This window comes from Zalophus californianus, chromosome 2 (genome assembly GCF_009762305.2).
Source record: "Zalophus californianus isolate mZalCal1 chromosome 2, mZalCal1.pri.v2, whole genome shotgun sequence".
NCBI lineage: Eukaryota > Metazoa > Chordata > Mammalia > Carnivora > Otariidae > Zalophus > Zalophus californianus.
This window is the reverse complement of record NC_045596.1, coordinates 114,944,115-115,016,203: the sequence shown is the minus strand read 5'-3', so window position 1 is coordinate 115,016,203 and position 72,089 is coordinate 114,944,115. Positions and strand designations below refer to the sequence as shown.

The 72,089-nt window shown below is 35.4% G+C and overlaps 1 pseudogene; it reads left to right on the top strand.

Annotated features, from left to right (window-relative positions):
* Positions 1-34,114: 34,114 nt before the first annotated feature.
* Positions 34,115-34,477, top strand: LOC113925487 (annotated as a pseudogene).
* The last annotated feature ends 37,612 nt before the right edge of the window (positions 34,478-72,089 follow it).

Below are 72,089 nucleotides of genomic sequence, written 5' to 3'. Positions count from 1 at the left end.
AAAGGGTAAAGGAGACTCTTTGAATGGAAAGGAAAGACCAAAAATAAGAGTATGAAAAATAAGTATAACTGTAAAAAAAATCAGTCAAGGGGTTCACAAAATAAAAGGTTGCAAAATATGACACCATATGCCTAAAACGTGGTGGGAAAAGGAGTAAAGAATGGGTTCAAACTTAAGTGACCATCAACTTAATATGCATCTTATATGCATAGGATGTTATATGCAAACCTATTGGTAACCACAAATAAAAAACCAATAGAAATACAAAGAATAAAGAGAAAGGAATCCAAGTATATCACTAAAGAAAACCAGCAAATTATGAAAGAGAGTGAGAAGGATCAGAGAAAAAGTACAAAAACAACTATAAAACAAGTAACAAAATGGTAATAAATACATATCTATTGATAATTACTTTGAATAGAAATGAACTATATACTACAATAAAAAGATATAGTCTGACTAAATGGATAACAAACAAACATACAAACAAAAAACAAGACCCATCTATGTGCTGCCTACAAAAGATTCATTTCAGACTCAGTCACCTGCAGATTGAAAGGGAGAAGATGGATAAAACACTTATTGTGCAAACAGATGTCAAAAGAAAGCTAGGAAAGCAATACTTAAATCAGACAAAATAAACATTAAAACAAAGACTGTAACAAGACACAAAGAAGGTATTATGCAATAACACAGGGGACAATCTAACAAGAAGTTATAACAATTGTAAGTATTTATGTACCCAACACAGGAGCACCCAAATACATAAAACAGTTAACAACAAACATAAAGGAACTAATCTATAGTAATGCAATAATAGTAGGGGACTTTAACACCCTACTTATATCAAATGGACAGATCATACAAACAGAAAATAAAAAAGGAAACAGTGGTTTTGAATTACACGTTGCACCAGATTGACTTAACAGATATATTGAGAACATTCCACCCTAAAACAGCAGAATACATATTCTTTTCAAGTGCACATGGAAGACTCTCTGAAATAGATTACATATTAGGTGACAAAACAAGTCTCAACAAATTCAAGAAGGTCAAAGTCATACCATGCATCTTTTCTGACCACTATCAAACTAGGAATAAATCAGAATGAATAAATCAGAAGAAAAAGTCTGGAAAGAGCACAAATACCTGGATGTTAAATAACATGCTACTAACAATGAATGGGTGAACCAAGAAATCAAAGAAGAAATAAAAAATTACATGGAGACAAATGAAAATAAAAATACAATGGTCCAAAATCTTTGGGATGCAGCAAAGTAGTTTTAAGAAGGAAGTTTACAGCAATTTAGGCCTACCACAAAAAGCAAGAAAAATCTCAAATAAACAATCTAAACTTACACCTGAAGGATCTAGAAAAACAAACAACCCCAGAACCAGCAGAAAGAAAGATATCATAAAGATTAGAGCAGAAATAAATGATATAGAAACTTAAAAAAATAATAAATAAATAAAAAAGAACAGATTAATGAAACCAGGAGCCGATTCTTTGAAAAGATCAACAAAATTGACAAATTTTTAGACAGATTCATTCAAAAAAAAAGAGGACTCAAACAAACAAAATCACAAATAAGAGAGGCGAAATCTCCAACACTACAGAAATACAAATGTAAGAGAATATTATGAAAAACTATTTGCCAACAAATTGGATAACCTAGAAAAAAATGGATAAATTCCTAGAAACATATAACCTACTAAAACTAAAGCAGGAATAAATAGAAATTTGAACAGACCAATTACCAGCAATGAAATTGAATCAGTAATTTAAAAAATTCCCAACAAACAAAAGACCAGGGCCAGATGGATTCCCAGGCAAATTCTACCAAACAGTTAAAGAAGAGTTAATACCTATTCCTCTCAAACTATTCCAAAAAATAGAAAGAGAAGGAAAACTTCCAAAATCATTCTATGAGGCCAGCATTACTCTGATACCAAAACCAGACAAAGACACCACAAAAAAAAAAAAAAAAAAGATGCCAATATCTCTGATGAATCCTCATCAGAAGGATTTTGAGAAAATCCTCAACAAAATACTAAAAAAACAAATCTAATAATTCCTTAGAAAAATCATTCACAGTCAAATGGGATTTATTCCTGGGATGCAAGGGTTGTTCAATATTCACAAATCATTCAATGTGGTATGTCACATCAATAAGAGAAAGGATAAAAACCATATGATTATTTCAGTAGATTCAGAAAGAAAAATGGAAAACATTTGACAAAGTACAACATCCATTCATGATAAAAACCCTCAACCAATGGGAACATATCTTAATAATAAAGGCCTAATATGTAAAACCCACAGCTACCATCATTTTATGTCAAGTAAATATGTTCCATTTAAAAAAAATGATGTGCGTAGCTTGTTTGGTCAAAACTTAGAATGTTTCATTTACTTTTCCAGAAGTCTTTCACTAAGAGAGAAGATTAACTGTCATCATACTAAGTCTTTTACTTCCTACTCTATGTGTATTAAAAAAGAAATCTATCCATGTCAAAATCCATTCCTTCCATTTTAGTTTCTTTGAAGCATTTCATAGTATCTCAGAAATTGATATGCCACCTCTTCAATTTGTATTATAATTCAGTGAGAACTCCATCACTTGACTTTGAAGTAGACTCTATTATATTTCCCAAACACCGATTCTCAAGCTAACTGGAAAGTCTACAGTGCAATACTGTTACCTTGATTCTCCTCTGTATCATCTTTGGCCCCCTTATTCTAGGTCTCTCTCTACACATGTGTGCATACACACACTTTCCTAAGTGATAGAATCCTTAGCTCAAGAATTCTTTCAATCCTCTATAATTTCTTTAAAGCATTCCTTGAAAATGAAGTGAATCTCTGACACTCGCTGGTAGTACTCTGTGTCTGCATGTAGCACAACACAGGCATCTTAGGATATCCTCACCAGAGGGTCACAGCTGTCTCCTGGTTTCATCAGGTCAGAATATTTTTAAAGAACCATCTTCATGAAACAAGACATCTAGTAGTACTTTCAGTATGGTCAATGGGTAGCAAGGACTGACTCCTGGGAACCAAGAGGATTTGTGTGCCTCAGTTCTAAAGTGAGCTTCAAAAATTGGGACTAGATAATACCTAAAGTCTTTATGAAGGGGCAGAACTGGTCCAACCACAGTCCAGCACTACCATTGTTTCCTTAGAAGTACAACTCTATGTCTAGCAACTGCCTTAGGGTCTTTCCAAAGAGGCACAGGAACTCTTCAAGATAGAGCCAGTATTTTATACTTGCCACACAGAGGTCATCAAAGGCCAGACAGTATTGGCTAAAGATAGTGACAATCAATAGAAACGTCAGGGTGTCAGACTCCTCTGCTCTAAGGTGGAAAAGTGGGTAAAAGAGTAAAGAGCAGAACTAGCTAGCCTGCACAAGCCTGAATGTTGCTTGCCAGAAGTAGGTGAGTAGGTATGGGGAAGATGATCAGACTCTTATTCACAACATTATGAAACACTTTATAAACTATGGGTTAGACTCCAAATGTTAGCGTTTAATTGTGTTAATTAAGCTATTATTTAGCTTTAACATTTAGCATTCCTCTAGACACTTTAGCATTCCTCTAGGCACGTTGATATAGATAAATTAAATGGTTCAAATGGCTTCCTGGAATTGAAATTTCAAAACAAAACACTGTCTTTTGAGCTTTCTTTATCAAGAACTGGGCATATTCCTAGAATATAGTCCTATAGTCACAGCCAATACAGTTCCTATAAACCCTTAGGCATTTACAGAAGGATTCTTTTTGTGAAAACACACATAAACACAACCCAGCCCTAGGTTAGTGTACTTTAGGAAGGAAGGAATAGAGGAAAAGACAAAAATGAAGGGAGGGAGAGAGGGAAAAAAGAAAGGATAAATAAAACATAGGTGATGGATATATGGATTGTAAGATAAGGAATTTGAGCTTCCTATGTCTGCATTTATTTGTTTAGTTTGCCAAGATAAAAATCCCAATTAAGAAAAATGACAGGGTTGGTATATATAGTAGTGACTGTCTCTAGAACTACAAAAAGTTTCTTTAGGCCATTAACTTCTGTTGTGAATAGGAGAAGTCTTTAACTTCTTGTTAAAGTTAGATTAAGCTTCATTTCCCACCCCCTAAATGCAGAACAACTGCTTCTGTTCCCAGACCATTATGGGCCAAATCACATAAGCACAAATCATATACAATACTTATGATTTAGTAATTGTAGTATAAGATTCCATCTGCTCAGATGTCAGAAGTAATGTTAAAATATAAAGCCCAGATATAAATATGGTAAAAATCAAAGGACGCTAAAACTTTTCTTTTTTGCTGAAAAAACATTTGAAAAAGAATACAGTAACCCATTTTTGGTTAGACATATGCGTTAGACAAAGCAGCTGTTTTTTTACAGAACATTTCATTTCTACTAACACTACCTTCCTAACTCAGCTCCTCTGTAGATTTTAAGTGCCTGAAAACTTGCTTTATTTCCTCAGTATTTCAGTCTTCATTTAATTTAGCAATATCTATGGTGTGTTTGTGAAAATATAACTTTATAAGATTCAAATTTTATGATAGCTTTTTTTCATTGGGATAACTAATCAATTGTTTAACTTTTAACAGAAGCTGTATTGGCAAAGTTGTTATGTTCCACCATTAAAATTGTCAAAAAAGAAGAAAAATTAACAGCTCAAAGTTCAACTAAGCTTTGGTGAATTTCCCTTTAAAGCAGTATTTATTACTTTTATTGATAAATAATGTGCTCTACATGTAAATGCTACATAATCCATTTCCATGCCTCACTTGATTCAAATGCTCAACTCCCTAATTAGGCATCTGTTAGACAATGAAACTTTGTTTTCCTGCACATAATATTGGTCTCTTTACTAATGTAGCTTGAATAATAACAACTTCTTTCTCAAGAGATTAATTTGATGCCTAAAGTGTCAGGAACAAAGATTCAACATTTACATTATATTAATTGATAGGGTGTGCATATTGTTATTATTCAAAGCCATGTATTTTTAAATAATATAAACTAAAACTCAACAATTTTGAACACAGGAAAACACTGCATTAGCAACATCAATGAGTTAGGAATAGGGTTTCCGTGACTATTTGTTTTATATGCTATTATTTTCAAATAGACCAATGACATATCACCCTCTGTGCTTTGTCTATAAGTAGGGGTATACATAGCCAGTATTTTCGTCTGTATTCTTAGAAGAGGGCATCTTCTCCATTAGAAAATCCACAATGTACAAAAATGTCTGTTGATACTTGGTCATTAGTTTCATAAACAAAAGTTGTTCAATGAAATATACCAAATGAAAAGTGCAGAGTTCTAAATCATGTGGAGCTCTCCAATGTCAAGGTGGTCAGGTAGGACAAGGAGCTGAATTGCAAGTTAACAATCAGGCCTATTCACTAACTGTAATAGTGTAACAAGAGGCAAAAGTAGATGCCAGCTCCCCGATGTTCTGTTTCTCCACATGGAACAACAAGGCAATGGTTAGGTGACAGGAGAGCAGACAGGGCATTGTCTAACAGCTAGGGAGCCCCAAACAGAAGGCCCTGACTTTCTGGGGGCCTGAGGGGCTTACGGAAAAGAGAGGGTGACAGTCAAGAATGGAGAAGTGCTGAGCCAGACTGGAGAAAAGTGTCTTCGTCAAGGTCCCCCATACAGAAGGTCTTGGCTGAGGCACCTGAAAAGTGCTTCAGCCAGTTCCCCTGATAAAGAGGCTTCTGGATGGAGCTACCTAGGATTGGAATACAGATATATGTATGAGCAGGGCTAGCCTGAGGGAGTAGTCCTTACCTGCAGCTCTTTCCAGGAAACTGTAATGCTCAGGCTGTGCACCAAGTCTAGTCTGAGAGGACACCTTTCCCCATGAGGCCCGCAAGGCAAAGCCGGTGTGTAATTGCCGACAGTCAGGCCTGAAAGGTCATTTAGGGAATTTTGGTCTGGAGCCAAGCTGGGCTTCTCAAATCAATAGTGTCAGATTCAACAAATATATTCCATACTTCTCAGGACCTGTAGCCTTCACAAATAGCATAGCAGAAATTATTTGTGCTATTTTTCATCATTGAGATTAAAGTTCAATTCTCCATTCAAATATTCTACTCTATAAGAATGTCTTTTTCTTTATATATTGTTGAATTTGGTATAAGCATGGTAAAGTGTTCCATAACTATAATTTCAGTGTTCATAGAATACCTGACCTCTGATGCTATGGTATGTGACATTTATCATGTGGATGGAATACTCTCTCAGCCTGCGAATGACTGCTTTCTGAAGTTGGAATTTATTGCAACAATGGGTACAGCTTCTCTGAAAGAAAAATAGTACTTTTTAAAGATGCAGTATTGTGAAGCAAAAAATATTGGCTACCACTATGCAGTTATACAAAATAATGAGGAAATAATGAGGAAAGAAGAATTACTGTTGAGCTGGAAAACTTTGATATTAATAGTTAAGTAGTAATTCATGAAAGTGAACTGTACATGAAATGTAATAAAGATGAAAATTTCACTGAAGTAATTTTTTCTTCATTATGAAAACATTTCTGATATTGAAAAGCAATGTGAAGAAAAAAAACAATCCTGTTTAGCTTTAAAGAACTGAAAAAGTAATGGCTAAATAGAGAAGTTATACTAGCTGCAAATCCAAAGAATTATTGCCTTACCAAGAAATTACAGCATTTAATCAAATATAACTTCCATCTCATTTTTAAATTAGTTTTTTTAAGGCAAAAAGAAAAATGTGAGTTATATAGAATAGTGAGGACAAGAAATAAACAGGGAAATTAACTTAGTTATATTATAAATATATATATTATGTTTTTAATATATATTACATATTTATATTATAGAAATATATGTATTATAAATATGTCTTATATATTATAAATTATATCATTATATATCCCACACATTTACACAAGCCCTAATCCTTGAAAAAGTATTATTTATCAATTTTTAATTGAACAATGATTTAACTTCACAGGTTTTATTAGTTTTAAGTCTGTTTCCTCTGATTTATCAAAAGACACAAATATAATCTGAGCAAAGCACTGAAAGTAATAACCACAAAAATATACACATGCAAAACATATCACATGGGAGGATCTGATATACGTTATCGTATAGTTCCCTTTACAAAATCATGTGACTTACTGAGATGATCTAGAGCCTAGAAGCTTGGTATGTCTAATTGCGTTTTCCCAGCTGTCACTGGTTTACCACCTGGCTTGTGAGGTAACAGAAAACATTCTGAACTAATGAATCTACTGTGAGTAGCTCAAGAATAAAAAATATGAATGACTTGGGAATTATGTAGGAATATTTAGACTAATCTTTAAAGTAATGACATACTTTGCAGAAAACTCAGCCATGAAACCAATATATGTTTCCTAATTAGAGCTGAAAAATCATAAAATCATACACAAAACAATATAAACAGAATTCAAGTGTCCTTGTGCTGTCACAGGTTATATTTCTTTATATTTCTCCTCTCAAAGTAATGTGGTGGTGCTATGTAAGATTTTCAGCTTTCATATCCTTAAATATGTTCCTTCACACTTTATTTATCAAGTAGTTTTATTACTTATGGTCCTGTGATTTCAACATATGTAAATATTGCCAACAGTTGTAACAATAATGTAGTCTCATACAGAATCAAATGTTTTTCTTTCAAATATATGTTCCTACATGATAATTTAAGTTACAGTGAATACATTTATAAAATTGGAATTGTAGTTATTCAAAAAACTAAACAAATATTGTTTTATTAAATGCAACATGGATGCTCAAAGACTCCACATATAACATACCAAATCATAGTTTGTCCTGATTCCTGTACCTATTGCACTTAAACATGCACCATGTTCAAATGAAACTGATAGTGCTGCAAAAATTTTTGTTGTTTTACTGTTAGCACATTTTTGGTTTCCTAAACAGGCAAATAGAATAGTGAATTGCATGGATCTTCTTAATACTAAATCAAAGATAACTTCTTTTCAGTATCAAATTATTTTTGATATTTGAATTGGAAACTCAATATAAGCAAGCATAGAGTTCCAAAAATAATTGATAAAGAAAAATTCAATTAGTCAGATTTATCTCAGCTTTTTCTTCCTGGTAGCTTAACCAAATTTGTGAAAGTTTATAATTTTGGGGGAGTTAGAATGTTACAAAATACTTTTAAAGAAGACAAAGACAGAAACAGGGTTATGCGATGGAAACTGAAACTACTTTTAGTAGTTTTACTTTACAAACAGCATGACTATTTTAGCTACTTTGCTAAGAATATACCCTGTTTCTGCTTCATCTATCCTGTGTCCTATAAACATAATGACAAGCCCTATGCTAGAGTAAAGAAGTGCTTGCTTGCAAGCATAGAAAAAAAAAAAAAGGATTCAATAGTCAAATGATAATATCATCATGTCTTTATATTTTTGGCTTTTCTGGAGATTTTCACTTTGACCTAAAAGTACATACAAAAGTATAAGTTGATCCCTAATTACATGGATTTGAGGAACATATATTTGTATATGCCTTCAGTATAGCTATGAGCAATCTTCTTACAAAATCTTAACATAGAATCCCAGGCTTGAAAATTTATGCAGAGTAATTCTGGCTTTGGATGTATGGAGAAATAGATAATGTATCTTCAATCCCTGACCCCGACCTTTAAAAACTAACCCTGCTAGAAATACGGGATTAGGTTTAAGTGCTCTCACAGGGAGAAAGGGAAATCCCCAAACAAAATAAGCAAAATAGAACTTCAACGTAGAATATAAGAAAATGAGCAGGAATTGGGCTTGTGGGGAGGTCTTAGTTATTGTTCTTTAGCACCTAAGTGAGGATTTAGTACAGAGATCCCATGTAGAGCTGATACCCTCAGAGACTCCATTCACGTGAAGAGGGTGTACAGAGAAAATCTGCTTAATTGCACTTGGAGATGATGAGGAAGATAGTGTGTCTATCTGGATCCCAAGTGGGGAAACATATCTTGAAATTCAAAGCAATGGATCCTCATCCACTGAGTTTTTGGTTCAGTTTATATTAACCAAATGATTATGGAAACCATACACTAAGAAACCTATACTATGAAATATGCATTTACCCAAAAGACAGAGGTAGGTATGGGGCACTAGGAAGAAGCAAATGCAGAATCTCTCTGACCATACAGGATCCCTATAAATAAAGCCCTGGGAAGGCAAGCTCACAGTCCAAAGTTACAAAATATTAAAAAAAAATATATATGTATGTATATATATATGTATATGTATATATATATACATATATATATATATATATACCCCCATAAGAGTCACAGCCATGACAAACTGGATGAATAGTTCCTCAGAACATTAGGTAATTATGCCAATTTGTGGACATTATGAAAATGGGTGTTTAAAATGATTAAAAACACTATATAAAATTGAAACCATAAGAAATAAAAAGCAAAAATAAATAAGAATAGGACTATTTAAAAAAGAATTAAATATAAATTTTAGAAATGAAAAATTGCCATTGGAATTAAAATTTTACCAAATCAGTTGATTAGAGCTAGGTGAATGGAAGATTAGTGACCTGGAAGCTAGATAATAACAATGCGTATTGAGCACTTACCAAGCCCACAAGTGCTAAAAAAGTAATTGCTACCAAAAACCATAGGATACCTCGGAATAAATCTAACCAAAGAGGTAAAGGATCTCTACTCTAGGAACTACAGAACACTCATGAAAGAAACTGAAGAAGACACAAAAAGTTGGAAAAACATTCCATGCTCATGGATTGGAAGAATAAACATTGTTAAAATGCCTATGATACCCAGAGCAATCTATACCTTCAATGCCATCCCGATCAAAATTCCATTGACATTTTTCAAAGTGCTGGAACAAACAATCCTAAAATTTGTATTGAATCAGAAAAGACCCCAAATCACCAAGGAAATGTTGAAAAAGAAAAACAAACCTGGGAGAATCACATTGCCTGATTTCAAGCTATATTACAAAACAGTGATCACGAAGACAACATGGTACTGGCACAAAAACAGACACATAGACCAGTGGAACAGAATAGAGAGCCCAGATATGGACACTCAACTCTATGGTCAAATAATCTTTGACAAAACAGGAAAAAATATGCAATGGAAAAAAGACAGTCTCTTCAATAAATGGTGCTGGGAAAATTGGACAGCTATATGCAGAAGAATGAAACTCGACCATTCTCTGACACCATACACAAGGATAAACTCAAAATGGATGAAACGCCTCAATGTGAGACAGGAATCCATCAAAATCCTAGAGGAGAACATAGGCAGTAACTTCTTTGACATTGGCCACAGCAACTTCTTTCAAGATACATCTCCAAAGGCTAGTGAAACAAAAGTAAAAATGAACTTTTGGGACTTCATCAAGTTAAAAACCTTCTGCACTGCAAAGGAAACAGTCAACAAAACAAAGAGGCAACCCACAGAATGAGAGAAGATATTTGCAATTGACACTACAGATAAAGGGCTGGTATCCAAGATCTATAAAGAACTTCTCAAACTCAACACCTGAAAACCAAATAATCAAGTCAAAAAATGGGCAGAAGACATGAACAGACACTTCTCCAAAGAAGACATACAAATGGTTAACGGACACATGAAAAATGTTCATCATCATTAGCCATCATGGAAATCCAAATCAAAACCATATTGAGATATCACCTTGTACCAGTTAGAATGGCAAAAATTGACAAGGCAAGGAACAACAAATATTGGAGAAGTTGTGGAGGAAGAGGAACCCTCTTACACTGTTGGTGGGAATGCAAGTTGGTACATCCACTTTGGAAAACAGTGTGGAGGTACCTCAAAAAATTAAAATTAGAGCTACCCTATGACCCAGCAATTGCACTCCTGGGTATTTACCCCAAAGACACAGATGTAGTGAAAAGAAGGGCCATATGCACCCCAATGTTCATAGCAGCAATGTCTGCAATAGCCAAACTGTGGAAAGAGCGGAGATGCCCTTCAGCAGATGAATGGATAAAGAAGATGTGCTCCATATATCCAATGGAATATTACGCAGCCATCAGAAAGGATGAATACCCAACTTTTACATCAACATGGATGAGATTGGAGATTATGCTAAGTGAAATAAGTCAAGCAAAGAAAGTCAATTATCATATGGTTTCACTTATTTGTGGAACATAAGGAATAGCGTGGAGGACGTTAGGAGAAGGAAGGGAAAAATGAAGGGGGGGAAATCGGAGGGAGAGATGAACCATGAGAGACTATGGACTCTGAGAAACAAACTGAGGGTTCTAGAGGGGAGGGGGGTGGGGGGATGGGTTAGCCTGGTGATGGGTATTAAGGAGGGCACGTACTGCATGGAGCACTGGGTGTTATACGCAAACAATGAATCATGGAACACTACATCAAAAACTAATGATATATTGTATGGTAACTAACATAACAAAATAAAATAAAATTTTAAAAAAAGTAATTGCTATCCTATTATTTTTTATTGTTTTTTTTTTGTTATTTTTATTACTGCAAGAATATTCATTAGTATATCCCAGATGGCCGGAATTTGTTGGTGACAAGCAGACTGGCTCTGTCATCTGTGCTATCCAAACTACTCTCCTGTATTGCCTCTGAGGAAATTATTCAGAATTTAGAAGAGTAATAACTAGATGATCAATATGGAGATTACAAAATGTGGAGGATGAAATGTAAAGGTCTAATATGTATCTCCAATCACTCTTCCTTAACACTCTTTTGAGATGCACACACTCCTGGATTTCTCTAGCTTCTTCACTGGTACTGTGTCTCATGCTCTTAGGCTTGTTCTTCCTCCTGTCTCTGACTTCTTAACACTGGACCACCCATGGCTCAGACTGCAAACTACTACTCCTCTGTAGATTACTCCCTCACTTGATATCATACAGTCCCATACTTTTCAATCTTTATATAGCTCCATGCTGAAAGTTCCCAATTTCTATCCCATATATATATCCCATATATATCATATATACAACTACCTACATAGTATCCTAAATTAGCATCCCTCCAGTCTGGCTCTCACAGTATTCCCCATTTTAGTTCCTTCCAGGTCTCCAAGACATTGCTTTTCTCTTATAAACCACACCTAAAACAAAACAAAACAAAAAACAAACAAACAAACCCCACACAAACACACATCTAAGTTATCAAAAAGTCCTATTGGCTCAAGGGTCTAACCATGGCTCACTACCTGCACCACTAACCACCCTAGTCCAAGCTACCATTGTCATTATCCCAGATCATTACAACAGCATCCTAACTCGATCCCCTGCTTCTGTCCTTGATCCTCTTCAATCTATTCTGAATATTTAAGTTTGTATGATCCTACTTAAGTGTAAGTCAAATGATGTCACATTTTTGCTCAAAGCTACCTAATTCTCACAGAGAAATAAAAGCTTAAAAGCTTGTAAATAAATAATTAGGCTATCATCAGCAGTCATTCTCATAATTTTCTGCTCTTCTCTTTTTGTGAGAGTGATTGGAGATACATATTAGACCTGTACTTCAATCACATAGACACCCTCTAGTATTGTAGGCATGCTTCTACCTCAGCACAGGTTCTCTCTGCATGGAAAATTCTTCTCCTAGATATCCACATAGCATCTTCCTTTACCTCCTTTTTCATTCACTTAAGTATCACCTTCCCTTACCATCTGTATGAAATTACAACCCTTACTAACTCATCATTTCATATACCTGCTTTAGTTTTCTCTTTAGCACTTACTATTGCACATAAAATATGTTCTTTTAATTTTTGTTTAGTCTACATCTCCTAAAAGGAAAACTCCATATGTCACTACTGAATCCCCAAAGCCTAAAAAGGATGTGGGCCCAAGCAGGTCCCAAAGACATAAATAAGTTGCATGACCAGAAAGCTTGCACTCCCAGTGCACATATTCACCCTGTTTTATTACCATTTGTTTTTCAACTCTTATAAATGGCCTCATAGAAACTTTCTATGACTAGGTGACTAAGAAAATAATTGTAGATGTCATCTAGGTGGCTCTGTGTGATAGGATGTCACCAAACTAAAATGCAAGTCTATAGCATTAAAACCTTCTTTAAGGGGTCAATGAGAAAAGAAATCTTTGGAGTGTATAGAATTTTCATTGTCTACTTTGTCTATATTGATCTATACTGATTTATGAATGATGAAGAATGGCTGAATGATGAGAAACTTAGATAAAATAAGACTAGTAGATTACATACAAGGCAGAATAAAGCTTCAAGTCCCTGATTCTGGGCTCTTCAGTTCCAGTGAATTCTTCCCACCACACAGGTTGTCCTGACCAAAATTCACGTGCACCTCCCTGAGGCTCTGGGAAAAAATTGGGGAGCAGCTTTCAATCATGTTGATTCTTTCCTCATTAACACTTTTTATAGCTTCTGCTGGTTCTCTAATAACAACAACCTTGAACCCACCTGAGATTCTTTCTCATAACTTTTGTAATCTAGTTGGTCCCCCTAGTTTGGCACAGCTTGCTTTAAGTGCTTTATGTTGGAAGTATTTCAGAATTAAAATATAAGTATTTATAAATGGAAAGGAAAACCTATGAGAATATTTAAAAAGTGGTACAAAGCCTCAAAGCAGATGGGCCCTAGACAAAATAGGAGGGTTATTTCAATCTCATTTATATATTCTAAATCTGTTCATCTCCAGTATCTTCAGTAACTTTTACTTTATTGTTCTCTAGTTGACTGTACCCCACCATAACATCCTATTCAGATGGTCCCACACTTCTACATTTCTTCTGTAACTTTTGTTTTTGATCAGTCAAAACTCTTATTTCCTAATATTTAACCTTTCTTGATTTGAAGTCTTTACACTTAAATCTTCAAACTATATAAGAGGTTCCTATTCCCATTCTGATTCCTCCTAATTCTGGGAATTGTGAAAGAGGATGCTGTTGATCTTAATGGATTATTCTCTCTCAAATTCCATTTTCTAAAATAAGAGACTTCTTCTTCTTCTTCTTCTTTTTTTTTTTTTTTTTTTTTTAAGTAGGCTCCATGCCCAGCATGGAGCCCAGTGCAGGGCTTGAACTCACCGCACTGAGATCAAGACCTGAGCTGAGATCAAGAATTGGACATCTAGGGGTGCCTGGGTGGCTCAGTCACTAAGCATCTGCCTTCAGCTTGGGTCATGATCGTGGGGTCCTGGGATCGAACCCCGCATTGGGCTCCCTGCTCAGTGGGAACTCTGCTTCTCCCTCTCTTACTTCCCTTGCTTGTGTTCCTTCTCTTGCTGTGTCTCTGTCAAATAAATAAATAAAATCTTAAAAGAAGAAAAAAGAATTGGACACCCAATTGACTAAGCCACCCACGTGCCCTAAGAGACCTCTTTTTGTCAGACATCCAGGAAAGAAGAGTAAGATCAGCTTTGGTCAAAGGAGAGCTCAGAAGTAGTTATAATTTTTGCTCTTCCTCTTTTCCTTCTGCCTCTCTTTTCCAACTCCTGCCTCTCCATTCCATCTTAATTTACTCATCACAAGGAAAAGCTTCTCTCACTTGTAAATATTTTTATACTTAGTAATTGTGTTACTTATTTTTCTTTGCACATGACATGAGTATTTCTTGCTCAGACATACAGAGACTCTGATTTTTCATAGTCTTCTTTCTTTGGTTTATAATGAATATGGAGGATTTAATTTCATTAAATTATTGTCCGAGAGTATTAAATTTCAAGACAACAAGCATAGGCTTGTTATAAAAATTTATATTAGCTTACTTATATATTAAAACATAAATAAAACCATGAATAAAAGGCAAGCTAACTTTAATTTAAAAATAAAGGAAGTTACAAAGAAAACAAAACCACTAATTCAAAAAGATATATGTACCCCTATGTTTCTTGTAGCATTATTTACAATAACCAAGCAATGGGATCAACCTAAGTGTCCATCAATAGATGAATGGATAAAGAATATTATATATATTTATATATTATATATATAATATGTACATGTATTATATATATGTAAAATATATATCAGAATATTACTTAGCCATAAAAAAGAATGAGATCTTGCCATTTGCAACAATAAGGATGGACCTCGAGGGTATTATGCTAAGTGAAATAAATCAGAGAAAGACAAATACTATATGATGTTACTTATTGTGAAATCTAAAAAACAAATTAAAGAAACAGAAACAGACCTATATATACAGAGAACAGCTGATAGTTGCTAGGAGGTGGGAGGGATGAGCAAAATGGGTAAAGGGGAGTGGGAAGTACAGGCTTCCAGTTCGGAAATGAATAAGTCATGGGGATAAAAGCATATGAATATAGCCAATTGTATTGTAATAGCATTGTGTGGTGACAGATGGTAGCTATGCTTGTGGCGAGCATAGCATAAGAAAAAGAGCTGTGAAATCATTATGTTGTAGACCTGAAATGAATGCAACATTGTGAGTCAAGTATACTTCAATTAAAAAAAAAAATAAATAAATAAAAATAAATAAGACAAGTTAAGGAATATAATTCTACCAGCAAATAGGGCTGAACATTGACAATTCCTTGTCAAAATATGCAAGCACTTTTATGCCCCAATTGTGATCTGGATTTAAAAACAAACAAACAAACAAACAAACAAACAAGGAAACAAGTAAAAACAACCAGTTACATTTCTACATTTGTATAAAATGTTTATATTATCCAGAAAAAAACCAAACAGGTAAAAATTAAATTAGTTACATTTCCCAGCATTTTTATGTTTCAGGGGGATGCTTGGAACTCTGTATATTAAGCAGAACTTTACTTTGAAAGTATTTTCAAACTTTCTATTATGTGTGTTACTTTAATTTTATTTTGTAAAAGCAAAACATACTTCTGTAATTGAAATACTCATTCTATGTTAAAAAAAAGTCCTATATAAAATGCCAAATGGTTAAGTGATAACACCATGGGTTGATATTTTGTATTATTGAAGGACACTTAACCTGGGTCTTCAAAATGTTTTGAAAGAAAAATCTATTAAAGAATTGGTTGGTTGTAGATATTTGTATGGTTAGACCTAGTGTACCAAAAGGTGATTGTGAAAAATAACTTAATTTATAATGAAAAATAGCCATTCCCATCATCTTATTGCTATTATTGGGTGGCATATAGAGCCAAGGGCTTATTTCTGATCTTAGTACCTCCATATATGATAACTGTCTGTATCTTAATAATCAAAATGCTGGATTTGGGTTCAAGACGGTAACATGGGAGGTTCCTGAACTCAAATCTGGACACACTGAATCTGCAACTACATATGGAAAAACTTCCTCTGAAAAAAAACCCAATAACTGGCTCAGAAACTCTTACACATTGGGCATATAAAAGAAGGTCCACATCAAAGCAGGTAAAAGAGGCTGGGGCAAAATGTCACCATATACTTCATTCCCACCATAACAGCCCACATTTGGAAGGGAACTTAAAAGCTGGGGCTTCTCCCTGAGGAATAAAGGATTTGAGCCCCACATTGGGTACCATAACTTTAAGACTTGCACATGAGAGACAAAAACCCAAAACATCTAGCTTTGAAAACCAATGGAACGTGCATTCACCAGACCCACGATTATGGTAAACTGAGAAACTACTCTTAAAGGTCTCACACACAAACTCACTGCTATGGGACTCAGAGCAGAGGAAGGTGATTGTGAGGAACCCGGACTTTATGTGAAAGAGGGTCATTTGCTAATCATAAAGCATCAGCCTAAGGGGCAGTCATCTAATTTAACATACATCTGGAAGCCTATTGGTTGATGGGCAACCTATTTGCACTCTCATTCTGTCTCCAGCCAGTAGGCACTTCTTCTTCCACTATTTCCATGGCACCATCTATACATTCTCCCTCTGTCTTATTGTATCCAGTGGGTACCATCTTTTTTCATTGTTGTTTTTAAACTCTAGGCCTTTTTATTTTCTCTAAGCACTACATGTACGTACCCCATCTACCTTGCTTTAGCTGGTGGATTCCATATTCACTCTCCCCATCTGCCATACTCCAGAGCACCAGTATCTTCCAGATGGGAATTTTTACATGCATTTGGTTCCCCAGGTTTTTTAGCTGGGGCCCAGAGGACACCCCATGATTGCCTGGCTCTGGAGGCCAAGGGGACTTGTGGTCATGAGTCACATGGGACTGAAACAATTGAAGAGACAGTTCTTGACGGAATCCCAGCACAGGACACTGCACAGAGAGCATACCAAAACACACCTCTAGTCCTTCTGTGAAAGAAGTCTATTTGCTTGTTGTAAATCTTTGACCTGAGGGACAGGCTTCAGGTGTGGCACATTTTTAGGTGGGTCTATGGAATGACTCCCAGGGAATGTAAACTGATGGATGCCATCTTTGCAGTTTTCCTCTGCCTTGCTATAGCTCCCAGGTATCTCACAGAAAGAAACTTAACAACTCACTTGGTGCCCTGAATTTTGTGACTGCCATTCAGAAGATACCTACTGACCACCTGGCTCTAGTGGCCAGTGGCCTTATGCTCGTAGTCCAATGACTGTATGTACTTGCATTTGTTAAAAAATGCTGCCGGAGTGGCTTCCAGCAGCCTGAATCTAGGTGCTGACTCAGACTTTTCCCTTTGGGACAATGACATGTCTCGGCATATCCTCATCTATTCAGAGCCATAAAATATAAAATATACTGCTTGTACAATCTCCAAGGTTTGAGAGATAATCAAGATCTAGGGCAGGGTTGAATGATACTGCTAATTTTCTACATGAGGCCACTCACCCAAGACTAGGAGACATGGCTGTTTTATCTGATGGATAGAAACCAACACAGAGAATCAAGCAAAATGAAGTAATGGAGGAATACATTCCAAATGAAAGAAGATAAAACCACAGGGGAAAAAAATATTAATGAAATGGAGATAAGTAACTTACCTGACACAGAGTTCAAGGTAATGGTTAAAAAAGGTGTAAGTGACCTCAGGAGAAGAATAGATGAACACAGTGAGAACTTCAATAAGGAGACAGAATATAAGAAAGTACTAAATAGGAGTCATGGAACATAAGAATACAATAATTGAACTGAAAAATATACTAGAGAGGCTCAACAGCAGACAAGATGAAGCAGATGAAAGAATCAGGAATTGCCAACAGGGCAGTGATCTTACCTAATGAGAGCAGCTAAAAGAAAAATGAAAAAAAAAAAGTACAAGTACTTCAGACACCCGTGGGACAAAATCAGATGGACTAATTTTGCATTATAAGGGTCCCAGAAGAAGAGAGAGAGAAAGGGGCAGAAAACATATATGAAGAAATAACGGCTGAAAACTTCCCTAACCATTGGAAGGAAACAAATATCCAGATCCAAGAAGCTCACAAAGTTCCAAATGAGGAAACCAAAAAGATGCACACCTTATAGTTAAAATGTCAAAAGTTAAAAACAAGAAAGAATTTTAAAAGCAGCAAGGGAGAAACAACTTGTTACATACAATGGAACCCCCCGTAAGACTGTAGCAGATTCTTCAGCAGAAGCTTTACAAGTCAGAAGAGAGCAGCACAACATATTCAAAGTGCTGAAAGAAAAGAAGAAGCCAACAAACACTCTACCTGGCAAAGTTATCATTCAGAATTGAAGGCGAGATAAAGGGTTTCCCAGACAAGCAAAACATAAAGGAATTCATCATCACTAAATGAGTTTTACAAGAAATATTAAAGCCATTTCTCTAAACTGAGAAGAAAAGGTGTTAATTAGTTACAGGAAAAGACATGAAGTATAAATCTTAGTAGTAAAGGTAAATATATAGTAAAGGTAGTGGATTAATCACTTATAATGCTAGTATAAAGGTTAATAGCCAAAAGTAGTAAAAATAACTATAACTACAATAACAAGGGATAAACAAGGTAAAGAATGTAGAATGTGACATCACAAACATAAAATGTAGAATAGGGGAGTAAAATGTACAGCTTAGAATATTATGAAACTTAAGCTGGTATCAACTTAAAATATATTTTTACATTTACAAGTTGTTATATGTTTCTTTTTTAATTTTTTAAAATATTTTATTTATTTATTTGAAAGAGAGAGAGAGAGAACACAAGTGGGGCAAGGAGCAAAGTCAGAGGGAGAGGGAGAGGTAGGCTCCCTGCTGAGCAGGGAGTCCGAACTGGGGCTTGATCCCAGGACCCTGAGATCATGACCTGAGCCAAAGGCAGACACTTAACTGACTGAGCCACCCAGGCGCCCCTATATGTACATTTCATAGTAACAACAAAGTAAAAGCCTTTAGTAGATAAAGAAAAAATTAAGAAAAATAATCTAAGCTTACTACCAAAAAAGATCAAACTACAAAGAAAGACAGCAAGAGAAGAAAGGAACATAGAGGAATGATAAAACAGCTCCCAAACAACAAAATGGCAGTAAGTATGTACTTTTCAAAAATGACTTTAAATGTAAATGGACCAAATTCTCCAATCAAAAGATACAGAGTGGCTGACTGTTATAAAAAACAAGACCCATCTATATGCTGCCTAAAGAGACTCATTTCAGCTCTAAAGACACACATAAGCCCAAAGAAAAGGAATAGAAAAAGATATTTAATGCAAGTAGAAACCAAAAGAGGGGTAGCCCTACTTCTATCAAATAAAATAGACTTGAAACCATAACTAATAACAAGAGACAAAGAAAGTCATTATATAATGATAGAGTGTTTAATCCATCTAGAAGACAAAACAACTGTAAATATATATATGTATATATATATTTACATATGTGTGTGTGTGATATACACACACATACATCCAACACCAGAACACATAAATAAATTAAACAAGCACTGACAGATCTAAAGGGAGAAATAGACAAGAACACAATATAATAGAGGACTTCAATATTCACTGTCAGCAATGGATACATCATCTGAACAGAAAAGCAATAAGAAAACATTGGAATTTAACCATACTTTGGACCAAATGGACTTAATAGACTTATATAGAATATTTCACTGAATAGCAGAATACATATTCTCTCAAGCACACATGTAATATTCTCCAGGACAGATTATATGAAATGACACAAAATTAGTCTTAGCAAATTTAAAAAGATTGGAATCATGCCAACTATCTTTTCTGACCCTGGTGGTATGAAACTAGAAATCAACAAGAGGAAAGATGGAAAATCTGCGAATATGTATAAACTAAACAAGACACTTCTGAACAACCAATGGGTCAAAGAAATCAAAAGGGAAATAAAATATCTGAAATCAAATGAAGGGCACCTGGGTGGCTCAGTTGATTAAGTGTCTGCCTTTGGCTCAGATCATGATCCCAGGGTCCTGGGATCAAGTCCTACACTGGGCTTCCTGCTCAGCAGGGGTCTGCTTCTCCCTCTGCCCCTCCACCCCGCTCATTCGCTGTCTCTCTCTCTCACAAAAATAAATAAATAAAATCTTTAAAAAAATAAAATAAAATGAAAATGGAAACACAGCATAGCAAGTCCTATGGGATGTTGCAAAAACCCTTCTGAGGGGAAGGTTTATAGTAATAAAGGCATATACTAAAAAATTAGAAAGGTCTCAAAATACCTAACTTTATATCTCAAAAAAACCTAGAAAAAAAAGTTAAGCCCAATGTTAGCAGAAGGAAGGAAATAAAGATCAAAATGGAAATAAATTAGAGACTAGAAAAACAATAGAAAGGATCAATGAAACTAAGAGCTGGTTTTTCTTTTCTTTCTTTCTTTTTTTAAAAATATTTTATTTATTTATTTGACAGAGAGAGAGAGACAGCGAGAGCAGGAACACAAGCAGGGGGAGTGGGAGAGGGAGAAGCAGGCTTCCCGCTGAGCAGGGAGCCCGATGTGGGGCTCAATCCCAGGACCCCGGGATCATCACTTGAGCTGAAGGCAAACACTCAATGACTGAGCCACCCAGGTGCCCCTAGGAGCTGGTTTTTCAAAAACAAATTTGACAGATCTTTAGGTACACTCAGAAAAAAAGAGAATATTCAAATATAAAACTAGAAATTAAAGAGAAGACATTACAACTGCTACTAAAGAAATATATAGGATCATAAGACTCTACTATGAATAATTATATGCAACAAATTAGATAATCTAGAAGAAATAAATAAATTCCTAGGAACATACAACCACTGGAGACTGAGTCAGGAATAAATAGAAAATCTGAAGAGACCAATAATGAATAAAGAGATTAATCAGTAATCAAAATCCTCCCAATACAGAAAACCCCACAGGACAGCTTCACTGGTTAATTCTATCAAACATTTAAAGAAGATTTAATGACAGTCTTTCTCAAACTCTTCCAAAAATTTGAAGATTAGAGAACACTTCCAAACTCATTCTACAAGACCAGTATTACCCTGATACCAAAGCCAGATAAGGACACTACAAGAAAAGAAAACTATAAACCACTCTCTCTGATAAATTAAAGATGCAAAAGTTCTCAACAAAATATTATCAAACCAAATTCAAGAATGTATTAAAAGAATTATACACCATGACCAAGTGAGATATAACACTGGGATAAACGTATGGTTCAACATATGCATGCTACTGAATAAATGTAATACATCACATTAATAAAAAGGAATATAAAAATCACATGGTCATCTTAATAGATGCAGAAAAAGCATGTGATAAAAATACAACTTTTCATGCTAAAAAAATACCTCAACTGATTGTAGGTATAGAAAAAACACATCAACATAATAAAGGTGATATACAACAAAGTCACAGGTAGCATTATACTCAAGGATGAACTATTAAAAGTTTTTCCTCTAAGATCAGGAAGTAGACAAGGATATCCATTCTCGTTGCTCTTTTTCAATATAGTACTGGAAGTTCCAGGCAAGACATAGAAATAAAAGTCATCCAAACTGGAAAGAAAGAAGTAAATTTGTCATTATTTGCAGATATTATTTTGTATATAGAAAATCTCAAAGATAAAACCAAAAAACTGTTGGAAGTAATCAACAAAATCAATCCCGTTGCAGGATATGAAATCAATATACAGAAATCAGTTACATTTCTATACACTAATGAAACATCTGAAAAGGAAATAAAAAGAACCCCATCCCATTAACAATAGCATCAAAACCAGTAAGATACCTAGGAATAAATTTAATCAAGAAGTAAGAGATCTGTAAGTGAAAGCTCCAAGAGTGTGTTGAAAGGAACTGAAGATGACACAAACAATGGAAAGACATCCAGTTTTAGTGGATCAGAAGAACCACTATATTACAATGTCCATACTACCCAAAGCCATGGATTCAACACAATCCCTATCAAAATTCCAAAGCATTCTTCACAGAAATAAAACAAACAATCCTAAAATTTGTATAGAACCACAAAAGACCCCAAATAGCCTAAAGCAATCCAGAGAAAGAACAAAGCCAGAGGCATCATGTTCCTGAATTTTCAAACTATATTACAAATCTATAGTAATTATAATTGTATGGCACTTGCATAAAAATAGGCACATAGATCAATGGAACAATAAAGAGCCTGGAATTAAACCCCTGCATTCACAGTCAGTTAATATTCAATAAGGGAGCCAAGAACATCCAATGGGGAAAGGATAATTGTTTTAACAATTGGTGCTGGGAAACTGGATAAACACGTGCACAACAACAAAATTGGATCCCTATCTTACACTAGTCACAAATTAACTAAAAATGGATTAAAGAGTTAAACATAAGACCTGATACCATAAAACTCCTAGAATAAAATATAGGGAGGAAGCTCCTTGACATTGGTCTGGGCAATGATTTTAGATATGATACCAAAAGCACAAACAACAGAAGGAAAAATCAACAAATGGGACTATATAAAACTTTAAAGCTTCTGGGGCATCTGAGTGGCTCAGTTGGTTAAGCATCCGACTCTTGATTTTGGCTTAGGTCATGATCTCAAGGTTGTGAGATCAAGCCTGATGTTGGGCTCCATGCTGGGTGTGGGGCCTGCTTAAGATTTTTTCTCTCTCTGCCCTCCTCCCTCGCCCTCTCTCTTTCTCTCAAAAAAAAAAAAAAAAAGCTTCTCTAGAGCAAAAGAAAAATGAAATGAGGTGGAATCAGATGAGGGGTTAATATCCAAAATATATAAAGAACTCATACCATTCAATAGACAATCCGATTATAAATAGGCAGAGGAACTAAATAGAGAATTCTTGAAAGAAGACATTAAAATAGCCAACAGGTACATAAAAGGTGCTCAAAATCACTAATCAGGGACATGAAAATCAAAACCACTATGAGGTATCACCACACATCTGCTAGAATGGCTATCATAAAGAAGACAAGGGATAACAGTGTTGCTGATAATGTGAAGAAAAGGGAACCCTTATACACTGTTAGTGGGAATGTAGATTGGTCAGCCAATTGGAAGTTCCTCAAAAAATTAAAAATAGATCTATCATATGATCCAGCAATCCCTCTTCTGGGTATAGGCCCAAAGGAAATGAAAGCAGGGTATCAAAGAGATGCATGCACTTTCATGTTTATTGAAGCATTATTCACAATGGCTAAGAAATGAAATAACATAAGTGCCCATCAACTGATTAATGGACAGCAAAATGTGATATATATATACATATATAATGAAATATTAATCAGTCATGAGAAATAAGAACATAATGCCATTTGTTACAACATGGATGGAGGTGCACCTGGATAGCTCAGTCAGTTAGGCATCTGTCTTCAGCTGAGGTCATGATCTTGGGGTCCTAGGATTGAGCCCCCACATTGGGCTCCCTGCTCCCTGCTCAGTGGGGAGTCTGCTTCTCCCTCTCCCTCTGTCCTTCCCCCCCCACTTGTGCTCTCTCTCGCTCTCTCTCAAAAAATTAAAATCTTTAAAAAAAGTCACAACATGGATGGAACTTGAGGACATTATGCTGAATGAGAGAAAGATAAATACTGTATGATGTCACTTATATGTATAATCCAAAAAAACCAAACTCAAAAAAACAGAGTAAAATGGCAGTTACCAGGGGTTGGAAGGTGAGGGGATAGGAACACATATAAGAGTAAAGAAGTCCTAGAGTTTTAATGCATAGTATAGTGAATATAGACAACAATATTGTATTAGAATCATCAAACTTGCTAGGAGACTAAATTTACCTCGGTTATTCTAAACACTAAAAAGAAATGATAATTATATGATATGAGAGCCATCCTAATTATCCCTATGATGGTAGTATATAAGTATATCAAATTGACATGTTGTACACCTTAAATTTTATATAAGTCAAATATATTAAAAAGTAAAAAATACGTAGTAAAGATGTTTGGAAGTGCTATATGTGAGGAAAAAAAGAAATTGATTTGTTTTTCAAATAAAATAAAATCAAAGCAGGGGATTACTGTTTCTTTAGAAAATCACCTTCAGGTAAACTGTCACAATTTTTTGTCTCATAGAAAAATCTTTCACAGAAGTGGAAAGTTTAAATTATTAAATATTACAAAAATATAGCAGTACAATTATGGAATAGTATGTAGAGTAATTCGATCCAGTTTAATAGACTGGTGGTGTGCTTTATTAACTCTAGGCCTAAGAGCTAAGAAAAATTGTTTATATCAACTACTTCTAATTTTTGCAAAACCCTATGTGGTAAGCACTATTGTCATCTCCATTTAACAAATGAATAAAATAAGACAAAGAGACATTATTTGTTCACAGTCACAGAGTCAAAGCTGTGATTCATACACAGGCAGTAAAACTCTCTGACTCACATTTTTAATCAATATACCAACAGGTTCTCAAAATGAGTTCTGCAGAACCCTAGGGTTCCCAGAGAATTTTCAGAGTTTGTAAGGTCAAAATTATTTTCAAAATAATACTGAGATTATATAGTTTTTACTGTGTTGCCTTTGAAGTGATGATGCAAAAAGGAAAAACAACAAAACATAGGAAAAACTATTGGCATCTTTGCATGAATCAAGGCTGTAGCATCAAAGTGTACTGGTGGTCATTATATTTATCATCACCATGCATTTTTTTAAAAGATTTTATTTATTTTTCAACAGAGAGACAGACAGCGAGATAGGGAACACAAATAGGGGGAGTGGGAGAGGGAGAAGCAGACTCCCCGCTGAACAGGGAGCCCGATGTGGGGCTCGATCCCAGGACCCTGGGATCATGACCTGAACAGAAGGCAGACGCTTAACGGCTGAGCCACCCAGGCGCCCAATAATTATTTTTTTAAATCTCTATTTGTGATAGTACATCTTTTTTATCTGTATGACTAAATAGAAAATACATATTAAAAAGCTAAATATTATAATATTGTGGTTGTCAGTAAACAAACAATGAGCAGCTGTTTGAGTTGTGAACTGAAATGCCACTTTTTTCACCAAAATGCCATTTTTTTTTTAACTATAAAAACAACAGTCACGGGCACCTGGGTGGTTCAGTCAGTTAAGCATCTGACTTAGTTTCTGCTCAGGTAATAATCTCAAGAGTCCTCTGAGCCCCATGTTGGGCTCTGCGCTCAGCATACAGTGCAGGCTTGGCGTTTCTCTCCCTCTTCCCCTCCCTCCACTTGCACTCCCTTGTCTTTCTCTCTCTCTCTCTCAAATAAATAATCTTATAAAAACAATAGCAATAAAAAACAATAGTCATACAAACTAAGGTTATCCAGACTTGGGGTATTTTGCAGCTATTTTCTCAAAAACTGAATTCAGTAAACTTGGTATGTCAAGGAAAACTATTGATAGTATCTATTGTCAATAATAAAATTTGAGCTCAAAGTCTCAATTTTTTTTTTTTTTTAAAGATTTTATCCACCCATTTGACAGAGAGAGACACAGTGAGAGAGGGAACACAAGCAGGAGGAGTGGGAGAGGGAGAAGCGAAGCAGGCTTCCCGCGGAGCAGGGAGCCCGATGTGGGGCTCGATCCCAAGACCCTGGGATCATGACCTGAGCCGAAGGCAGACGCTTAACGACTGAGCCACCCAGGCGCCCCAAAGTCTCAAATTTAAAAAGCTTGTATCTACCACTAAAATTCACAGCTTCCCAATATACACAGGTTTCTCTGATGAGATAAGTGATAGTATAAATGAATGTGATTTTTTAAAGCTCTCTAATAAAATAATTATCTCTTTGAAGTTCTGCATAGCTAAGTGAACGAAGATTTTCCAAATGATTAATACATAATGTTACAGGGGCGCCTGGGTGGCTCAGTTGGTTAAGCGACTGCCTTCGGCTCAGGTCATGATCCTGGAGTCCCGGGATTGAGTCCCGCATCGGGCTCCCTGCTCGGCAGGGAGTCTGCTTCTCCCTCTGACCCTCTTCCCTCTCGTGCTTTCTATCTCTCATTCTCTCTCTCTCTCTCTCAAATAAATAAAATCTTTAAAAAAAATACATAATGTTACAGAATCATTCATGACAATCCAACCCTTCAAAATATAAAATAGATCAAAGGATTTTATTATAACAGAGAAGAAAAAATTCATAGATATACTTTTAGATTTCACCTTGCAAATAACCTTTAATAAGCTACCATTTGCTGAGTTTTGGTATAATATTAAAGAAAAATACATAATTACCTGAAAAGGCTATTTTCTTTCATCTGTATGTTTGTGTGAGGCCAGATTTTCTTCATGTATTTCAACCAAAGAACAAAACAGATTGAATATGAAAGCAGATATGATAATCCAGCTCTCTTCAAATGGATCATCCATTAACAGATTTGCAAAAATGCTACTTTTGTCATTTTTTTTTGTTTTGGAATAATATGGCTACTTCTCATAAAATGTTATTTATGTTAAATAGGTTTATTATTATATTTAATTGAATTAATACAGATATGTTTTTAAATTTTTATTTTAGCCTTTTATTTTTTTTAACTTTGGGAGATCTTTTTTAATTTAAGCTAGACCATATTGTACATTCCAGTATCACAGTTTTGTGTCTGTAGTTTTCTAAGTTTTTATTTTAATTACTTTAGTTTCTTATATGATAAATATTTATAGCTATAACCTACATTTCTTAAAAAAAAATCTTTTTGGAGTCCTCAAGATTTTTAAAAAGTTTAAAGGGATTCTGAGATCTAACATTTTGAGAACTCTTACACTGTACTATGCTGCTTAAATATCTAAACATAGCATAGCAATTGTATATAAGTGATTACTTCTAAAGTGCCTGACATAAGTATGGGTGGATATTTATATATCCCTGCTATATTTAGATATATTCTCACCAAAGTTTGCATTTTTGAGAACTACAATAATTGAGAATACCCAAACTCCAGAGGTAATTCCTTTCATTTTTGGATAACTCTACAATGAGAAAGGTTTTGGTTATTTTCAACCCAAATCAATATTCTTAAATTCTTCAATCTAACACAACTATGTTTCTATTAATGTAAACTAGCATTGTATTTGGTATATGAGTTGGTACATTATACCAATGTTGACAATTACTTGAGACTGATATTGAGCTTACTAACAAATATTCTGATGCCATGCCTCCTTACTTCCTAGGTATTGTTGCCTAATCAAACTCCCATTTTCTTCCATCCTGTTTAGAACCAAATGTAAGTTTACATTTACCCACTTTCAAGTTCATCCCAGCAGATGAATTGCTTTATTACATTATATTTCTTTAGATTCTAGTTACTTCACTAATGACCACTTCCTGTTATTTGCAAATTTTATAAAATGTATTTAATATATTTTCATATTATTGGTTAAAATGTTTTGAAAAAATTTCTCTATAAAATTCTCTGCATCACCCACATTTCTTTTCCTATCCAGTAGGTTATATGGAAAACCTCCATAAATGCCATGCTAATTCCACATAACTGAAAAGAGGCAATTAGATTAATTGTAATGACATTTACTAAATGAACCCATTAGTACATCTAGTGATTAATGGTTTAATTTTCTAAGCACACAAATTTTAAATATCTAATTCTAGAAACTTACCAAAGATCTATATAATCACATCTGTTTATAATTTACAGAATCTATTCTTTTTATTTAAAACACAAGCTACATCTTTCCTTCTTTCTCTTCTCCATGATTTTTGCAACAGTAATACAACTCCTTTAGTGACTTTATCTGCAACATCTCTCAGTATCCTTCTACAAAATTCATCAGAGTTTTGTTGTCAAATAATGCCCAGATCAGATTCTTCCTGCCTTCCTAATAAACTAAAGAGCTTTCCCTTAAACTTGAGGGACAGCCCAGCAGCAAGGAATCCAAGTGTGCTGGAGTCAAGACTTGCCCTTAAGTGCCAGTGCTGCCCCCTACTGGCCGAAGAAACTGAAGGCTGGTTAGTGAATTTATTAAACAGTTTTCCCTAGGTACATAATTATATAATAATAACCCACCCTCCCCCTTGGAGGGACTTGGACATTACATATTCAAGGCATAATGCATAGCGCTAACAAAATTTTCAATAAATTTCAGCTTTTATGTACATTCAGTGCCCATTTTCTAATTTTTACATTTCTCTATTCTCTGTGCTTTCTTTTATTCTTTCACGGCTCATGTTCATTTTAACTTATCTACAGACTCATAAAATTGGAGATTTTCATAGGTTTTTTGGTTTGTAGAACTGCATTGGGCATTGGTTTTTGTAATAAATGTTCTTTTTTTCTTCCTCAAGAGATTTTGTAATTTCCTGTTTGTGTGTGTGTGTGTGTGTGTGTGTTTTTAAGAAATGATAGTCCTGGATTCTTTCAGAACATAAATATAGGTAAAGCAAAAAGTCACAAGTGATAATATTATTAATGAAATATAGAAAAATATTAATAGAAAGTGAGAACTTGATATTACTTTAATGACTTCAGTTATTCCTAGTCTTTATTTTTTACCCTCACTGATGACATACATTGTCTAAAATAAATAATAAGATAAAAGAACATACATTCTTAGGTGCCAAAGGTGAAAAACATTTTTGCATTGTCTCTTATACTTGCTTTTATCCTAGGGATTGAATATATGATTTAAATATTTACAGTGATACCTTGAGGAGTATCTTATTACCCATGGGAGTAATGTGCTTACACATGGTTATACAATTCAGAACTAGGCAATTCCCTGTGTGCCTTCACGAGCCTCTACATATTTCATGAAGCTGCTGTTAATACATTTGCCTTTGTGCTTTGTGTTTAAAGATTGCATAATTATTATTTTCGTAATTTGTTATTTCTCTCAGTTCTCAATATCATTGGTTTCCCCATTTGTAATACAGAGTAACCAAAGCATAAAATAGACTGTTGTCCACATTAAATATCAATGTTATCCATTAAATAACATCAAAACTCTGTTTCATTGTTTAAGTTATAGTAGCAACATCATTTTACCAATGCTCTTTTCAATAGTGTGGGGCTACAGCACATTCTTTTTAGTGAAGAGAAGACACGTGACATTTGTGTTTTCATATTCTATATGTTTACTACAGTAAATAAAATACATGAAGCAAAAAAAAAAGCAAAAAATTCATTTTGACATTTGACTTTATGCAATAATTTAGGTCTGGCTTTCAGTTTGGATTTTTCTGGTTCACTCACCTGCAATAATGACTTTATTCATCCTAAAGCAAGTGAGTGCAATGTTATTGCAGTCACAAAGAATCACAGGAATCAAAGTATTGATTTTTTTTTCTTAACTCGTAATCAAAACCTCTGCAACATGTAGGTGCTGGCTCAGACTTTCTAAAGTTGAAAGCTGTAGAATGTGAACTTTTCTTTCCTCAAGGCTATAACTTTATTTTTCCTACCCAATTCTAGAGAGATTAGAAAGAGGGGTAAACAGACCTTAGCATTTTGCAATTGCTTATAGAGTCTGGTTGGTGCCTCAGCTGCTTCTGCAAGCAGCTGTAACAAAAAACTTTGCCTACAGGCAAGTCCACAGAAGCCCTTTTTTTTCCCTCCTAGCTTGCCTAGGGGCTGTGCTCCAGGCTAAACTTATGGCTTTGGTTACCTTTCAAATCTGCATTTTCAACAATTTTATTTGAATACCAAGTCACGTTTCAGATTTTCTGTATTTTAAAAATTTATCAGTAATACATCCCTGCTTTCTTGTGGCCTCCCACCCCCATATTCAAATGATAAAAAAACTATATATTAATAAAGTAGTACGAGGCCCTACATTTCATCAATATTGATGTTTACTTATTGGAAAATTCTCAAAAACAAGGAGAAAAACAAATGTTTTATAAGTTTTACAGAGCTGACATTTGGGACTGACTCAGAAATCAGGTATATGATGACAATTAAAGTTTCTATGATAGAGCATAAAGCTGTTTTGCCTACTCTGTAGTAAGAAATGATCTGACATTTTAATAAAGATAAATTAAATGATAAATTGGAAAACACAATTGTATAAGAGGGAAAGAAAGATGAAATATGCAACTAGAAAATCCTTAAGACTTTATTGGCCAATATTCACTGCACTCCTGACAGGTGCTGTCTTAGCAGATATGGTAATGTCCCCTATTCACTTCTGTCTCATATTCTGTGGCATCATGAAATTTATGCAATATCTGTGAACATTTTTACATGCATCCAATATAAATTTTAGTTTATCTATAGACTATTGTCAAAGATATCTATGAGTTTCTGAAAGCATTTTTAAAATTCTCAGAATTTATTTTGCTTGAGGGTGTTCCTGATTATGTTGAAATTCTACTGGGAATCTCATTTTTATTATCACCATCCAGTTTTCTTCTCATGTACTCAGAAATATACAGGCAGAACTTTAAGCTTTACATCAAAACAGAATCAACAATAACAACATATTCATGATAGACACACAAAATTGGCACTATTTACTTTGCTGATGTTATGTTGAAATGTTACTTTCATATATTTTTATTAATTGTCTAATGGAAAATTAACATGAGCATATGATAAATATAAAGGAACATAAAAGATTCTTTTTTTTTAGAAGATTTTATTTATTTATTTGTCAGAGAGAGAGCACAAGCAGGGGGAGTGGCAGGCAGAGGGAGGTGGAGAAGCAGGCTCCCTGCTGAGCAAGGAATCCCATGTGGGACTCAATCCCAGGACCCTGGGATCATGACCCGAGCTGAAGGCAGACGTTCAGCCTACTGAGCCACCCAGGTGCCCAGGAAAGATTCTTTTCTATAAAAGATTCCACAGCACTCTTTTTGATATGCAAACATTGTTAATATTATTTTGTGCATCCTACCATCATTTGACTATAAATTTGTACAACTATTATATTTTTAACAAAAAGGAGATGTTAGACATACATTTCCTCTTATGCAGTTTTCTATTTTCAGTAAATAATATGTATTTTGGCTCCATATCATCAAATTAGATCTACTTCATTATTTTAGCATCTGCAGAGTGAATATTCATTATATAAATATACTAGGATACATTTAATTAGCCCTATATTAATGTGCATTTTATTCATTTCTAGCATTTTGCTCATACGAACTATGCTACAGTGAGAATCTTTGTACACATATCTTCGCACAATTGTAACCCCGTGATGTGCTTTAACTAATAGAATGTGGAACACATGACATTTTCCTGCTTTTGTGCTATGGGTAGTGAGTTGCCAAGTAAGAAATCCAACTGCCAGAGACTACCATGCCCTCCCAAACTATAGAATTGTAAATAAATAATACAATGTCTTAAGCTACTGATTTCTATGAAAGCTAATTACACAGCAATAGGTCATCAAGAGATGCTTCATTAAATTTAAGACATTCTGTTCATTAAAATACACCATTAAGAGATGAAAAGAAAGTCATGGATTAGAAGGCATTTACAATGCATACAACTGAAAAAGAATTTATATTCAGATTATATAAAGAACCTCTACAAATTAATGGAAAATCCAAATAGTAAATGGGCAAAAGGCTTGAGACACCTTATAAAAGAATATATTAAAACAGATAATAGTTATATAAAAGGTGCTCAACATCATTAGTAATCATGGAAATGCAAATTAAACTGCATCCATCAATGGTTAAAAGAGAGAGTTTGCCAATACCAAATGTTGACAAGGATTCCTGTAGCAAGTGAAATTTGTTTGCATCCTTAGTGAGAGTATAAACAAGCACCACTACATGGGAGATACTGGGCAGTCCTTACCAAACAACTAGCAATTCCCCTCCTACATAGATTCTCAAGTGAAATGAGTGCACTTGTCCTCCAAAGACAGGTAAAAAAAAAATGTTCGTAATAGCTTTACTAATAGCCAAAGCTAGAAGTAAGTAACCATAGACAAAATGTTACATTTGTGCAGTGAATACACAACAATGAAAAAAAGTAAATTATTGATATCTGTAATTACATGGATCAATATTGTTTTTCTTCATAAATGGCATCTTTCCATCTAAAATTTTTATTTTGCTTATGAAGCACTTCCCCAACTAAAAAGTTTTTTAAAATGCAGAAATACCTTGTTTTATTGTGCTTCACTTTTATTGCACTTCATAGATGCTGCATTTTATACAAATTGAAGGTTTTTGGCAACCCTGCATTGAGCAAGTCTATTAACATTACTTTTTCAATAGCATCAGCTCACTTTATGTCTATGTCACATTTTGGTAATTCTCACAATATTTCAAACTTTTCATTATTATTATATTGTTATGGTGATCTATGGTTAGTGATCTTTGATGTTACCATTGTAACTGTTTTGGGGCTCCATGAACCCTACTCATATAACCTGGGGAACTTAATTGATAAATGTGTGTGTTCTGACTGCTCCAGCAACCAGCTATTCCTCAGCCCTCACCTCTCTCCTTCTCCACAAGCCTCCCTATTTCCTGAGACACAATACTGAAGTTAGGCCAATTAATAAACATACAATGACCTCTAAGAGTTTAAATGAAGAGTCACATGTCTCTCATTTTAAATAAAAAACTAGAAATGATTAAGTTTAGTGAGGAAAGAATATAAAAGCCAAGATAGGCTGAAAGCAAGGCCTCTTTCACTAAACAGTTAGCCAAGTTGTGAATGCGAAGGAAAACATCTTAAAGGAAATTAAAAGTACTATTCCAGTGCACAAAAATAATAAGAAATCAAAACAGTTTTATTGCTGATATGAAAAAAGTTTGAGTAGTTTGGATAGAAGATCAAGCCAGTCACAACATTCTCTTAGCCAAAGTCTAATCTAGAGCAAGGTCCTAAGTATCTTCAATTTTATGAATGCTAAGAGGTAAGGAAGCTGCAGAAGAAAAATTTGAAGCTAGCAGGGTTGGTTCATGAAGGAGAAGCAGGCTTCCCTCTGAGCAGGGAGGCCGATGTGGGGCTTGATCTCAGGACCCTGGGATCATGACCTGAGCTGAAGGCAGACACTTAATGACTGAGCCACCCAGGTGCCCTGTAGTATTTCTTAAAAGAAAGAAAATAGGGAGGGAGAGGGGGAGAAAGAAAAAAAGTCAAGGGCATGAATGCCAAGGGGTGGGGATCATTGCAAGCCATCTTAGAGGATGCCTACCACAACCAACTTCTGAAATAGTGTGAAAATGGATCAGAAACACCAACATTAAAATAACCTGTTAAATCCATAGTTTTCTGATTATTATCTTTTAAAAAATCTTTTCACAGTGGTTCAAGGTAATGATCTGCAAAATTATTTCAAAAAAGGATGTACAATGGGTAAAATAGGCTTGTATCTGTGTCTGACAGAAACAAGAATGTTGATAAATAGGAAATTGTTCCACTCCCTAGACTGTTTCAAAAATAGCTTAGCTATTTGAGATTTGTTTCAGAAGAAAAAGGAGGACACAGAAAAATAGCTAGCCTATTAGTTGTCCAAGAGGAATATTTGTGGGTCCCTGTCTCCAAACATCTCAGCTAAATACTGGAAAGGAGATTCACTTCAATTCTTTAAGCTTCATCTTTAAAAGGAAGTACAGAGTATCAACAAATCAGATTTGTCATTAATATTAATAAATAAACTGGCAGAGTAGGCATCTGTCTGCTTTCCTCTTATCCTCATATTGTTTCCACTCTCCTTCTATCACTTCTGTCACACTGAAGAATTTTCTGTCCCATCCAACTTTATGTGATTTTTCTCTTCTCCAAAAAGTTATAGCAGTTTGAATTTCCAGTATCACTGATTATCATTATATTTAATATTATGGACCCAGAACTCCAAGATGGCATCAGTCATACCAGTGAAGGAGAATATGCTCATGGATGTGAAACTAGGAGAGCTGCCCAGCTGGATACTGATGCCGGATTTCACCCTTAAGGCCATTGCTGGAACATTTCAAAGAGGTTACTAGCGGTATTACAACAAGTATGTCAATGTGAAGAAAGGAGGCATTGCTGGGATTTCTATGGTGCTGGCAGCTTATGTGCTTTTCAACTACTGTCGTTGTTACAAGGAACTCAAACATGAGCAGCTATGCAAGTACCACTTGAAGAGGGCCCAGTGTGGAGGCACATTTGGCATTCCTGACCATGACCTTTGCCTGGCACCCTTGAATCCTTTCATATTAACATCCAATAAAAGATGAATGCTCATCTCTATATTTTGCAGTATTTAGCTAAGTTTCTGTACATTGTATATGTTCAACATGGACTTATTTAATTCTATTGAGTGGAATTCATAAATAGGACTAACTATTAATACATTTACTCTACTCAAAATAAAGATTATCGGCTACTTTACATGAGTATTCTACAAAAATAATAAATGCCAAATTTATACATTTTTATTATTTGCAGTAGTTGCAATGTTGTCCTTCAGATGTAATTTTGCTTTGAGCATTGAAATTAATTCAAACTTCAATTGATCCAATTTTTCAGTTTATTTTTTAAAGAATCAAGTTGGTTTCCCATATGAAATAAATCCAGTGGGACCATAGAAATAATATCTAAATTATTGACATGTATATTTTGACATTAATTTTTTTCTAGCTTTTGCTGCTTTGAGGCTATTTGGCATTTTAATATAAATAATAAATTCATGTACATATATGTTGGAATAGACCCACAATTACCAAGCAAAACTATATACATCAAGAGACTATATACTACTGTTTTACAACAAAAAGCCATTTTCAAATTGTGTCACTTATTTAGCTAAAGAAAAGTAACAAGTCTTTTAAGAAAATAGAAGCTACTTTTATTTTCTGTGCAGCATTGGCTAGTTTGGAGAGATGAATATTGTTTTCTATGCCAATGATATTGCTTTAGTTTTATGATAAAGAAGCTACTTATATTTGAGAAAGATATATTTTTTCTATTATTTTTGCATGGTAAAATACATAAGACAAGGAGGAAGTTACACAATTACCTTAATTTGCATTTTTATTCCCCAAATTATTTTCATAAAACAACACAAATAATTTAGAAGATTGTCTGGTACTCAATAAATATTTTTAAATGAGTTTTGATGATTATTTAATTTTCTTAAAAGAGTTACATTATAAGCATCTGACAAAGTACAGCATCTTTTCTTGATCAAAACTCTTCAGAGTATAGGGATATAGGGTACATACCTCAACATCATAAAAGCCATCTATGAAAAACCTATAGCGAATATCATTCTCAATGGGGAAAAACTAAGAGCTTTCCCCCTAAGGTCAGGAACACAGCAGGGATGTCCACTATCACCACTGCTATTCAACATAGTGTTAGAAGTCCTAGCCACAGCAATCAGACAACAAAAAGAAATCAAAGGCATCCAAATCAGCAAAGAAGAAGTCAAACTCTCACTGTTTGCAGATGATATGATACTTTATGTGGAAAACCCAAAAGACTCCACCCCAAAACTGCTAGAACTCACACAGGAATTCAGTAAAGTGGCAGGATAGAAAATCAATGCACAGGAATCAGTGGCATTTCTATACACCAACAATAAGACAGAAGAAAGAGAAATTAAGGAGTTGATCCCATTTGCAATTGCACCCAAAACCATAAGATACCTAGGAAAAAATCTAACCAAAGAGGCAAAGGATCTGTACTCAGAAGACTGTAAAATACTCATGAAAGAAATTGAGGAAGACACAAAGAAACGGAAAAACGTTCCATGCTCATGGATTGGAAGAACAAATATTGTGAAGATGTCAATGCTACCTAGAGCAATCTACACATTCAGTGCAATCCCCATCAAAATACCATCCACTTTTTTTCAAAGAAATGGAACAAATAATCTTAAAATTTGTATGGAACCAGAAAAGACCCGGAATAGCCCGAGGAATGTTGAAAAAGAAAAGCAAATCTGGCGGCATCACAATTCCGGACTTCCAGCTCTATTACAAAGCTGTCATCATCAAAACAGTATGGTACTGCCACAAAAACAGACACATCGATCAATGGAACAGAATAGAGAGCCCAGAACCGGACCCTCAACTCCATGGTCAACAATTCTTTGACAAAGCAGGAAAGAATGTCCAATAGCAAAAAGACAGTCTCTTCAACAAATGGTGTTGGGAAAATTGGACAGCCACCTGCAGAAGAATGAAATTGGACCATTCCCTTACACCACACACAAAAATAGACTCCAAATGGTTGAAAGACCTCAATGTGATACAGGAGTCCATCAAAATCCTAAAGGAGAACACAGGCAGCAACCTCTTCGACCTCAGCCGCAGCACTTCTTCCTAGAAACATCACCAAAGGCAAGGGAAGCAAGGGCAAAAATGAACTATTGGGATTTCCTCAAGATAAAAAGCTTTTTCACAGCAAAAGAAACAATCAACAAAACCAAAAGACAACCAACAGAATGGGAGAAGATATTTGCAAATGACATGTCAGATAAAGGGCTAGTATCCAAAATCTATAAAGAACTTACCAAACTCAACACCCAAAGAACAAATAATCCAATCAAGAAATGGTCAGAAGACATGAACAGACATTTTTCCAAAGAAGACATCCAAATGGCCAACAGACACATGAAAAAGTGCTCAACATCGCTCGGCATCAGGGAAATCCAAATCAAAACCTCAATGAGATATCACCTCACACCCGTCAGAATGGCTAAAATTAACAAGTCAGGAAACGACAGATGTTGGCGGGAATGTGGAGAAAGGGGAACCCTCCTACACTGTTGGTGGGAATGCAAGCTGGTGCAGCCACTCTGGAAAACAGTATGAAGGTTCCTCAAACAGTTGAAAATAGAGCTACCATACGATCCAGCAATTGCACTACTGGGTATTTACCCCAAAGATACAAATGTAGGGATCTGAAGGGATACATGCACCTAGATGTTTATAGCAGCAATGTCCACAATAGCCAAACTGTGGAAAGAGCCAAGATGTCCATCAACATGGATAAAGAAGAAGTGGTATATATATACAATGGAATATTATGCAGCCATCAAAAGGAATGAGATCTTGCCATTTGCAATGACGTGGGTGGAACTGGAGGGTGTTTTGCTGAGTGAAATAAGTCAATCAGAGAAAGACATGTATCATATGACCTCACTGATATGAGGAATTCTTAATCTCAGGAAACAAACTGAGTGTTGCTGGAGGGGGGTTGGGGTGGGAGGGATGGGGTGGCTGGGTGATAGACACTGGGGAGGGTATGCGCTATGGTGAGTGCTGTGAATTGTGCAAGACTGTTAAATCACAGATCTGTACCTCTGAAACAAATAATGCAATATATGTTAAGAAAAAAAAAAGAAGAAGATAGCAGGAGGGGAAGAATGAAGTGGGGTAAATCGGAGGGGGAGAAAAAACCAGGAGAGATGATGGACTCTGAAAAACAAACTAAGGGTTCTAGAGGAGGGGGGGTGGGGGGATGGGTTAACCTGGTGATGGGTATTAAAGAGGGCACGTTCTGCGTGGAGCAGTGGGTGTTATGCACAAACAATGAATTATGGAACACTACATCACAAACTAATGATGTAATGTATGGTGATTAACATAACAATAAAAAATTTAAAGAGAAAAGTTATATTATTTTTTCCATTAACAGTAATTAAAATATGTAACAAAACCAATATGCCGAAACTGATTCTGAAGCCATCTTTTCAGATAAATAAAATCACATTTGATCTTGTGTGGATGCACATACACATATTGCATGTGCAGGTATATGTATATTTATATGAAAGCAAGGACATATGTTTATCAACTAAAAGTAATTTTGAAAATATACATAATAATTTAAGTACTGATATTATAGTATTTCTATAATTATTGTATATGGTAAAATTCCAATGAAGAAATTCTCCTAACCTGTATGTTTTACTTATCATCTTCCTTCTTGTCCTCTTTCAAATGTTCTGTATATTCTTCCATATTTTGTGTCACCCATATGTGTATGTGTGTGCACATGTGTGTATAGAGAGAAACATAAATATTGATACATATATGTACACAAATATATATAGAATGTTTTGGACTTTTTTTGTCAAAATACCATAATAAATACACTGTTCTAAATTTTTTTTCAATAAATTATGTTATGGAGATCTCCCCAAGCATTCCTAAAACTTATGTAAATTATGGAAACCCCTAAAAAATTTTCCCAAATCAAGAGAATTTGATCAACACAAAAAAATGATGTAAATAAATAAATGAAAGCATAGAAGTAACTCTCCCTCCCAAAAAGCAAATGGCAAAAGTAAATACAACCAACCCTATTAATAATTATATTAAATATAAATAGGCCTAACAATCCAAACAAAAGGGAAATACTACTAAACTTGCAAAAAGGCAAGAACTAACAATAAGAGCTCAATTTTCCTTATAGAATAATTGAAAAGTCAATATATTGTATAGATATAACAATTATGAATATATATGCATTTAACAACAGAGCTTTAAAATATGTGAGGCAAAAATTGACAATACCTATGTGAGAAATAAATAAATCCACAATAATAGGTGGAGATTTAAAAAAAAATAAACTGTGTTAAAGATTTTATTTATTTATTTGAGAGAGTGCATGTGAGTTGGGGGGAGGGGCAGAGGAAGAGTGAGAGGAAAATATTCTCAAGCAGACTCCACACTGAGCATGGAGCCTGACATGTAGCTCAATCCCACAACCCTGAGATCATGACCTGAGCCAAAACCAAAAGTCAGATGCTTAACCGACTGAGCCAGCCAGGCCCCCCTTACTTCTGTTATTGATAAAGGGAACTTGACAAAAATAATGAGTAAGGATATAGAATATTTGATTGACACTATCAACAACCTTAGTCTAATTAACACTTAAAAAAGTATTATATCCACTAACTTCAGAATGCACATTCAGGTACACATAATGCATTCAGCAAGAATGACACTATGCTGCATTTTAAAATAAGTCTCCATATATTTAAAAAACAATAATCTCCCAAGGAATCTTTTCTCACTACAAAAGAAATAAATTAGAAAGCAATAAAATATAACATCCAGAAATGTCCTCAAATATCTGGAAATCAGACAAAGTACACTTAAATATCTTATAAAAAGAATAATAAAGGAAATGGGAAAATATTTTGAACTGGATGATAAAAAAAGCATCAAAAATTTAAAAATTTAAAGCATTTAACTATAGAAACAAAGGGAAATGCACAACTTTAGATGTTTCTATTGGAAAAGAGGAGTCTAAAATTACTGACCAAAGCTCCCACCTTAAAAATTAGAGAAAGAACAATTAAATTCAAGTAAGTAGGATAGAAAATGAAGACAAGATTAGAAATCAATATAATATAAGACAGATGAAAAATAGAGAAAAATTAAGAAAGTCCAAAGTTGTTAGAAAACATCAACAAGAGAGGCTCCTACACTGAATGATAAGAAAAAAGGAAAGAGAACAAAATTATCAATGCCAAGAATGAAAGAGTGGGCCCCACTAAAGGGCCATAAGGAAATTAAAAATATGACGGAATATTAGAACTTTATTGACATGTTAGACTAATATTGACAAAAAGAAGGAAATTCCTGAAAGACATAAATTACTAAAACTGATAGCAAGAATAAATAGAAAATCTTAATCCTTGTATTTCTATTAAAGGAATTGAAATCAAAATAAAAACTTTCCCACAAAGAAAACTCCAAGGTCAGATTGGTTCACTGTTGAATTGTATCAAATTTTTAAGGAACAAATAATATGAAGCCAAGATTAATACTTTCCAGAGATAGATGAGTAGGCATCTCATTTTATTTGGCCAAGATTTCTCGGGTACCAAAACCAGGCAAAGGTATTACAAAAATAAATTACAAACTAATAGCTTCATGAACATCAATGCAAATTCTTTAACAAAATATTAGCAAATCTAATTCAACAATATATAAAAAGAATAATATATTGTAACCCAGTGGAATTCCAGAAATGCAAGTTTGTTTAACATACAAAAATCAACCTGGTATCCAAAGACATAAAGAACTCTTAAAATCTGATCAATGAATGGGCCAAAAATTATAACAGGTACCTCAAGAAGAAGATACAAAGATAGCAAATGAGCATGTGAAAAGATGCTCCCCATCATTTGACATCAGGGAAATGCCATTTAACACAACAATGAGATACAAAATCCAGAACACTGACACCACTGAATGTTAGTGAGGTAGTGGAGCAACTGCTGGTGAGAATGCAAAATGGTACAGCCACTTTGGATTATAGTTTGGCAGTTTCTTAAAAGCAGAGTCTAACCATATAATCCACCAATTGTGCACCACTCCTAGGTGCTTATCCAAAGAAGTTGAAAACATATCCAAAACAATCAAACAAACTTATGTCCTGCATACAAATGTTTATAGCACCTTTACTCATAACACCAAAACTCAGAAGCAATCAACTATCTAAGATTCTTGCAATAAGTGAATGAATAAATACATTGTGGTATATCGAGCGATTGAATGGAATATTATTCTGTGATAAAAATAAATGAGCTTTCAATCCCTGAAAAGACATAGGGGGAGGACATTTAATGAATATTGCTAAGTAAAATTTCACTCTGAGTAGGCTTCATACTATATGATTCCAACTCTATGACCTTCTGGAAAATGCAAAACTACAGCGACAGTAAAAAGACAGTGGTTGCCCATGCTTAGGGGGTGGGGGCTGAGGGTAGAGTAGAGGGCAAAGGGACAAATAAGTTAAGCTAGGAGATAATATTCAAACTATTCTGTACTATACTTAATGACATTATGTGTGTAGCAAAACCTACTAAAATTATACAACACAAAAAATAAACCCTATGTAAACTATGGATTTTGGTTAATAGTATTGTAGCAATACTGAATTACCACTTGTTACAAATGTAGTAGCCAGTGCAAGATGTTAATAGTAGGGGAAAAACTATGGGTTGAGGGAAAGGGAACATACAGGAAGTCTATGTTTTATGTACTTTCTGTTCACTTTTCTGTAAACTTGTAAATTTTAAGAAATAAGGCTAATAAAACAATTTTTAAAAATCAATCTGGTTTGCCATGTCACTAAATAAAGAAGGGCATAGTTATTTCAATATATGCAGAAAAAGAATTTGACAAAATTCAACACTGTTTCATGATAAACAGAAGATCTCTGCAAATTAAGAATAGGTGTGTAAAAATCGATTTACCTTAAAACTGGCCTGTGGTAGCTCTATGCTTATACTGGGTAATGCTTGAAAATCTGAAACCAGGGGCGCCTGGGTGGCTCAGTCGTTAAGTGTCTGCCTTCAGCTCAGGTCATGATCCCAGGGTCCTGGGATCGAGTCCCGCATCGGGCTCCCTGCTCCGCAGGAAGCCTGCTTCTCTCTCTCCCACTCCCCCTGCTTGTGTTCCCTCTCTCACTGTGTTTCTCTCTGTCAAATAAATAAAATCTTAAAAAAAAAAAGAAAATCTGAAACTAATACTTGACCAAGATAGAATAAATTGTGCTAGCTAGTACTTTTTAATGTTTGATTGAAATTTCACAGTTTTCCTGGAAACAATCTATGCTCTTGTCTCCACTGTTTACTGAAAATGTATACATTAATGGTTTACACCTCGTTTAACTGGTTACACAGCCTGCTTTTAGATACTTCCCTAGTTGGTTTTAGAAGATCCCTTTAACAACTTTGCTTTGGATCCCCAGAAAGCAAAGCATATCACATAGTTTGAAGATGAAACACATTCTACGTCACTGAGAAAAATCCCTAGGGGCTGTGTTTGGAAGTTTTCTGAACCCTAAGATGATTTCCTGTACTTTCTTTCTCTTGTTGTACCATATCCTTTATCTTTATGAACAACTTCCATCCACTTTACCCTGTGGATGTTCTTTCAATTATTGATTGTTCAATTGCTGCTGTTAGTAGTGTGAACAGGGTAATTGTAATACTCTTGACTCTATAGTATAAATAATTGCTAAGGTCTTGATTTGGGAAAAAGATGAGGAATGGCAGAATGGAGAATCTGTAAAGGCCAAGTGGCTTCTTGACAACCTCTGCTTTCAGGTCCTCACTCAATCATTGTGACTACGGAAAGGAGGAAACACAAATCAACGGAAATCAGAGGTGGTAGATCCATAATAGGTGGTCAGGGAGGGTAGCTAAGTGGATTAAAAATACATTCAAACCAAGGGGGAGGTCCAGACACTTAGTATGGTAATTTGGTTGCTTTTGAGAAAACAAAAGTAATTGATAAAAATCTTAAGGCTGCCAAGGCCTCCAAATTATAGTTCCTGATCCTGTGTGTTAAAAAGAACAAACATGAGAGATAGGCAGATATCTTCTTAGATTGAAATGTGGTTCTCATCCAATAATAAATCACTGAAAAGATCAGAGAGGTCACAGGAGATGGGAATTAAGAGACTTAAAACATGGGAATACTGATTCAAAAATCAACTCAAATTGTGGGATACTATCACAGATGCTATTGAAATAGATCCTCAGCAATGATGATCAGGGAGTTATTTCCCTTGTACTAGATATTACCAAATGAAAAGGCACATTTGGTCTTACTCAGGATTTTCATTAACTTCAACTTTTGCAAAAATATAGCTAGATGGATAAACTCCCAATCTGTTGAGTGAGATAAAAATGGAGATATATAATTTGTAGCCTGGGAAGGAAATTGTTCATATCCATCCTAAGCAATTAAATGGAATGTTGTTTCTGAGGCTGCTGAAATGTGAAAAATGCAAACATATGTGGATTGATTTTATAATAATACCAAAGTATTCCCTAATTCTATGCCTTTGAACTAAGTGATGTTTGATAAAAAATTATGTGGTAAAAGAGGTTCCAATTGCTTGGACTCCTTATGTGACCTTATTGTCAGAATAAGGTTACATAGGCAGAATGATGTGATAGATGTTGTGAAGTACTTCCTTGCTGAGCTTCCCCAGAATGGAGTTAAATAAAGCAAAAATAAGATTTCAAAAGAAAGTAAACAATACAAATAAAATGTATGAAATAGCCTGGGGACAATTAAACCTGGTAGAAGTTTTCAGATAGTTAGTTAAAAATGACTAAAAAAGGAGGAGTTAGATGGAGTATCTATTAAAAATTTAATGGGTCACGGGGATATAGGAGCAAGATGGCGGAGGAGTAGGAGACCTGGATTTCGTCTGGTCTCAGGAATTCAGCTGAATAGGGATCAAACCATTCTGAACACCTACGAACTCAACAGGAGATCAAAGAGGAGAGTAGCAACAACTCTCTGAACAGAGAAGCGACCACTTACTGGAAGGTAGGACGTGCGGAGAAGTGAATCCGAGGCGATATTTGGGAGGATAGACAGCAGGGGAGGGGGCCTCCGTCGGCTGCTTCTGGCAAGTGATAGGGCCGCGGAGCACAAAATCGGAACTTTTAGAAGCCGGCTCCGCTGAGGGACGTCGCTGCAGTGGCTAAGCGGGGGGTGGAACCCTCGTTGTACAGTGTGGTCTCAGGACCCTCAGGGGGTCACAGAAAGAATGGGGGGGCCTGAGTGCGGCAGAGCTCCCAGGTATCGGAGCGGGGAAGCTGGTTGCAGAGACGGAGCCGAGGCGTGGGCTCTCAGCTCGGGGTTGCCATAAACTGTGATCTGTGGCACAGTCGGGCCACTGCTCCTCCAGCAGGGACCCAACAAGCAGCAGATCTGGGGACACTCCCCTCCCTCCCCCAGGAGAAGCGGCGTGGGAGCGCGCCGCAGGGATCTGCTGGGTTTGGAGACTCCACACAGGGTCAAGTGCCAGAGATAGAAACGCTCGGTCACAGGCCCCGTGAGCACGCAGTGCGGCCGGAGACCAGGGAGACGGGAATGACTGCTTTTCTCTGGGGACGCACTGAGGAGTGGGGCCCCGAGTTCTCAGCTCCTCCAAGTGGAGATTGGGAGGCCACCATTTTCACCCTGGTCCTCCAAACCTATACCGAGAGCTTGCAGGGAACAAAAGCTCCTGAAAGCAAACCCGAGCAGCTTGCTTAGCCCGGACCGACAAGGGTGGGGCAATTCCGCCTCCGGCAAAGACATTTGGGAACCACGGCAACAGGCCCCTCCCCCAGAAGATCAGCAGGAACAGCCAGCAAGCCAAGACCAAGTTTACCGATCAAGGAGAACGGGAGAACTCCAGCACTAGGGGAATACTGCACATAGAATTCATGGCTTTTTTTTACCATGATTCATTAGTTTTTCAAAGTTAATTTTTTAAAAGGTTTTTTTTTTATTTTTCTTTTTCCCTTTTTCAACCAACATCTTATCAATCCCCTTTTTTAAAAAAACATTTTTTATTTTTCATTTTTAGAGTCATATTTTATCCCTTCATAGTAGTTACCCTTATTTTTGGCATATATATATAAGTTGTTCTCTCTTTAAAATTTTGAGATACAGTTTCTTCTAACAGATCAAAATATACCCTAAATCACTAGTGTATGGCTTTGTTCTAGTCTCCTGCCTGATCACATTCTCTCCCCTTTTTTTTCTTTTTCTTTTTTTTTTAAATCTTCTTCTTTCTTTTTTCAAACAACTTCTTATCTTATCAATTCCTTTTATAAAATCTTTTATAATTTTCATCTTTACCGTCATCTTCCATCCCTTCATTGTATCAACCCTTATTTTGTACATATGTAAGTCTTTCTTCCTTTAAAATTTTAGGAGGCACTTTTTTCTAACAGACCAAAATACGCCCAAAATCTAGTGTGTGGCACTGATCTATGCACTAGCCTGATCATATTTGATCATATACGGGTTTTTTCAAATTGTTTTGTTTTTGTATTTATCTTTTTCTTTTTTTTTCTTTCTTTTTTCTTTCTTTCTTTCCCTTTCTTTTCCCCTGGTTTCAGGTCTTTTCTGATTTGTATAGAGTATATTTGCTGGGGACGTTGTTAACCTGTTAGCATTTTGTTCTCTCATTTATCAGTTCTCCTCTGGACAAAATGACAAGACGAAAAAAATCACCTCAGCAAAAAGAACAAGAGGTAGTACCGTCTGCCGGGGACCTACTCAATACGGACATTAGTACGATGTCGGACCTAGAGTTCAGAATCATGACTTTAAAGATACTAGCTGGGCTTGAAAAACGCGTGGAAGTTATTAGAGAAACCCTTTCTGGAGAAATAAAAGAACTAAAATCTAACCAAGTCAAAATCAAAAAGGCTATTAATGAGGTGCAATCAAAAATGGGGGCACTAACTGCTAGGATAAATGAGGCAGAAGAGAGAATCAGTGATATAGAAGACCAAATGATGGAAAATAAAGAGGCTGAGAAAAAGAGAGAGAAACAACTACAGGATCACGAGGGCAGAATTCGAGAGATAAGCGATACAATAAGATGAAACAACATTAGAATAATTGGGATCCAGAAGAAGAGGAAAGAGAGAGAGGGGCAGAAGGTATATTGGAGCAAATAATAGCAGAGAACTTCCCTAATGTGAGGAAGGAAACAGGCATCAAAATCCAGGAGTCACAGAGAACTCCTCTCAAAATCAATAAAAATACGTCAACACCCCTACGTCTAATAGTAAAACTTACGAGTCTCAGAGACAAAGAGAAAATCCTGAAAGCAGCTCGGGAGAAGAGATATGTAACCTACAATGGTAGAAACATTAGATTGGCAACAGACCTATCCACAGAGACCTGGCAGGCCAGAAAGGACTGGCATGATATTTTCAGAGCACTAAACGAGAAAAATATGAAGCCAAGAATACTAAATCCAGCTAGGCTTTCATTGAAAAGAGAAGGAGAGATAAAAAGCTTCCAGAACAAACAAAAACTAAAGGAATTTGCAAACACGAAACCAGCCCTCCAAGAAATACTGAAAGGGGTCCTCTAAGCAAAGAGAGAGCCTAAAAGCAGCATAGATCAGAAAGAAACAGAGACAATACACAGTAACAGTCACCTTACAGGCAATACAATGGCACTAAATTCATACCTTTCAATAGTTACCCTGAATGTAAATGGGCTAAATGCCCCAATCAAAAGACACAGGCTATCAGTTTGGATTCAAAAACAAGACCCATCAATATGCTGTTTGCAAGAGACTCATTTTAGACCCAAAGACACCCCCAGATTAAAGTGAGGGGGTGGAAAACCATTTACCATGTTAATGGACACCAAAAGAAAGCTGGGGTGGCAATCCTTATATCAGACAAATTAGATTTTAAAACAAAGACAGTAATAAGAAATGAGGAAGGACCCTATATCTTACTTAAAGGGTCTATCCAACAAGAAGATCTAACAATTGTAAATATCTATGCCCCTAACATGGGAGCAGCCAATTATATAAGGCAATTAATAACAAAAGCGAAGAAACACGTTGAGAACAATACAATAATAGTGGGGGACTTTAACACCCCCCTCACTGAACTGGACAGATCATCTAAGCAAAAGATCAACAAGGAAATAAAGACTTTAAATGACACACTGGACCAAATGGACTTCACAGTCATATTCAGAACATTCCATCCCAAAGCAATGGAATACACATTCTTCTCTAGTGACCATGGAACATTCTCCAGAATTGATCATATCATAGGTCACAAATCAGGTCTCAACCGGTACCAAAAGATTGGGATTATTCCCTGCATATTTTCAGACCACAATACTTTGAAACTAGAACTCAATCACAAGAGCAAAGTCGGAAAGAACTCAAATACATGGAGGCTAAAGAACATCCTACTAAAGAATGAATGGCTCAAACAGGAAATTTAAGAAGAAATAAAAAAATTCATGGAAACCAGTGAAAATGAAAACACAACTGTTCAAAATCTTTGGGATAGAGCAAAGGCAGTCCTGAGAGGAAAGTATATAGCAATACAAGCCTTTCTCAAGAAACAAGAAAGGTCTCAAATACATAACCTAACCCTACACCTAAAGGAGCTGGAGAAAGAACAGCAAATGAAGCTTAAACCCAGCAGGAGAAGAGAAATAATAAAGATCAGAGCAGAAATCAATGAAATAGAAACCAAAAGAACAGTAGAACAGATCAACGAAACTAGGAGCTGGTTCTTTGAAAGAATTAACAAGATTGATAAACTGCTGGCCAGACTTATCAAAAAGAAAAGAGAAATGACCCAAATCAACAAAATTATGAATGAAAGAGGAGAGATCACAACTAACACCAAAGAAATACAAACAATTATATATTATGAGTAACTCTATGCCAGCAAATTAGATAAACTGGAAGAAATGGGTGCATTCCTAGAGATGTATCAACTACCAAAATTGAACCAGGAGGAAATAGAAAACCTGAACAGACCTATAACCACTAAGGAAATTGAAGCAGTCATCAAAAATCTCCCAAGAAACAAAAGCCCAGGGCCAGATGGCTTCCCAGGGGAATTCTATCAGACGTTTAAAGAAGAATTAATACCTATTCTCCTGAAACTGTTCCAAAAAATAGAAATGGAAGGAAAACTTCCAAACTCATTTTATGAGGCCACCATTACCTTGATCCCAAAACCAGACAAAGACCCCATCAAAAAGGAGAATTACAGACCAATATCCTTAATGAACATGGATGCAAAAATTCTCACCAAAATACTAGCCAATAGGATCCAACGGTAATTAAAAGGATTATTCACCATGACCAAGTGGGATTTATCCCTGGGCTGCAAGGCTGGTTCAACATCCGCAAATCCATCAACGTGATACAATACATTAACAAAAGAAAGAACAAGAATCATATGATCCTCTCAATAGATGCAGAAAAAGCATTTGACAAAGTACAGCATCCTTTCTTGATCAAAACTCTTCAGAGTTTAGGGATAGAGGGTACATACCTCAACATCATATAAGCCATCTATGAAAAACCCACAGCAAATATCATTCTCAATGGGGAAAAGCTGAGAGCTTTTCCCCTAAGGTCAGGAACGTGGCAGGAATGTCCACTATCACCACTGCTATTCAACATAGTATTAGAAGTCCTAGCCACAGCAATCAAACAACAAAAAGAAATCAAAGGCATCCAAATCGGCAAAGAGGAAGTCAAACTCTCACTCTTTGCAGATGATATGATACTATATGTGGAAAACCCAAAAGACTCCACCCCAAAACTGCTAGAACTCAAACAGGAATTCAGTAAAGTAGCAGGATATAAAATCAATGCACAGAAATCAGTGGCATTCCTATACACCACCACCAAGACAGAAGAGAGACAAATCAAGGAGTCGATCCCATTTACAATTCACCCAAAACCATAAGATACCTAGGAATAAATTTAACCAAAGAGGCAAAGGATTTGTACTCAGAAAACTATAAAATACTCATGAAAGAAATTGAAGAAGACACAAAGAAATGGAAAAACTTCCCATGCTCATGGATTGGGAGAACCAACATTGTGAAGATGTCAATGCTACCTAGAGCAATCTACACATTCAAAGCAATCCCCATCAAAATACCATCCACTTCTTTCAAAGAAATGGAACAAATAATCCTAAAATTTGTATGGAACCAGAAGAGACCCCGAATAGCCAGAGGAATATTGAAAAAGAAAAGCAAAGCTGGCGGCATCACAATTCCGGACTTCCAGCTCTATTACAAAGCTGTAAACATCAAGACAGTATGGTATTGGCACAAAAACAGACACATAGATCAATGGAACAGAATAGAGAGCCCAGAAATGGACCCTCAACTCTATGGTCAACTAATCTTCAACAAAGCAGGAAAGAATGTCCAATGGCAAAAAGACAGTCTCTTCAACAAATGGTGTTGGGAAAATTGGACAGCCACATGCAGAAGAATGAACCTGGACCATTTCCTTACACCACACACAAAAATAGACTCCAAATGGTTGAAAGACCTAAACGCGAGACAGGAGTCCATCAAAATCCTAAAGGAGAACACAGGTAGCAACCTCTTCGACCTCAGCCGCAGCAAATTCTTCCTAGAAACATCGCCAAAGGCAAGGGAAGGAAGTGCAAAAATGAACTATTGGGATTTCATCAAGATAAAAAGCTTTTGCACAGCAAAAGAAACAGTCCACAAAACCAAAAGGCAACCAACAGAATGGGAGAAAATATTTGCAAATGACATATCAAATAAAGGGCTAGTATCCAAAATCTATAAAGTTCATTTTCACACCTCTGCGTGTTTCTGTCCAGTTTTCCCAACACCATTTGTTGAAGAGACTGTCTTTTTTTCTTTGGATATTTTTTTTCTGCCTGTTGAAGATTAGTTGACCACAGAATTGAGGGTCCATTTCTGGGTTTTCTATTCTGTCCCATTGGTCTATGTGTCTGTTTTTGTGCTGGTACCATACTGTCCTGATAACTACAGGCTTGTAATATAGCTGGAAGATTCAGAATTGTCACGCCTCCAGCTTTGCTTTTCTTTTTCAAGATTGCTTTGGTGATTCAGGATCTTTTGCGGTTCCACACAAATTTTAAGATTGTTTGATCTATCTCTGTGAAAAATGCTGTTGGTATTTTGATAAGGGATAGCACTAAATGTGTAAACTCTTTGGGGAGTATAGACATTTTAACAATATTTGTTCTTCCAATCCATGAGCACGTTTTGTTTTGTTGACTGTTACTGCACAGGAATGTTTTTCCATTTCTTTGTGTCTTCCTCAATTTCTTTAATAATTGTTATATACTTTTCTTTTTTTTTTAGATTATTTATTTATTTATTTGAGAGAGAGAATGAGAGATAGAGAGCATGAGAGGGGGGGAGGGTCAGAAGGAGAAGTAGACTCCCCGCCCAGCAGGGAGCCCGATGTGGGACTCGATCCCGGGACTCCAGGATCATGACCTGAGCCGAAGGCAGTCGCTTAACCGTCTGGGCCACACAGGCGCCCTGTTATATACTTTTCACAGTACAGATCTTTTACCTCTTTGTTTAGGTTTATTCTTAGGTATCTTATGGTTTTTGATCCAATTGTAAATGGAATTGATTCCTTCATTTCTCTTTCTGCTGCTTCATTATTGGTATATAAAAATGCAACAGATTTCTGTATGTCGATTTTGTATTCTGCAAATTTACTGAATTCATTTATCAGTTCTAGCAATTTTTTGGTGGAGTCTTTTGGGTTTTCTACATAGAGTATCATGTCATCATAGCATCATAGTGTATCATATTTGACTTCTTCCTTGATAATTTGGATGCCTTTTATTTCTTTTTGTTGTCTGATTTCTGAGGTGAGGACTTCCATTACTATGTTAAATAACAATGGTGATAGTTGGCATTCCTGTTTTGTTCCTGAACATAGAGGAAAAGCTCTCAGTTTTTCCCCAGTGAGGATGATATTAGCATCTTTCATATATAGCCTTTATGATGTTGAGGTATGTTCCCTCTATCCGTACTTTGTTGAGGGTTTTTATCAAGAATGGGTGTTGTACTTTGTCAAATGTTTTCTCTGCATATACTGAGAGGATCATATGGTTTTTTTACTTTCTTTTATTAATTTTATTAATGTGGTGTGTCAATTTGATTAATTTGTGAATACCAAACCACTCTTGCAGCCCAGGAATAAATCCCACTTGATTGCCGTGAATGATTCTCTTAATGTACTGCTGGATTCAATTTGCTAGTATTTTTTTTTTTTTTTTTGAGAACTTTTCCATCCATGTTCATTAGGGATATTGGCCTGTAATTCTTTTTAGTGGGCTCCTTGTCTGGTTTTGGAATCAGGGTAATTCTGGCCTTGTAAAATGAGTTTGGAAGCTTTCTTTCTATTTCTATTTTTTTGGAACAGTTTGAGAAGAATAGGTATTAATTCTTCTTTAAGTGTTTGGAAGAATTCCCCTGGGAAGCCATATGGTTCTGGACTTTTGTTTGTTGGGAGATTTTTGATTCCGGCTTCAATTTTTTTGCTGGCTATGGGTCTGTTCAAATTTTCCATTTCTTCATGCTTCAGTTTCAGTTTATAATGTTCCTAAGAATTTATGCATTTCTTCCAGATTGTCCGATTTGTTTGCATATATTTTTTCATAATATTCTCTTATAATTGTATTTGTGTGGTATTGATTGTGCTCTTTCTCATTTGTGATTTATTTGGCTCCTTTCCCTTTCCTTTTTGATAAATCTGGCTAGGGGTTTATTAATGTTATTAATTATTTCAAAGAACCAGCTTCTAGATTCATTGATCTGTTCTGTTTTGTTGTTGTTGTTTTTTCTTTATCTTTTATTTCTGCTCTAATCTTTTTTATTTCCCTTCTTCTGGGGGCTTTAGGCTTCATTTGCTTTTTTTTTTTTTAGCTCTTTTAGGTGTCAAGTTAGGTTTGTGTATTTGAGATTTTTCTTGCATCCTGAAGTAGGCTGTATTGCTATATCCTTCCCTCTTATGACTATTTTTGCTGTATCTCAAAGGTTTTAGACCATCACATTTTCATTTTCATTTATTTCCATGTATTTTTAAAAATTTCTTCTTTGATTTCTAGGTTAACCCATTCACTCTTTAGTAGGATGTTCTTTAACCTCTATTTATTCGTGGTCTTTCCAATTTTTTTCTTGTGGCTGACTTCATGTTTTGTAGAGTTGTGGTCAGAAAATATGCATGTTATGATCTCAATCTTTTTATATTTGTTGAGGCCTGATTTGTGACCCAGTATGTGATTTATTCTGGAGAATGTCCCATGTGCACTCAAAAAGAATATGTATTCTGCTGCTTTAGGATAAAATTTTCTGAATATATCTGCTAAGTCCATCTGGTCCGGCATGTCTTTCAAAACCATTGTTTCCTTGTTGACTTTCTGCTTAGATGATCTGTCTATTGCTGTAAGTGGGGCGTTAAATTCCTTTACTATTATTCTATTATCAATGAGTTTCTTTATATTTGTTGTTGTTTTATATATTGGGTGCTCCCAAGTTGGGGGACATAAAATTCATAATTATTAGATTTTCCATTTGGATAGACCTCATTATTATGCTATAGTGCCCTTCTTCATCTCTTGTTACAGTCTTTGGTTTAAAATCTAGTTTGTCTAATGTAAGTATAGCTACTCTGCTTTATTTTTTTGACATTCATTAGCATGATAAGTCATTCTCCATCTCCTCACTTTCAATCTGCAGGTGTCTTAAGTCTAAAATGAGTCTTTTATAGGTAGCATATAGATGGGTCTTCTTTTTTTTCACCCATTCTGATACCTTATGTCTTTTGATTAGAGCATTTAGTCCATTAATATTGAGAGTGGTTATTGATTGATATGAATTTAGTGTCATTGTATTACCTATAAAGTCATTGTTTTTGGAGATTTTCTCTGTTCTTTTCTAGTCTTTGTCACTTTTGGTCTTTCTTTCCTACTCAAAGGGTCCCCTTTAATATTTCTTGCAGGGCTGGTTTAGTGGTCATGAACTCCTCTAGTTTTTGTTTGTCTGGGAAACACTTTATCTCTCCTTCTATTCTGAATGACAGTCTTGCTGCATAAGGTATTCTTGGTTGCGTATTTTTCCCATTCAGCACATTGAATATATCATGCTACTCTCTTCTGGCCTGTCAAGTTTCTGTGGATAGGTCTGCTGCTGACCTTCTTTGTCTTCCCTTGTAAGTTAGGGATTTCTTTGCTCTTGCTACTTTGAGGAATTTTCTCCTTACTTCTGCATTTTGGAAATTTTACTACGATATGTTTTGGTGTTGGTTGGCTTTTATTGATTTTGATGGGAATTCTTTGTGTGTCCTGGATTTGGACATTGGTTTCCTTCTCCAGAGTAGGGACATTTTCAGCCATGCTATAATTTGTTCAAATACATCTTTTGCACCCTTTTCCCTCTTCTTCTTTTTCTGGGACTCCTGTGGTACAAATTTTATTACACTTTATGGAGTAGATATGTTCCCAAAGTCTACATTCATTATCCAATATTTTTCTTTCCCTCTTCTTTTCAGCTTCATTATTTCCCGTAATTTTATCTTCTATATCACTTATTTGTTCCTCTGCTTCTTCTATCCTTGTGGTCATTAAATCAGTTTCACATCTCAGTTACTGCATTTTTTATTTCAGTCAGACAAGTTTTTAGGTCTTTTCTCTCTGTTGGAAGGAACTCCCAGGTGTCTTCTATACTTTTATGAAGCCCTGCTTGTATCTTTAAGATTGTTGTTTTAAATTCTGGATCAGGCATATTACTTATATCTGTTTCAATTAGATCCCTGGCTGTGACCTTTTCTTGTTCCTTCTTTTGGGATGAATTTCTCCATCTTGCCATTTTGTCTAGGTCTCTGTCTTCTTCTCTGTGTTAGGAAAGCCTGTTGTTTCCTGCTCCTGAAAGTAATGGTTTTATTAAGAGGTCATATAATGTCCAGGACCTGGTGCTTCAGGAAGTGTTTCTGGGGTATGCTGTGTGCACTCTGACTTCTGTTTTGGCTGCTCTTTCCCTGAGGTCAGTTCCCTGCACAGTTTCTCCTTACCTGTAGTGGGGAGTGTTTGAACCTCATCCAGTGTGTGTTGAGTTTTAAATAGGTGTGCTCTGGTCTGCTTGTTAAAAGAGGCCTGACCCTATTTCCACTAGAGCTGAAGTTTTGCAGCACCTTATTGTCAGTTGACTTCTTACATGTAGGGGGTTTGTGTTGGTCTTCTGGGAGAGATGCCCACTGCTCTGGTTCTCTGGTTTGCCCTAGTAAAGTAGCACCTGCAGAGCAAAGGAGGGTGGGGCTTCCTGTAAGCAGCTCAGGCCTTCACTGTGGGTCGCTGTGCTGCTTACTGAAAGTCAGTCCATGGTGATATGTGGGGTAGAAAAATGGCACCTGCCCTTTCCCTCATCCCCAGAGAGTGGAGTTCAAGCCTGCTGCTGTCTGGGGAGCCCTTAAAGAAGAGCAAACAATCTCCCCTCATGTATCCCAGGCATCTCTCAGATCCTCACCTACAGCCTATCTGTGTCCTGGTCAAATGCTTGCCTAGCAGTGCAGTGCACCTGTGTTTTATCTTAGTCATTCCAGCTGAGTAAAAAAACTGCAAACTTTAGGTACCTGATGTGGCATGGACCCATGCTGGTCCTCTGGGGGATGGTCTTGCTGAGCTGGGGTGGGTTTGTCCCAGAAAGGCAGTTGCACCAACATGCAGGAGCTTGGTGTTTGGAGTAAAGCACAGCAAAAAGCCAGCATCCAGTTTAGCTGTCCTCAGCAGGTGTCTCTGTCCCTATGCTAAGGAACAGGGCAGCATAATGGCACCTTCTGGCTCTTTTGTTCCCTGAGAGGCAATGGGCAATGCCACTTTTGCTGGATGCACTCCAGGAAGGGGGACACACCTCTCCCAGTGCATCCCAGGGGATCCTCAGGTCACGCTGTCCACTCCTGGGCCTCTGCCCTCCTTCTCTGTAGGAGCACCACTGCACCTGCCAGGACCCACATCGGCCAGTGTGGACTTCTAAAACTTCAGTCTTTGAGCTCCACTTGTAAAACTCACTGTAATTAGCCCTCTCGTTTTCCCAGTCAATGGATTTGTGGAAGTATTTTTCTAGTGAGATCCCCTGTGCACTGCCCTGTCTATCCTTTTCTCTCTCCCTTCCTCTCATCTTTTTGTGTCAGGCCTACCTCTCCTCCATAGCACTCAGATTATTTTCTCTCCAAAATCATATCTTCACACATCCTACCTTCCACAATGTGGCCACTTCTCTTCCTCTAGTTGTGCGGTTTGTTCTCTCAGTCCTCAGATCTGTTTCCTGGGTGTTCAGAATGATTTGATATTTATCTAGCTGTGTTTGAGGGACAAAGTAATCATAGGGTCCTCCTACTATGTCATCTTAACTACTATAAAATTCTGATGAACAAAATCAGCTGAGCAACTAGAGACATATTCCATGTTCGTGGATAGAAAGATTCAATGTAATTCAAGATGTCAGTCTTACCCAGTTTGATCTGTAAATTCAATGTAATCTCAATCAAAATCTTTTGACTGTGGAAATTGACAAACTGTCTCCAAAGTTTATATGAAGAGGCAAAAGACCCACAATAGCCAACACAATATTGAAGGAGAACAAAGTTGGAGGGCTAATGGTTCCTGGCTTCAAGACTTACTATAGAGGTACAGTTATCAAGTCAGGGTGGTATCGGCAAAAAATAACCAAATAGATCAATGAAACCCAAAAGAGGACCTAGAAATTAACCTGTAAAAATGTAGTCAACTAATCTTTGACAAAGGAGCAATACAATGGAACAGTAATAGTCTCTTCAACAAAGAATGCTAGAACCACTAGACATCTACATGCAAAAAAAAAAAAAAAATCAGTTTAGACACAGACCTCACTCCTTTCTCAAAAATTAACTCAAAATGGATCACAGACCTAAATGTAAAATGCACAACTATAAAACTGCCAGAAGCTATCATAGAAGAAAACAGATGACCTTGGATAATGGTGATGACTCCAAAAGTGCAACACATAAAATAAAAATGGATGTTAGACTTCATTATAGTTAAAAACTTCTGCTCTGTGAAAAATAATGCTAAGATAATAAAGATGACATACACAATGGAGAAAATATTTGCAAAATATGTATCTGATAGAGGGCATTTACCTAAAATACATAAAGAATTCAAAACTCAACAATAAAACAATATAATTCAAAATGGAACACAAACCTTAACACCTCAACAAAGATACCACAATAAAGAAAATATACAGATGGCAAATAAGCGTATGAAAATATGTTCTATATCATATACAAATGGGAAATGCGAATTAAAACATTGAGATACCACTACACACCTATTAGAATGGCCAAAATCTGGAACACAGACAATACTCTATACTAGTGATGATGTGGAGCTACAGGAATACCCATTTATTGCTGGAGGGAATGCAAAATGGTACAGCCACTTTGGAAGACAAAATTTTTTTTAAAGATATATTTATTAATTTGGGAGGGAGGGGCAGAGAGAGAGAGAGAGAGAGCCAGTCCCAAGCAGACTCCACTGTGAGCATGGAGCCTGTTGTGGAGCTTGATCTCACCACCCTGAGATCACGCCCTGAGCCAAAACCAAGAGTCAGACACTTAAACACCCAGGCACCACTGGTGATTTCTTATAAAACTAATCATACTATACCACCCAGATGTCTTGCTCTTTGGTATTTACTCAAAGGAGTGGAAAACTTATAACCTTACAAAAAACTGAATATGTGTGTTTATAGCAGCTTTATTAATGATTGCCAAAACTTGAAATTAACCAAGATGTCTTTCAAGTAAATGGATTAATAAACTCTGTTACATCCAGAAAATGGAATATTCGGCACTGAAAAGAAATAAACTATCAAGCCATGAAAGGTTATAGAAGAACATTAAATGTATATTATTAAGTATGAGGGGAGCGATGAATAAGTGGAACACAGAGAATTTTTAGGGCAGTGAAAATACTCTGTATGATATCACCAGAATGGGATCAATGTCATTATACATGTATCCAAACCCATAAAATGCACAACACCAAGAGTGAACCATAATGGAAACTATAGACTTAGGGTGATTGTGATGTGTCCAGGTAGGTTCAGCAATTGTAACAAATGTACTACTCTGGTGAAGGATGCTGATAATGCAGGAGGCTATCCTTGCATAAGGGAAATCTCTGTATCTCCCCCTCAATTTTGCTATAAACCTAAACTGCTCTTAAAGTCTTAATGATAAAGAAAAGCAAATCACAAGTCCTGCTCACAAGTCTTGATCACAAGAATGGGGATAGTGAAAGGTGGGCATCATAGCAGCCAACTTAGGGTCTTTCAGGCACAATATGTTCCTTTCTGTCCTGTGATATAGTAGGATAATGTCACTCTTTCTTTTCTCTTTAAGTAATACTTCTCAGAATTGCCCACATCCTTTAGTGCACCCTTCTTTTCTTTTTCATAGAAAATCACACTTTCAGAAATGTATATATTTCCTTTTCTTTTTAGAGAAACTTACAGTAGTGGTAAACTTAATTTAGTCACATGTAAAATTGACTTTAGGGGCGCCTGGGGGGCTCAGTTGTTGGGCGTCTGCCTTCGGTTCGGGTCATGGTCCCAGGGTCCTGGGATGAGCCCCGCATCGGGCTCCCTGCTCGGCTGGAGGCCTGTTTCTCCCTCTCCCACTGCCCCTGCTTGTGTTTCTGCTCTAGCTGTCTCTCTCTCTCTGTCAAATGAATAAATAAAATCTTTAAAAAAAAAAAGTAAAATTGACTTTGACTTGCAGTTCTGCTCTTATCAAGCCCCCAGTCCACTGAACCCTGATAGCAATCCAATATGATAACCTCAAGCTAAATAATCTCAACAAATACCCCTGAACATGAAATACTTAGAATTTTACTCACTAGCAAAAGCAGATTTTTAGACTTAGAAATTAGTGGTCTGCACTGTAAAAATGCCCACTTTGTATCTAGACTCGTTTTGGTAGATTGCCAGATGTTTGCCAATTAGGTCATTTGTACTTATAAACTCATTATATAGACTAAGTCTGAAATGTGTATCATTTTTAAACATTCTAAAGCACATTGATATTATTAAAAGTTAAATCTTTCTCAGGTAAAATGATTTTTGAGCTCAAAAGTAGTTGATCTTAAGAAGTTGAATTTGTATTCCATGTAATTAGTTTTAGTAAAGAAATTGAAAAATCCTATTTAGCTTGGTTCTATGTTCTGGTGATTTTTCTTTTTCTTTTTTTTAATTTTGACAGTGTTAATTCCAATATAGGTTCACAATATTAGTTTTTGTCAGAACCTACACATAATACTGATCAATTCAGATCTTGTTTGTTTATTCTTTTCTAGACTTCTTATGGCTTTGTCAAAGATCATCAAACATTTTAAAGAAACAGCATATAAATTTTTATTTTACCGTAATCCTTTTCTCCATTCTCATCCTTATTACATTTCCTAATTACAGAAGGAAATTTTTTTCCTACACTTTGCAAATATTTCAAGACCAACATTTGCATACAGCAGGCCAACATTTTAGCTCCTTTTATATGGTTTGCAACAATAAAAACCATTTTATAGGTACATTTAGGGTCTACATGGATAATCTAGGACAATCTCATCATCACAAGATTCTTTATTTTAAAATTTTTATTTTAATTATAGTCAGCTAACATACAGTATAATATTAGTTTCAGGTTTACAATTTAGTGATCCAACACTTCCATACAACACCCAGTGCTCATCACAAATGCCCATCTTAATCACTATCACCCATTTACCCCACCCCCTACCTACATCCCCCCAAGTAACCATCAGTTTGTCCTCTATAGTTAAGAGTCTGTTTCTTGGTTTGCCTCTCACCAACACGATTCTTAATTTAATCACAACTGCAAAATTCCTTTGCCATAAAAATAACATGCACAGATTCCATGGATTAGGACCCTGATATCTTTGGGCACCATTAGTAAACATACCGCATTTATCCCTAACTTTCATTATGAAAGTCTCAATATCACAGGTGAGAAAATCATACCCTATCTTAGTAGTATTTTTTGCAACAAAAGCAAGCAAAATTTTTATTTTTCCTTGTATGAAATTTATAGACAAAATAAAATTTGCCAAAATTTATATTTTCACTGTCTGCTTAATATGCATAGACAAACAAAGTCTAGTTTGTATTTTGAAAAGATATTTATGTTTTCTGTGGTTTCATTACAATTCTCATAGAAACAATGAGATAATTTGAAACTAAATATTTTTCAAGTAAAATTATCTAAGAACTGGGGAAAACATTTTTGGTTGCAGGATTTAATACATCGTTATATATGTTCCAGAAAGCATGACGTTTGGTAATGTACGACAGAATGAGCTCTATACTTGTGTTAGTTTTCTATGGCTACTATAGCAACTACTGCAAGCTGAATGGCCTAAAAGAACAGAAATGTATTTTCTCACAGTTCTGGAGGCTAGAAGTTCAAAATCAAGACATTAGCAGCCGCATGCTCCCTCTGAAAGCTCTAGGGAATAATTCTTCCATGCCTTTTCCTAGCCTCTGGTGGTAGCTGGCAATTCTTGGTATTCCTTGACTTATAAATATATAATTCTAATCTCTGCCTCTGCCATCACATTACATGCTCCTGGTGTCTGTGCATCCCTGTGTCTTTACATGACTTTCTTATAAGGATACCAGTCATGGGATTTAGGGCCTACTCTCTAATCCAGTATGCCTAATTTCAAGACAACCTGATTACATCTGTAAAGACCTCATTTCCAAACAGGTTCATATTTTGAGATTCTAGAAAGATATGAATTTGGGGGGATACTAATCACCCCAGAACAATACTATAAGGTACCCAAACATCTGTTATCAAAATCCCTTCTTGTTTGCCCATAGGACATTTTAGTTGCAATCTTTGAGTCAGGAAATGAACTGTATCCAGTTTTAGGAAGCAATAAAAAGAATAATATAATAATGCAGATTCATTTATGTGGTATACCCAAGCTGGTTCATTGGCCACTATTTTTTTTTTTTTTCCTGAACATTGATGTCTCTTTGGGAGATAAAACTTTTGATTTATTATAAGAAATACTTGACTGTATCATTATAGACTTGTGAGATCAGTCTATATAGTTGATTTCATATTCCCCTCTCCACCGTGCCCAGTCTCAAACTGTTCTTTTTGTGTATTGTACAGTATGATCTGCTTTGGTCCTAATACCATTGTATAAATCCTTTCACTGATAATAAAATAACCCAATTATTAACCTTTTTTGTCAGTGATATCTGAGTCTTGCTAGTGTTAGTATTGTAATCAACCTCATTTTCATGATGTGAACCCTTAGAAAACATTGTTGCAATATTCACAGTGTTATAAAGAAACTAGCACTATTACATTACAAAGCACAACAGTTAATCCACAATTAACTACAACACACTTAAACTGCATCACTTAGAATGATGCAATAATGGATGACTCATTATTGTGAACAGTAAATCATGGTTGCCAATATCAGCTGTTTGGTACAAAGAGTGACCGTGACTATGGAAGGTGTATAATCTATGCCATATCTGTTTGAGACTAAAAACGGTATTTCTTTTGGTCCCTATATTTGGCTCATCATATTGGTTTCATGGTATTTCACAACCATCTACATTGGCTACTGAAACCTTTTGCAGCCTAAGGTAAGGTTTCCTGGAATTCAAGACTTTCAATATTAAACTTATAGTCTAGACAAATCAAGACAGTTGGTCATCCTTCTTAGGGTCTCAATGTTCAAATGATATTGTGTCATCGTGCTGATTGGAGACTTAGTTAAAAGCCCATGACTGCTACCCAGCAGCAACTTCTGGGGTTTTGGACTAGAATTGAGTCTACTAATAATATGTAACCTTTGAAAGACAGTTAGTGGGTTATTTTCTGGCTTTAGTTAAAACTACTTCTATTAACAAAACAAAAAATTATTTTGAAATAATACTTATGTCATGGATTATATAATATAACAACAGCACTCCATTTTAGAAAATGAAATGCAAAGAAGAGTTCTCTTATCAAATGGGCATATCATATTTAGGATATTGTTACAGGCACTACACACAGGAATACTTACTGCATTTATTAAGAGGTGACTAGCATGACCATGAGTCACATTAGATACCACTGAGGAGTTCCCTAACTCCAAATCTAAATAGTCCCTTCCCTATGATCAGTATCTGAGGGTGCTAAATAAGCAGTATGATTTAAAGATGGTAGCTCAAGGACGGAGTGGCAAGAATTAATTTGGAAAACAGCTTCATTGCTGCAGTTAACAGCTGTACCTTAAACAAGAAGGAAAAGCCAAATGTACTCAATGGGCAGACTTAAGAGCAGTGTTCCTAGTGGCATCCTGAAGGACTAGATGATAATAATGATATGGTATGGATTTTAGTAATACCTGGGTGGTAGGCAACAGATTAACAGTATGGTTTAAAATGGTCTTAGATAGGGCGCCTGGGTGGCTCAGATGGTTAAGCGTCTGCCTTCGGCTCAGGTCATGATCCCAGGGTCCTGGGATCGAGTCCCGCATGGGGCTCCCTGCTCCTTGGGAGCCTGCTTCTCCCTCTGCTTCTCTCTCTCTCTCTCTGTCTCTCATGAATAAATAAATAAAAATCTTTAAAAAAATAAAATAAAATGGTCTTAGATAAGTAGAAAATTAAATTTGAATTTGGGGTGACACATTATAAAACGTGGTGGGTTTAAAGGGAGAAAAGCAAAGGGGCAGGATGATAATCTCAAAAGAACCCCTTTTCTGACTTCAGAAGGGAACTGAAACCAGTAAGTGGATGCCCTTATTTATTCTTTCAAAGAATTCTCTCCTGTATATGAAATGATTGGCATGAGGATATTTAATCATTGAAATAACAAGTAGAGAAAAAAAATGAATTTAAGCCACTGCAAAGCTTGAAATGTGGTAACAATTTTTCAAACAGAAACATAAAAAACTAAGCAGAGCTATAGGCCATCTTTTGAGAGTGCCTTAGCTCAGGCTGCTATAACAAAATAGACTGGGGAGCCTAAATAACAGACATCTATTCCCACACAGTTCTGGATATTGAAAGCCCAAGATCAAGGTGCTGATAGATTAGGTTCCCAGTGAGGTCCTCTTTCTGGCTTGCAGAGAGCTGCCCTCTTCCTATAGCCTTGCATGGCAGCAAGTAAAATCTCTGGTGTCTCTTCCTCTTTCTTTCTTTTTTTAAAGATTTTATTTATTTATTTATTTTAGAGAGAGAGAGAACACACACACAAGCTAGGGGAGGGGCAGAGGGAGAGAGAGAAAATCTCAAGCAGACTCCATGCTGAGCATGGAGCCTGATGCAGGGCTCGATCCCACAACCCTGAGATCATAACATGAGACAAAACCTCAGACACTTAACCAACTGAGCCACCCAGGTGCTCCTCTTCTTTTTGTAGGACTAATCCATCCATGAGAGTTCCACCCTATGACCTCATCCAAACCTAATTATTTTCAAAAGGATTCACCTCCTAATATAATCACATTGGGGGTTAGGGATTCAAGATATGAATTTGGGTGAATGGGGGTTGGGACACAAACATTCAGTCCATAACAGAGATTCAAAATTGGCCCATAGCTGGCCTATTACCCCTGGCTCCAGGTGATAGTAATAGGTCTTTCCAAGGCTATACACAGATTCTGGATTTGGATTTGCATACTAGTAACTGAAGCAAGTGTTCCAAACACTACTATAGGTCTGGAGCCAAAAATTTTCAATTTGGATTCCTTATTAGTATATCACTCTTGGATATAAACACTAAACATTTTAATATATATATATTTCTTAAGTTAAATATATAAATTTAAACAAATCCAAGGAACAGTTTCAAGAGGACATTTTTGAAACTTGACAGAGTGTTTACAAAATATGGAAAAAGAAGATATTATTGCAGAACACTTTGAAAGGAAAGACGGGACAGCTGGGCTATTTTCCTTTCAGAAACTAAACTTTAGGGCGCCTGGATGGCTCAGTTGGTTGAGCATCTGCCTTCAGCTCAGGTCATGATCCCAGGGTCCTGGGGATCAAGTCCAGAATTGGGTTCCCTGCTCAGCAGGGAGTCTGCTTCTCCCTTTGCCCCTCCCCTGCTTATACTCTCTCTCTTTCTCTTTCTCTCTCTCGCAAAAATAAATAAATAATCTTTAAAAAAAAACACACTAAACTTTAAGTTTAAAACTATACTCTTTTAAATCAAAAATACTTAAAATTCTCTTTCGTGAAGGCAAACAGAAAAAATTAATAAAATGGAGAATTCAGAACATAATTATGTATAAAACTTAATATCTCTTGATTATGCACACTTTCAACACAACTTAGTGTATAGTGTTATTTGATAAAGTTTTAATTACAGTGATTTTGGGGGGAATATTGAGTTCCATACATCTAATATCAGTTGTTGTCAAGTTATTATGTGCTTTGGTATCAACTCAGGCACTTGTAAAAATATAATCCCTAAGATCTCATCACTAGAGACTGCTTCATCTGTATAACAAACCATATGTTTCTGATAGCATGTGGTTTTGATCTCTGCATTGACAAATACTGTCCTACATCATACTCTAAACTAAAAATCACATGAATAAGAGGGGATATATAAGATATAACTATGCGGGGAAAATAGCAGAGTTGACAACTTTATTTAACTTGGAAACAGTAGAAAAATTTACAGTGGAAAATATTGACATATTATAATGTATACAAACAAAAATTGCAGTGAATTCAGTGAAGATAACAAAACTCAAACAAAAAACGCCTGGGTGGCTCCGCCGTTAAGCGTCTGCCTTTGACTCAGGTCACGATCTCAGGATCCTGGAATCGAGCCCCGCATCGGGCTCCCTGCTCCGCGGGAAGCCTGCTTCTCCCTCTCCCACTCCCCCTGCTTGTGTTCCCTCTCTCGCTGTGTCTCTCTCTGTCAAATAAATAAAAAAAATCTTTAAAAAAATAAAATATAAGCAAAAAAATAAAAAATAAACAAGTGGGACTATATCAAATTAAAAAGCTTTTATACAGCAAAATAATCAACAAAATGAAAAGACAACCTATAGAGTGGGAAAAAAGTATTTGCAAGTCATATATCTGATCCGAGGTTAAAATAAAAAATGTATAAAGAACTCATACTACTTAATAGGAAAAAAGTTAAAAATGGACCAACGACCAAAATAGACATTTTCCCCAAAGATATATACAAATGGCCAACAGCTACGTAAAAGGTGCTCAATGTCACTAATCATAAGGGAAATGCAAGTCAAAACAACAATGAGCTATCACCTCACACCTATTAGGATAGCTATTATCAAAAAGGCAAGAAATACTAAATACTGGTAAAGATTTGGGGAAAAAAAGAAGACCCTTGGGCACCGTTGTTGGGACTGTAAATTAGTATCATCACTTTGGAAAACAGTATGAAGTTCCCTCAAAAAATTAAAGAAAAAAAAAGAACTACCATATAATCCAGCAATTCCACTTCTGGATATTTATCCATAGAAAACAAAAACACTAACTCAAAGAGATATGTGCACCCCCATGTTCAATGAAGCATTATTTAAAATAGGCAAGACATGGAAACAACCTAACTGTTCATCAGTAAATGCATGGATAAAAAGTGGTGGTATATATAAACACTGGAACATTATTTAGTCATAAAAAGAAAATCCTACCATTTGCCACAATGGGGATGGACCCGGAAGGCATTATGTTAAGTACAATAAGTTAGTCAGAGAAAGACATATCTCACTTATACATGGAATGATCTCACTTATATGTGCAATCTAAAAACCAAACAAACTCATAGAAAAAGAGATCAGACTTGTGTTTATCAGAGGTAGGGGGTGGAAGATAGAGGAATTGGATGAAGGTGATCAAAAGGTATAAACTTTCAGTTATAAGATAAATAAGCACTGAGAAGATAGAACATGATGACTATACTTAACGCTACTACATGATGTATTTGAAAGTTACGAGAGTAAACCCTGAGTTCTTATTACACAGAAAAAAAACCTTTCTTTTCTTTCTTCTTCCTTTTTTTTTTTTTGCTTATCTACATGAGATGATGGATGTTAACCAAACTTATAGTGGTAATTGTTTAACAACATATTTAAGTCAAGTCTTTATGCTGTATATCTTAAATTTATATGGTACTATATGTCAATTATATCCAAATAAAACTGGAAGTTAAAAACATAAATAAATAAATGAATAAATAATTCAATGGAAAAATAACATAAAATAACAAAACATTAAAAATAATATAAAATTGTACATGGCATGATGTTTCAATAACATACTGTGTACAGGATAAAGATAATCTACAAAAATTACCGCAGGCTTGCTGAAACTGTGGAATTATGCAGTTTTAACTTTTTAATATTATCTTTTCCATAAAAACAAATTTAAAACAAAGTTACCATACAGTAAATCTCCCCTAATTATGAATTTAGAGCACGTGGTTTTGATCTCTGCATTGACAAATACTGTCCTACATCATACTCTAAACTAAAAATCACATGAATAAGAGGGGATATATAAGATATAACTATGCGGGGAAAATAGCAGAGTTAACAGCATGTTCTATGCTACTTAATTATATTTGATTCCTTTATTAGCATAAAATTTAATCCTTCACTCATTTCACAAATATATATTGAATATCTGCTACATTGCGGGCACTCTGTGAGGAAAACAGGAAAAAACAAAACAAGCAAACAAAAAAATAATAGTTGCCCCCAAGTAGCTGATATTCTAGTAGAGGAGATGACAAATATAATATAATTACCATTTATAAGGTATTTTAGAAAGTGGTACTGTGGCAAAACTAAAGCAAGGAAAGAGAAATGAAAAACGCTGATGGGGTGGGAGAGATAGCAATTTTAAATAGAGAGGTAAGTGTAGGACCCAATGAGAGAGGGAGTTTAAACAAAACTGTCAAAGACACAACACAACAAGCATATGGGAAAGCATTCTATGCAGAAGTAGCAAGCAATTCAAAGACTGAGCAGGAGAATGCTGGGAATATTAAAGAAACAATAATAGGAAAGCCAATGCATTTGTAGCAGATGAGCAAGGGGAGTTTATGAAGATGAAGGTGGTAGGAGATGAGAGTGAGGGATAAAAATTATCAGTAGTATAATATCTTTCTGTATTCTTCTAATTGAAATAAATTTGGGGGAAGTGTATAGGGAAGGCACAAAATACTCCTTCCCCCCTTCTTTTCTTCCATGTGTCTTCAGCTTCTCTAAAGCAGAAGCATGATAAATACTTATTTAAGAAATTGGCCCAATTGTAGTTTATGTTTGAGAAGATAATGACAATATACATCTAACATTTCTTATAGACAATGATTATGCTACATATATGCTTGATTTTGCAAATACTCTGTTAATTAAAATAAAAGTCATACACAATTTCACTCTAAATCTACACTTAGGTGATTATTTTCCTTTGATACCCTAATTTATTTTACACATTTGTGCATTCAGATGCACATTTAAAAATCTTAGATCCAAAGCAAAATGAAATATGTGGTGCAAATACTGATTTTAAAAAATGCAGAGTTGTTCCAAAATGTTGTAGTAATAGATATTAGACAAAGAATGCATACATCCTAAATAGAAGAGCCATTTGCACAACAAAAATGTCATTCAAGATGAGGGAGACTATGGGGCACCTGGGTGGCTCAGTCGTTAAGCATCTGCCTTCGGCTCAGGTCATGATCCCAGGGTCCTGGGATCGAGCCCCACATCGGGCTCCCTGCTCTGCGGGAGGCCTGCTTCTCCCTCTCCCACTCCCCCTGCTTGTGTTACCTCTCACTGTGTTTCTCTCTGTCAAATAAATACATAAATAAATAAACCTCTTAAAAAAAAAAAGATGAGGGAGACTAAAAAGCCAACTCCATTAAGGACAAAACAAGCCATAGCATTAGCGCAAGGGAATTATGTATGTGTGGCATTTTCTTCAGACATTTTTTAACACTAAGCAGAAATCTATCATATCCACATCTTACTGTGCCTTCCATTCTCCAGGAAAACATAATGGATTATACCTTAAATATTCTATTTCTTCGTAATACAAATCAATACAAAGTTCACAGCAGCTTTTTAGAGATATTTGCAGTGAGTCCCTGATAGAAAACACTCAATGAAAAATAAACTGATTATATTTTATAATTATAGTTAATATTAACAGTTAATAATCCTTATTTATATTTCAAAATCTAGGAGGACATTTACTCAGTATAGTCCCTTATATTAATTGATGTTAAATTCAAATGACTTGGGTGAATATTTGCATGGATAGATATGTCAATGTTTGTTTTTGGTTTTGTTTTTTGTTTACATGGTTATCCCACCTATAGTGTGTGATATATTTAGGAGAACTCTAAAAAGCAATAGCACCTCAAGCAAAGCTGGATATAAAGTGATTTAATAGACGGAAATTATGACACAAATATAAAACATGGAGAGAAAGAGTAAAAAAAGAAAAGAACAAAATAGAGCTTTAGAATGAATTCAAACTTAAGTTGATACCATCTTAACATAAACTGTTAGAAGTTGTTTTATGTAGGCCTCATGATAACCACAAAGCAAAAACCTATAGTAGATACACAAAAGATAAAGAGAGAGAGATCTAATCATTCCACTAAAAAAAAAAAAAAAATCATCAAATCACAAAGGACGAGAACAAGGAAAAAAGAAAGGAACAGAGGAATGACAAAACAGCCAGAACACAAATAACGAAATGGCAATAAGTACACTGTCAATAATTACTTCAAGAGTAAATAAATTCTCTAATCAAAAGATATAGAGTGGTGTATGCTGCCTGGAAGAGATACACTTTAGACATTAAGGACACACACACAAACTGAAAGTGAAGGGACAAAAAAGGATATTCTATGCAATGCTAACCAAAGGAAGCCAGAATAGAATGGCTATAGTTACATCACATGAAATAGACTTTAAGATAAAGACTGTAATAAGAGAAAAGGTTGTTATATAATTATAAAGCGTTAATAAAACAAGAGGACATAAAAATTGTAAATATATATGCACCCATGTAAGAGCACTTAAATATATAAAGCAAATATTAACACCTAAGGGAAAAGTTGAGAGCACTACAAGAGTAGTAGGAGAATTTAACCCCTTACTTTTATCCCTGGATATATCATCCATATAGGAAATCAATTAGGAAACTGTGGTCTTAAACGACACATTAGGCCACATGGACTTAGACATATAAAGAACATTCTACCCAAAGGCAACAGAATATATATTCCTCTCAAGTATACATGGAACATTCCCCAAGATAGATTATATGTTAGGCCAAAACAAGTCTTAATAAATTTAAGATGATTTTAAATCATTCCAAATGTCTTTTCTGACAATACTAAAATGAAACTAGAAATGAATTACAAGTAGAAATCAGAGAATTCACAAATATATGGAGATTAAAGACACTACTAAACAACCAATTGGTCAAAGAAGAAATCAAAAGAGAAATAAAAAAAAAATACCTTGAGACAAAGGAAAATTAAAACAAAACACACCAAAACTAATGGTATGCAACAAAAGCAGTTCTAGGAGGGAAGTTTATAGCAATTAATGCCTACATTGAGAAACAGGAAAGATCTCAAATAACAATCTAACTTTACACCTCAAGCAACTAGAAAAAATACCAAAAGAACCCTACATTTAGTAGAAGAAGTAAAAAAGAAAAAGTAGAAGGAAATAAAGATAGAGCAGAAAGAAATGAAATAGAAACTTAAGACAATAAAAAAGATCAGTGGAAATAAGAGTCGTTTTTTTTCAAAGAAAAGATTGACAAATGTTTACTAGACTCAGAGACAGAAAGAAAGGTATTAAATAAAATCAGAAGTGAAAGAAGAGATGTTACAACTGATACCATAGAAACCAAAAAATTGTAGGAATATACATGAACAAATGAACAACCTAGAAGAAATGGATAAATTCCTAGAAACACAACTTGCTGAGTGAATCCTAAGAAAAAACAAAACAAAACAAAACAAAACAGAAAATCTGAACAGATCAATTACTACTAAGAAGATTAAATCAGTAATCAATAAACTCCTCAAAATAAGTCTGGGACCTAATGGGGAAGGAACCAACTGGTGAATTCTACCAAGCATTTAAAGAATAATTAATACCAATTCTTCTTAAACTCTTTCAAAAAATAGAGGGGAGGGAGCATCCAAACTCATTGTACAAAGCCAGCATTACCCTGATTACCAAAACCAGACAAGGACACCACAAGAAAATCATAGCTTTTCTTCTAAGATCAGAAACAGGACAAGGATGACCATTCTTTCCACTCTTATTCAATGTAGTATTGGATTTCTCAGTCAGAGCAATTAGGCAAGAGAAAGAAATAAGAGGCCTCCAAACTGGAAAGGGAATAAAACTGTCATTTGCAGATTACATGACATTATATTTAGAAAACCCTAATGACTCCTCCAAAATACCATTAAAACTAATAAATACATTCATTAAGGTAGCAGGATACAAAATCAATATACAAAAATCTGTTGCATTTCTATACACTATTAACAAAGTATCAGAAAGAAATTATTAAGAAAACAATCCCATTTACAATTGCATCAAGAAGGATAAAATAACTAGAATAAATTTAACCAAGAAGGTGAAAGACCTATACACTGAAAAATATACCACACTAATGAAAGAAATTGAAGAAGATATTTCATGCTCATGGATTGAAAAACATATTGTTAATATGTCCACACTACCAAAAGTGATTTATACAGATTCAATGCAATGTCTATCAAAATTCCAATGGAAGGTATTATATGCAAATGATGAATGATTGGACTCTACATCTGAAACTAATGATATTAATAATATATTGGCTAACTGAATTTAAATTAAAAAAATTCCAATGGATTATACACTCCGGAGAAACATTAAATTATACTAAAATTTATATGAAACCAGACAAGACCCTAAAGACAAAGCAATCTTGAAAAAGAAGAATGAAGCTAAAGGTATCACACTTCCTGATTTCAAACTATATTACAAAGCTATAATAATCAAAGCAATACGGTATTTGTATAAAAACAGACACATAGATCAATGGAACTGAATAGAGGGCCCAGAAATAAGCCCATGAATGTATAGCCAATTAGTTTATGACAGAGGAGCCAATAATAAACAATGGGAATAGGACAGTCTCTTCAATAAATGGTATCGGGAATACTGGAGAGCCACATGCAAAAGAATGAAACTGGATCACTCTCTTAATAAAAAAAAAAATAATAATCAATTCAAAATGAATTAGACTTGAACACAAGACCTAAGACCTGACACCATAAAACTCCTAGACGAAAACATAGGCAGTAAACTTGACACAGTCTTGGTGATTATCTTTTGGATTTAACACTAAAAGTAAAGGCAACAAAATAAACATTTGGGTTGACATCAAACTAAGAACTGCACAGCAAAGAAAATAATCAACAAAATGAAAAGACAACCTACTGAATGGGAGAAAATATTTGTAAATCATATATCTGACAAAGAGTTAATATCCAAAATATACAAAGAACTCATAAAACTCAAAAAATATATTATAAGATGGTCAGAGAATCTGAATAGACAATTTTTTTCTTTTTTTAGATTTTATTTATTTATTTGACACAGAGAGAGCAGAAGCAGGGGGGAGCAGCAGGCAGAAGGAGTGGGTGAAGCAGGTCCCCCACTGAGCAGGGAGCCCCACATGGGGCTCAATCCCAGGGCCCTGGGATCATGACCCGAGCCAAAGGCAGAACCTTAACTGACTGAGCCACCCAGGCACCCCTGAATAGACAATTTTCTGAAGGAGTTATACAGATGGCTAAAGTACAGGGAAGGGTATTCTACATTACTAATCATCAGGGAAACACAAATTAAAACCACAATGAGATATCACCTCACACCTATCATGGCTATTATCAAAAAGACAAGAGATAACAAGTGTTGGTGAAGTGATGGAAAGGGAACCCTTGTTCTCTGTTGATGGGTATGTAAATTCTTGCAGTTGCCACAGAAACAGTCTAAAGTTTACTCAAAAAATTAAAAATGGAACTACCATATGATCCAGCAATTTTGCTTCTGGATATTTATCTGAAAGAAATAAAATAAGTACCTCAAAAAAATATATGCACTCTTATGTTCATTGCAGCATTATTTATAACAGCCAAGACATGAAAAACAACTTAAGTTTCCACTGATGGATGAATAAGGAGGATGCTATATATGTTATATATACAGTGGAATATCATTTAGCCACAAAAAGGAGGGGGATCCTGCCATTTGCAACAACCTGTATGAATCTTATAGCCAGTCAAAGACAAATATATCATAATTCCACTTAAACGTGGCATCTAAAACAAAGAAACAAAAAAACAACTCAGAACTCATAGAAACAGAGAACAGATATGTGTTTGCCAGAGTCAAGGTCAGTTGCAGAAGGGATGGAAAAGAGGTGAAGATGGTCAAAAGTTATAAACTTCCAGTTATAAGATAAATAAATACTGGAGATGTAATTTACAACATGGTAACTATGGTTAACAATACCGTATTGTACATTTGAATGTTGCTAAGAAAGTAGATCTTAAAAGTTCTCATCAGAAGAAAAAAATTATAACTATGTATGGTAATGGATGTTAACTAAATTTATTATGGTACTCTTTTGCAGTATATACATATCAAATCATGTTGTACACCTAAAACTAATTTAATTTTATATAATTTACCTCAATTTAAAAATATTTTAATTAAAAAAAACAGGCAAAATGTGTGGTTAATTTATAGAACTCAACAGCACTAGAACTCAGGGAAATACAAACTAAAGCAACAAGAAGGTACAATTTCATACCCATCAGTCTGAATTTAAAATAAATTTAAAAGTCTTATTAGAGCAAGTGTTGGTGAAAAATAGAAACTCTTTTTCACAGCAGTGGGAATATGAGAAAATAAAAGAAAATGACTTAGACAACATTCATTCTTAAGTGAATATGCATCATTATTATCATAATTATATTCACTCTTCAATATTACATGTATTCAGTTTGTTATGTATACAGATTGATGTTGAGCTTTTCATGTATTGTATTATTTATTACTCACTAAAGTCCTATAGTATAATTACTATTAAACAAAGCAAATTAAAAAGTAAAAAAAAAAAATCAACTTTTTTGTTGTTAAACAAATATATCTATAGGGGAGTACACTCAAGCATATTTATTTTTTCCATCAATAATTCTCATTGGTGACCATAATCTATTATTGTAAATAACATTAAAATTGAGTTTTTCTTATTAAAAGAAATTCTTTAAATGGAAAGTAAAAGCCATAATCAGGAGTAAGAAAGTTAGGAAAAGATTTCACAGATACGCAAAACATAATAAAATTAGTAGATTAATCACTTATAAAACCAGCACAGAGGTTAAAGC